A 62,852-nucleotide genomic window follows, 5' to 3' on the forward strand; every position below is an offset into this window, starting at 1 on the left:
ATTGCCATGTTGATTAATTGCTGCACCCATCAACTGTCATTTGCATCAGGTATAACTCCCCAGTGCAATCCCTCCCCCCTCACCTCCCATGTAGTGGTGATTGTGTGATGTTCTACTTCCTGGGTGTGGTCCTGGGCTGTTCAGTTCCCACCTATGGGTGAGAACATCGTTGGTTTTCTGTTCTTGTGATAGTTGCTAGAATGATGGTTTCCAGCTGCATCCATGTCCCTAGGGACACAAACTCATCCCTTTTATGGCTGCATAGTATTCCATGGTGTATATGTGCCATTTTTCTTGATAAGTCTGTCACTGATGGACATTTGGGTTGATTCAGTCTTTGCTATTGTGAATAGTGCCGCCAATAAACTATCACGTGTGCATGTGTCTTTATAGCAGCATGATTTATAATCCCTTTGGGTATATAGTAATGGGATGGCTGGGTCTTATGAATTTTTGCATCTAGTTCTAGATCCTTGAGGAATCGCCATGTACTGTTTTCCATAATGGTTGAACTAGTTTACAATCCCACCAACAGGTGTAAAAGTGTTCCTATTTCTCCATCCCTCTCCAGCACCTGTTCCTGACTTTTAATTAAGCCATTCTAACTGGTGTGAGATGGTATCTCATTGTGGTTTTAGTTCTCTGATGGCCAGTGATGATGAGCATTTTTCATGTGTCTGTTGGCTGTATGAATGTCTTCTTTTGAAACCAGAACCACATGATGATTATCTCAATAGATGCAGAAAGGCTTTTGACAAAATTCAACAGCCCTTCTGCTAAAAAGCATCAATAAATTAGAATTGATGGAGCGTGCCTCAAAATCATAAAGAGCTATTTATGACAAACCCACAGCCAATATCTCATACTGAATGGGCAAAAACTGGAAAAATTCCCTTTGAAAACTGGCACAAGACGGGATGCCCTCTCACCATTCCTGTCCAGCATAGTGTTGCAGGAGGTTCTGGCTAGGGCAATCAGGCAAGAGAAAGAAATCCAAGAGGGTATTCAGTTTGGGAAAGAGAAATCAGAAGTGTCCCTCTTTTTAGATGGGCATGACTGTATGTTAGAAAACTTATTGTCTCAGCCACAAAATCCTTAAGCTGATAAGCAACTTCAGCAAGTCTCAGGATACAAAATTAATATTACCAAAAATCACAAGCATTCTTATACACCAATGTACAAACAGAAAGCCAAATCATGAATGAACTTCCATTCACAATTTAGCTGAAGGAATAAATACCTAGGAATCCAACTTGCAAAGGGATATAAAGGACTAAGGAGAACACAAACCACTGCTCAATTGAAATAAAAGGACAAACAAATGGAAGAGCATATCATGCTCCTGGATAGGAAGAATCAATATCATTGAAATGTATACTGCTTAAGGTTGCTGCCGTTCAATGCCATCCCCATCAAGCTGTGAGTTTCTTCTAGAATTGGAAAAAACTGCTTTAAAGTTCATAACTGGAACCAAAAAAAGAGCCCACATCTCAAGACAATCCTAAGTCAAAGAACAAAGCTGGCTAAGGAGCATCACGCTACCTGACTTCAAACTATACTACAAGGCTACAGTAACAAAACAGCATGGTACTGAGTACAAAACAGAGATAGACCAATGGAACAGAACAGAGTCCTCAGAAATAAAATACCCACACATCTACAATACATCTGATGCTTGCTTTTGTGTGACAAACACAAACAAGAAATGGGAAAAGGATTCCCTATTTAATAAATGGTGCTGGGAAAATTGGTTAATACATAAGTAGAAGCTGAAACTGGATCCTTTCCTTACTCCGTATCTGAAAAGTCATTCAAGATGGATTAAGAGACTTAAATGTTAGACCTAATACCATAAAACCTAGAGGAAAACCTAGGTAGTACCATTCAGGACATAAGGCATGGGGCAAAGAGACTTCATGTCTAAAAACACCAAAAGCATGACGTAAAAGCCAAAGGATTGACAAATGGGATCTCATTGAACTAAAGAGCTTCTGCACAGCAAAACACCATCCAGATTAGAATAGGCAACTACAGAATGGGAAAATTTTGCAATCTACTCACATCACGACAAAGGGCTAATATCAGAACCTGAAGAACTCAAACAAATTTTCAGAAAAAAAAAAAACAAACAACTTAACAAAAAGTGGAGGCAAGAGATATGAACAGGCAGGCTCTCAAAAGAGACATTCATACAGCCAACAGACACATGAAGAAAAAAATGCTCATCATCACTGGCCATCAGAGAAATGCAAATCAAAACCACAATGAGATACCATCTCACACCAGTTAGAATGGCGATCATTAAAAGTCAGGAAGCAACGATTGCTGGAGAGGATGTGGAGAAATAGGAACACTTTAAGCTGTTGGTGGGATTGTAAACTGGTTCAGCCATTATGGAAAACAGTATGGCGATTCTCAAGGATCTAGAACTAGAAGTACCATATGACCCAACCATCCCATTACTGGGTAAAGGATTATAAATCATGCTGCCTCAAGAACTGCACCGCGACCATATTTAACCATGACACTATTCTAAATAACAAAGACTTGGAATCAGCAAATGTCCATCAGTGACAGACTATGGATTAAGAAAATGTGTTTATATACACCATGGAATACTATGCAGCCATAAAAAGGATGAGTTTGTGTCCTTTGTAGGGTTTGGATGCAGCTGGACCATCATTCTTAGCAAACTATCACAGAACAGAAACCAAACTTTTAGCATGTTCTCTCACTCTTAAGGTGAGAACTGAACAATATGAAGATCACTTGGACTCAGGAAGGGAACATCTCACACGGGGGCTATCATGGGGAGGAGGGAGAAGTGCATTAAGGAGTTATACCTGATGTAATGGCGAGTTGATAGGTGCTGTGAGTTGATGGGTGCAACACAGCAACATGGCACAAGAAACAACATATGTAACAAACCTATGCGTTATGCACATGCCCTAGAACTTAAAAGTTTAATAATAATAATAAAAAAGAAAATTAAAAAAGACATAGAAGAAAATTACAGGCCAATATCCCTGATTAACATAGATCTTGAAAATTTTCAATAAAATACCAGCAATTCAAATTCAACAGCTCTGAACGATTTATACACCATGATCAAGTGGGATTTTCCCTGGGATGCAAAGATGATTTAACACATGCAACTCAGTAAATATGATACATCACATTAACAGAATGAAAGATAAAAATTATATAATAATTTCAACAGATACAAAAAAATGACAAAACTTAACATCTTTTCATGATCAAACCTCTTAATAAAATAGGTATAGAAGGAACGTCTCTCAACACAATAAAAGCCATATATGACAAGCCCACAACTAAGATAATACACAATGGTGAAAAAAGATCAGAAACAAGACAAGGATGCCTTTCTTGCCACTTCTATTCAACATAGTGTTGGAAGTCCTAGCCAGAGCATTTAGGCAAGAAAGAGAAATAAAAGGCATCCAAATTGGAAAGAAAGAAGATAAATTGTCTCTCTTTGCAGATGACATGATCTTATATATACAAAAAAAAACAGCAGAAGCCAAGATAGTGGACTAGAAGCAGCTCATGTACACCACCCTCACAGAGAGGAAACAAAAGGGCTAGTGAACACTGACCTTGCAGGCCAATAACCTCAGAAACCAAGTCAAGATCCATCAAAGAAGCAGTGGGAAACACAGAGGAGAGAGGAGTAAAGCCTGTTTGAGCACAGTGCAGAGCCAGGAGCCAGGAGACCCTCCCCAACATGGGAAAGGTTGAGTGAGTGAGACCCCCCAACCCAAGGCATTCACACTCACCACAAGAACCTGTGCAAGACTGGGAATGACAGAATCTCCATGGCCCCCTTCATACACCCCACACTTTCCATTGTACTTCTGGACGGAGAAAAAAAGCCACCTGGATTTTCTGTGTAGTCAACCCTTGAGTCCAAGGGGACTTCTACAAGCCCTGGGTTTGGAGCAGACCAGCACCAGTGCCATAGCGCCAGTAGAGGCCACAGTCATGGTACGTGGGAGCAGTAGGAGCTCTAGCCCCCTCACCAGACAAGACTCGGTGCTTGCTTTCAGCCCAACAGTACCACTTCTGCATGTACTCAGCCAGCAGTCACAGCTTCCTGTTGTTCTGGGAAGGACCTGGACAGCAGAGTGGGAAATACCACCTATATCCACCACTGGTAGCCAGTCAGGCAATGCCTGCTGGAACTTCTAGTCCAGGAATCCCACTTCTGTTTGAATTCAGCAAGTGGGCACAGCCTTCTGTTGTCCTGAAAAGCATGCAGATGACAGGGTGGGTGACTCCACCTACCCCTGCCACTTATAGCCAGGCAGGCAATACCTGCTAGAGCTTCTAACCCAGCAGTCCCACTTCTGTGTGGACTCAGCCAGTGGGCACAGCCTCCTCCTTTTGTCCCAGGAAGCACCCAGAAAACAGGGCAGGTAATTCCACCCTCCACCCCCTGTCTCTAATAGGCAGTTGAACCATGCCTGCTACAGCTTCCACCCCAGTGGTTCTACCTCTGCCTGAAGTTGCCAGTGGGCACAGCCTCCTGTTGCCCTGGAAACACCAAGACAGCTGGGAAGGCAACTCCACCCTCCTCTCATAGCCAGAAGGATCACACCCACTAGAGCCTTCAGCACAATGGTCCTGCTTCTGCCTGAACTTTGCAGGCAGGCACAACCTCATGATCCCTCAGGAAGCACTCAGACAGCAGACTAGAACTGACCCAGCAAGGACATAATCTGTCTACCAATTGTATCCCCTACCAGATAAAGCCCCATAGACTAGAACACCCAGCAAAAGAAATGCGAGCACAGAGACAATAATCAGAGCGTATCCTCTAAGACCCCGGTGTGGACTAAAATTAAAGCCAGGTGACTGAACCCACCTTATCAACCAACAATCAAACCCCCAATGAAATCAAAAATGATAAAAGAAAAAAATCTCAAAAGGCAGAAACTTTGAAAACAAGGAATATAAGCCCACACAGATGAGGAAAACAAAATATGCAAGAATTTTGGCAACTCAAGAAGCTACAGTGTCTTCTAACCTCCAAGCAACTGCACTAGTTTCCCAGCGATGGTTCTTATCCAGGCTGACATGGCTGAAATGTCAGAAATATAATTCATAATATGGATAGGAACAAATATAATTGACATTCAGGAGAAAGTTGAAACCCAATCCAAAGAACTTAAGAAATAAAAACAAACACTAGAGATAAAAGTTGAGATGATCATTTTAAGAAAAAAAAAAAAAAACAGATGATAGAGATGAAACATTCACTTCAGTAATTTTATGATATAATAGCAAGTATTAACAGGTGACTCAATTAAGCCAAGGAGACTCAATCAAGCCAAGGAAACAATCTCAGAACTTGGAGAACAATTTTTCAAATAAACTCAATCAGACAGAAATAAAGAAAAACCAAAAAGAATAATAAAGAGAACATATAAGAAACATGGGATTATGTAGAGAGAAAAAATCTATGACTCACTGGCATCTCTGAAAGAGAGGGAGAGAAACCAAGCAACTTGGGAAATATACCCAAGGATACCATCCACAAAAATTTCCCCAACCTCACTAGGGAGGCCAACATTTAAATCTAGGAAATGCAGAGAACCCCATCAAGATACTATACAAGATAACCATTCCCAAGACACAAAGTCATCAGGTTCTCCAAGGTCAATATGAAAGAAAAAATATTAAAAGCAGCTAGAGAGAAGGAGCAGGTTACCTACAAAGGGAAACTTATCAGGTTAACAGTGGACTTCTCATCAGAAACGCTATAAGCCAGAAGAGATTTGGGGCCTATATTCAGCATTCTTAAAGAAAAGAAATTCCAATCAAGAATTTTCTATCAAACCAAAATAAGAATCAAAAGTGAAGGAGAAGTAAGATCCTTTTCAGACAAGCAAATGCTAAATGCATTCATTATCATCAGACCTGCCTTATAAGAAGTCCTTCAAGGAGTGCTAAATATGGAAAGGAAACACTGCTACTTGCCACCACAAAAATATGCTTAAGTATGAAGACAATGGACACTATAAAGCAACCACACAATCAAGTCTGTTTAATAATCAACTAACAATACAATAACAGGATCAAACCTACACATATAAATATTAACCTTGAATTTAAATGGGCTAAATATCCCAATTAAAAGGCACAGAGTGGCAAGCTGAATAAAGAGGCAAGATCCAACTGTATGTTATCTACAAGAGACCTATCTCACGTGCAGTGACATCCATAGCCTCAAAGTAAAGGGATGGAGAAAATTCTACCAAGCTAATTGAAAACAGAAAACAGCTGGAGTTCCTATTCTAACTTCAAACAAGTCATACTTAAGACCAACAATGATCTAAAAAAACAAGGGCATTACATAATGATAAAGGTTTCAATTGAATAAGAACACCCAACTTTCTTAAATATATATGCACCCAATACGAGAGCACCCAGATTCATTAAGCAAGTTCTTAGTGACCAACAAAGACACTTAGCTAGCCATACAATAACTGTGGGAGATGTGAACACCCCACTGATGGTATTAGATCATTGAGGCAGAAAACTAACAAAGATATTAAAGATCTGAACTCAACATTTGACCAAATGAACATCTACAGAACAGACCAAGTAGACTTCTACAGAACTCTCTACCTCAAAACAACAGAATATACATTCTCTTCGTCTGCACAGGGCATTGACTCTAAAACTGACCACACAATTGGCCATAAAACAATCCTCAGCAAATTCAAAAAACAAGACAAAACAAAACAAAATCATACCAAACACATTCTTGTACCACAGTGCAATAAAAATAGAAATCAATAATAAGAAAATTATTCAAAACCATACAATTACATAAAAATTAAATGACCTACTCCAGAATGATTTTGGGGTAAACAATGAAATTAAGACAGAAATCAAGACATTCTTTGAAATTAATGAGAACAAATACATAATACATCAGAATCTCTGTGACACAGACAAAACAGTAAGAGGGAACTTTATAGCACTAAATGCTCACATCAAAAAGTTAGAAATATCTCAAATTAACAACCTAACATCACACATAGAAGAACCAAGAAAGCAAGAGCAAACCAACCCCAAAGCTAGAAGAAGACAAGAAATAACCAAAATCAGAGTTGAACTGAAGGAAATTAAAATGAAAACAAAAAACAAATTTAAAAGATCAATGAATCCAGGGGTTGCTTCCTTGAAACAATTAAGATTTTTAGATTACAGAACACTAGTTAGATTAATAAAGTATAAAGAGAGAAGATCTAAATAAACATAATCAGAAATGACAAAAGGGACATTATCACCAACCCTACAATAATATGGAAAACCCTCAGAAACTACTGCAAACACTTCTATACACACAAATAGAAAACCTAGAAGAAATGGATAAATTCTTCAAAAGATACAAGATCTCAAGATTGAACCAGGAGGAAATTATATACCTGAACAGACCAAAAATGAGTTCTAAAACTGAGTCAGTAATAAAAAACCTGCCAACCAGAAAATGCCCAGGACCATGTGGATTTACAGCTGAATTCTGCCAGATATATAAAGAAGAGTTGGTACCATTCCTACTGGAATTATTCCAAAAAGTTGAGAAGGAGGGATTCCTGTCTTAATTCATCCTGTGAGGCCAGCATCATCCTGATACCAAAACCTGGCACAGACAAAACAACAAAAGAAAACTTCAGGCCAATATTCTTGGTGAACATATATGTAAAAATACTAAAATTAAAAAAAATAAAAAAAAAATTCTAGGAAACTAAATCCACCAGCACATCAAAAAGCTAGTCCAACATGACCAAATAGGTTTTCTCCCTGGATGCAAGATTGGTTCACCATACACAAATCAAAAATAGTGATTCACCACATAAACAGAATGAAAAACAAAAACCACATTATCATATCAATAGATGCAGAAAAAGCTTTTGATAAAATTCAACATCCCTTCATGTTAAAAACCCTCTACAAAGGAGGCATTGAAGAAACATATCTCAAAATAATAAGAACCAACTATGACAAACCCATAGCCAACATCATACCAAATGGGCAAAACCTAGAAGCATTCCCTTTGAGAACCAGCACAAGACAAGGATACCCACTGTTACCTCTCCTATTCAACATAATACTGGAAGTCCTGGACAGAGCAATCAGGCAAGAGAAAGGAATAAAAGGTAACCAAATAGGAAAGGAAGAAGTCAAGCTACCTCTCTTTACAGATTATATAATTTTATACCAAGAAAACCCTATAGTCTCTCCCCCACAGCTCCTAGCTCTGATAAACAAACTTCAGGAAAGTCTCAGGATACAAAATCAATGTACAAAAATCAGTACCATTTCTATACATCAGCAACATCCAAGCTGAGAGTCAAATCAGAATGCAATCCCATTTACAATAGCCACAAAAAGAATAAAATACCTAGGAAAAAAGCTAACAAGGAAGATGAAAGATCTCTACAATGAGAATTACAAAACACTGATGAAAGAAATCAGAGATGACACAAATGGAAAAACATTTCATGCTCATGGATAAAAAGAATCAATACTGTTAAAATGACAATACTGCCCAAAGCAATTTACAGTTTCAATGCTATCCATATCAAATTCCCAGTGGCAGTCTTCACAAAATTAAGAAAAAAACATTTTAAAATTCATATTGAAACAAAACAGAGCCCAAAACCCAAGGTAATCCTAGGCAAGAAGCACAAAGCTGGAGGCATCAGATTACCAACTTCAAACTATACTACAAGTAACCAAAAGAGGATGGTACTGGTACAAAAATAGACACATAGAACAATGGAACAGAAAAAGAGAGCCCAGAAATAAAGCCACAGACCTACAACTATCTGATCTTCAACAAAGTCAAGAAAAACAAGCAATGGGAGAAGGAGTCCCTATCCAACAAATTGTGCTGGGATAACTTGCTACCCATATGCAGAAGAATGAATCTGGATTCCTTCCTTAATCCATATACAAAAAGCAACTCAATATGGATTAAAGACTTAAACATAAGACCTAAAACTATAAAAGCCCTGAAAGATACCTAGGAAATACCATTCTGGACATAGGCCTGGCAAAAATTTCATGATGAAGATGCCGAAAGTAATTGCAACAACAACAACAAACAGACAAACGGGACCTAATTAAACTAAAGAGCTCCTATACGACAAAAGGAAAAGGAACTATCAACAGAGTAAACAGCCAGTCTACAGAAAGGGAGAAAATATGCATTCAACAAAGGTCTAACATCCAGAATGTATGAGAAACTCAAACGAATTTACAAGCAAAAAACAAGCAACTTCATTAAAAAGTGGTCAAATTAAATGTGTAGACATTTCAAAAGAAGACTTATATATGACCAACGAGCATATGAAAAAATGCTCAATATCACTAATCATCAGAGAAATGCAAATCAAAACTACAATGGAATACCATTTCACACCAATCAGAACGGCTGTCTTTAAAAAGTCAAAAAATAACAGATGTTGGTGAGGTTGTGGGGAAAGGGGAATGTTTATATGCTGTTGGTGGGAATAAAAATTAGTTTAGCCATTGTGGAAAGCAATGTAGAGATTTCCCAAAGAACTTAAAACAGAACTACCATGTGACCCAGCAATCCCATTACTGGGTACATACCCAAAGGAATGTAAACCATTCTTCCATAAAGAATATAAACCATTCTTCCATACACATAGGCATGCCTGTGTTCATCACAGTACTAGTCACAATAGCAGAGTCATGGAATCAATGTAAATGCCCATCAACAGTAAACTGGATAACAAAAACATGGTGCATATATGCCATGGCAGCTGTAAAGAAGAATGAGATCATGTCCTTTGCAGCAATAAGGCTGGACCTGGAGGTCATAATCCTAAGTGAACTAAGGCAAAAACAGAATACGAAATACTGCATATTCTCACTTATAAGTGGGAGTTAAAAATTGAATACACATAGACACAAAGAAGAGAACAACAGACACTGGGGCCTCCATGACTGTGGAGGGTGGGAGGAGGCAGAAGATCATAAAACAACCTATCTGGTACCATGCATATTACCTGAGTGATGAAATAATGTGTACATCAAATCCCCATGACACATAATTTACCTATATAACAAACCCGCAAATGTACCCCTGAACCAAAATTAAAGTTAAAAATAAAAGAAAATTTTTGAAAAGGAAACCATAAAGAGTCCATGAAAAAACTGTTAAAATAAACAAATTCAGTAAAGTTGTAGAATATAAAATCAACATACAAAAATCAGTTGTATTTCTACATACTAACAATGAACCCTCTGAAAAAGAAATTAAGAAAACTATCCTGTTCATGACAGCATCGAAAAAATAAAATACTAAGGAATAGATTTAACAAAGGAGGTGAAAGATCTGTATAGTGAAAATCTATACAACATTGATGAAAGAAATCAAAAAGACAATTAAATAGAAAGATAGCCTATTTTCATGGATTGAAAGAATTAATATTGTGAAAATATCCATAATACCCAAGTGATCTACAGATTCAGTGCAATCCCTATCAAAATCTCAATGGTATATCCACAAAAAAAAAATTTTTAATTCTAAAATTTCTATGGAACCACAAAAGAGCCCTAATAGCCACATCCTGAGAAAGAAGAAAAGGGCTGGAAAGATTCCACTTCCTAATTTCAGACTATATTACAAAGCTATAATAATCCAAACAATATAATATGGGCACCAAAACAGACACATAGACCAATGGAACAAAATAGAGTGCCCAGAAATAAATCCAAGCATATAAAGTCAACTAATTTTTGACAATGTTGCTATGACTACACAAAAGGGAAAATAAATTCTCTTCAATACGTAGTGCTTGAAAAACTGGACACCCACATGCAAAATAATTAAATTGGACCCTTGTCTTACATCATATACCAAAATTAATTCAAAATGAACCACAGACGTAAATGTAAGACCCTGAAACTGTAAAAATCCTAGAAGAAAACATTGGTCTTATGAATTATTTTTTAAATATGACACAAAAAGCACAGGTAACAAAAGCAAAAATAAATGAGTGAAACTACAACAAATGAAAACATTTCTGCACTGGAAAGGAAACAATCAACAAAAGGAAAAGGCAGCCTAGAAAATGGGAGAAAATACGTGCAAACCATATATCCAAAAAGGGATTAATGTCCAAATTATAAAATGAAGTCATACAACTCAATAGCAAAAAAACAAATAACTTGACTAAAATATGGGCAGAGAGCCTGAATAAACATTTTTCCTAAGACATAAAATGGCCTCCAGGTATATGACAAGGTACTCAACATCACTAATCATTAGAGAAGTACAAATCAAAACCATAATGAAATATCATGTCACAGTTATTAGGATGGCGATTATTGAAAAGACAAGAGATAATAAGTGTTGGTGAGGATGCAGAGATAAGCAAACCCTTGTACACTGTCGCTGGGAATGTAAATTGGTACAGCCATTATGTAAAACATTATGGGTGTTCCTCAAAACATTAAAGATAGAACTATTATATAATCCAGCAATTCTACTTCTAGGGATATATCCAAAGGAAATAAAATCAGTATCTCAAAGAGATACCTACCTGCCCCCATTTTCATTGCAGCACTATTCACAGTAGCCAAAATATGGAAACAACCTAAATGTTATCCACACTGGATAAAGAAAATGCAATATATGTATATATGATATATTTATCCATATATATATAGTGTGAGTATATATACCATAATATACATAGTATATATGCTATATACTAAACTATATACTACGTAGTATATGCTATATACTATACTATATACTATGTAGTATATGCTATATACTATACTATATATGCTATATAGTATACAGTGTACACACACACACACACACACACACACAATGGGATACTATTCAGCCATAAAAAGAAGGATATCTTGTCATTTGCAACAACATGGATGAACCTGGAGGACATCATGCTACTGAAATAATCCAGACAAAGAAAGGTACATAATGTATGATCTCACTTGTGTTTGCCATCTAAAACAGTAGAACGTATACAGAGTAGAAGGGTGGTTGCCAGGGACTGGGAGGGTGAGGGAAATAGGGAAATGTTAATCAAATGATACAAACTTTCAGTTATAAGAAGAACAAGTTCTGGGGACCTAATGTACTGCATGAATGATGATGGCCGTGTTAATTAATTTGATTACAATAATCATTATATAATACATATGCATTGTGTAATGCATATACACAATTTAAGTTAAATCATCGTGTTGTATACATTGGATATATACAATCTTTATTTGTCAATTAAATACTTTAAAATAAAAAAAGAAAAAAGAAAATGAGCAAAGGAGATGAACAGATATTGCACTAAAGAAGACATACAGATGACAAATAAGCACATAAGATGTTCAACTTTATTAGCCTTTAGGAAAATGCAAATTTAAACAATAAAATGTCACTAAACACCTGTCAGAATAGCTAATATAAAAATAGTGACAACACCAAATGCCGGTGAGGATGCACAGAAATATTGCTGGTGGTAATGTAAAATGATATAACCACTCTGGAAAGCACTTTGGCAATTTCTTACAAATCTAAACATGCAACTGGTATACAACCAAACAACTAGACTCTTGGGCATTTATCTCAGAGAAATGAAAGCTTATGTCCACACAAAAATCTGTACACAAGTGTTCATACAGACTTGTTTATAATAACCCCAAACTAGTGACAACCAAAACGTTCTTCAATGGCTGAATAATTAAACAAACTGGCATATCAGTATCATGGAGTAGTACTCATAAATAAAAAGAATCAAACTGTTGATCCACATGACTTGAAGTTCCAGGGAATTATGCTGAGTGGGAAAAAAAAAAGACAATCCCAAAAGGTTGTATACCATATTATTCCATTTATATGACATTCTTGAAATGATAAAATTATCAAAGCAGAGAAGAGATTAATGGTTGCCCAGAATTAAGGAGGGATAGGGTGAGACACAAGTGGATGTGGCTTTACAAGGGCAACATGGATCCGTGTAGTGTTGAAAATCTTCTGTATCTGATTACATCAATGTCAATAACCTGGTTGTCTTATTGTGCTGTAGTGTTACAAGATGTTATCATTAAGGGAAACTTGGTAAAGGGCACACAGCATCTCTCTGTATTATTGCTTAAAACTGCATAAGAATCTTCGATTATCTCAACATAACATTTTAATTTTTAAAATTTTAGAAGAAACTGAGACAGAGAGAATTTATTTAATGTTATAGAAATCAATTTATAATGTATTGTTAAATAAAAATAGGTTGCAGGCCGGCCCCGGTGGCTCATGCCTGTAATTCCAGCACTTTGGAAGGCCAAGGCAGGTGTATCACCTGTGCTCAGGAGTTTAAGACCAGCCTGATCAACATGGAGAAACCCCGTCTCTACTAAAAATACAAAATTAGCCAAGTGTGGTGGTGTATGCCTGTAATCCCAGCTACTCGTGAGGTTGAGGCAGGAGAACTTCTTGAACCCGTGAGTCGGAGATTTTGGTGAGCTGAGATCATTGCACTCCAGCCTGGGCAACAAGAGTGAATCTCCGTCTCAAAAAAAAAAAAAAAAAAAAAAGAGGGTGGAAAAAAAAATATATAAAAATCTCATTTTGATGAATATTTTACGTATATATTTGAAGAAATAAAGAATAAAAGGCTATACACATAAACTTTAAGAATGGATGGTATCATGGATAATTTTTATTGATTTTATTTTCACTTAGTGATATTTTGTAATTTCTTGTAACTAAAATAAAATAAAGTCATTTTAGAAAAAAATTTATTTACACCGAATCATTAGTGACTTCTCAAATCCACTTCCTTCAGTTGAATCTCAGTCAGCATAAGAATAGAAGCACTGGTTATAAAAATAGGACAAGTTTGTTGAAAGGTATGAAGTTCATCTTTTGAAAATTAAACATATGGCTGTTATGAAGCATATCATGCACAGAACAAAATAAAAGCAATGTTGGTCCAGGTTTTGAAGAATTATAGTGGCCTGTTATTTTAGAAACATAGTATGGATAGAAATAGCACAATAACTTAAATCAAGAAAGTAAAGTGGACTTAGAATTTTTTCTTAGTTTCATTTTATTGTATTTCATAAAAATGTTTACAATGATGATATTTTAAATGGATAAATCAAAGCATATTTTATTTATGTAGGGTATATTTTTAGTTATAATTTAAAGAGTATGACATGACATCTAAAATAACGACTATAAGGCAGAATTATTCTCAGGTGCATGTATAGTAAACATAATTAAGTAAACAACTGTACTTTTCAGTTTGTAGACTAGACATTTTCTTTTAACTAAAATAATCTTTACCTGATTGCCTCATATTCTTTTTGATTTGCATTTGGAGGATGTAAAGCCACCAGGTGATCAGTAATTCTAGATGATATTTTCAGTACTTCATATGCAGCTGTACAAAAGATTATATTTTAAAGAAATGGATATAGTATAGATTCTAGAAACATTAACTGTAATGAACATTTAAATAATCATCACAGAGATCAGATATAGTATTAATTTTCTAAAGAAAATAAATTTCCCAGATTGAAGTTAACGAATGTATTTTTGTTGGTATACCAAAATAAGTTTCCAATTAAAAAGTAGAAAATATGCATGAATGAAGTATAATGTGATTAATCAATTAAAAGTATTGGAGAAATCATTTTTTTACCTCAGTATGTGTAAAGCAAGCACTAAAAGTGATGTTGTGATAAGTATCTCATACCGAAAGAGTGTGATGGTTAATATTGAGTGTCGATTTGATTGAAAGATACAAAGTAGTGTTCTTAGGTGTGTCTGTGAGGGTGTTGCCAAAGGAAATTAACATTTAAGTCAGTGGACTGGGAGAGGCAAACCCATCTTCAATTTGGGTGGGCACCATCTAGTCAGTTGCCAGCGTGGCTAGAATAAAGCAGAAGGAAGAACGTGGAAGGACTTCACTTGCTGGGTTTTGCGACCTTAATCTTTCTCCCATGCAGGATGCTCCCTGCCCTCTAACATCAGACCCCTAGTTCTGCAGCTTTTGGACTCTTGGACTTACACCAATGGTTTGCCAGGGGCTCTTAGGCCTTTGGCCACAGACTGAAGACTGCACTGTCTGCTTCTCTACTTTTGAGGTTTGGGGACTCACACTGGCTTCCCTGCTCCTCAGCTTACAGATGCCTGTTGTGGGACTTCACCACATCAGTGATCCTGTGAGTCGATATTCCTTAATAAACTCCCTTTCATATACACATCTAGCCTATTAGTTCTGTCCCTTTAGAGAACCCTGACTAATACAAAAAGACAAATAGAAAATGAGCAGAAGCACTGGATGCCTGGGCAGCAGAAGATATAAAAGGGAGAAAAATAGCTATTAATAAAAGAGAAGTCAGGAAGAACTCATTTCAATTATTTTCTAATTTTCTTCAGGGTGGGCCCTGTTGGACTGACAAGTTTACAGTTAGTGTCACACATTTAGCAGACAAACCATACTTTCAAGAAGACATACACAGGGTGGAGGAGATATTTCGAGCCCTTTTTCTGCATTTACAAAACACTTCTGACTGACTCTTGTGAAAACCTATTACGTGCAACAAGACTATCTGAGGCACTCTTCAAAGTCTGAAAGGAGATAACCGTTATGCAACATGGAGTACTTATTTATGTAGAATGCTACCAGCACTTCCTGCTTAAAACAGGAAGGAAGAGAAGAACTGGCAGTTATAAACCCAAAATGAGTAAAATGAGGCCTTTTAATCTCAGGAACAAAAAGACAGACTCTTACAGCTACCATTTTGACTACTCATGACTGCAGCTTGTTTGTTAGTTTGTTTAACTTATATTGGACTCAAGACATCCTGGAGATTGAATAATTGTCAGATTCCAGAACGTGCTTCATTTAGAAATCAATGTTAGAACCATTTCAGAGGAGAAAAGATGCCAATAATATCTTGCTGCAAAAAAAAAAAAAAAGTTCAATGTTATCTAACAAGAGCATTCCATAACCGACACTAAGCTGATAAATAATAATCTTAGAATTTTATACTGCATTCCCATTTTCAAAGTGCTTTCACAGACCTCATTTCATCAATAGTGAGAAACATAAAAGCAATAGTTGAGGTTCTATGTTAAGAGATGTGACAAAAGTTATCAGTTTGAGTGCCTGAACACCATAATCCTTCACTCCTCATCCTGTTAAGTGTGTTTTCCTATTCTCCTGGTTCTATTATTTCTGTAAAGGAAAATGTTCAACCAACCAGTAACCACATATTTGCCCCCCGACCAGTACACAACACACAACTTGGCTCACAGTTTTTCTGTATGGGTGAGAAATAAATTGTTAGGCACAACTTCACGGAACAAAAGGCAATTTATAAACTGACAAAATGAATTTGAGGCTGATTCACAGATGCATGACCCAAATCAGAAATGATGAAAATAAACAAGCTGAGCCCTTGTTCCATAACCATAGCTATTATACTTCCAGGGATTCATCTCAGCCCTATGAGACACATATTTTTTGTGTGTTCTCTGAAGTCCAGGAAAAAATATCTTCATTTTTGTTTGTTTTAGTCAAGGTCAAAGCCTTGATCAGGCAATACAGGCTCCAACTGGCCAGTTGTGAGGAGCTCCTGAACAGAACAGGGATGCACATATTTATTAGGAAATAATCAACATCAGGAAAAGCACTTCTGATCATCTGTAAGCAAAACCAAAAGAAAAATCACCAAAAAAATATAAAGCGAAAGGCCTGTGGAAATATTATCCCCCCCAAAACATCAAGATTATATTTTGTATTCAAATTTGTAACCAATATTCCCTGAAGACTCACCTGTACAAACTACCAAGTCAGCAGAGTTAAGATGTAGGAAAGTTCTTAATGCTACAAACTGGAAATCATTCTTTCAGACAGTGTCTAATTCCAGCCTGGCAACTTTAAAATATAAATAACTCTGAGAGAACAAAACCATAGTGTAAATAAAAATAAAGCTACATTTACTGGAAACATAATTTGTGCCAGGCACTGCTACATTTAAGGCTTTTAACCACCCCATAAGGTAGTCAAATTATTGGCCCCATTTTACAGACAAGGAATCTGGGGAATCAAGAGCTGAAAGTTGCATAACTTGTCCAAAATCACAACCAGTAAATGGTGAAACAAAGATTCAGCCCAAATCTATTTACCTCCCAAGCATAAGCTATTAACAACTAGGACATACAACCTCTCAGAATTCTGTTTCTTCTGCAGCACTCTACCTCCTCTAGGGGAGGGGATGCTGAAATGAAAAAACAAAAAGAGGGAGTAGGTGAAAATATATTTGATTTGCTTCAAAAATTTTGCCCCAAGCTAGTACTGTTGGTATTTTTTGAAAACCAGGATGTTTCAGCAAGAGAGGTGAAGCTAGGTTAAGGGCTGGGCCCTAAAATCAAATATTTAAATCGATTTCCCTTGGCTGGAGGGTTAGCTGGTCCCTGCTGAAGTAAAGGAAATATGCCAAAGACAACTTCAGAGCATGTCTCTGGGGAATTTCCCCTGTTACAAGGAAACAACCAAGAGGTTGTTTTTACAGCTATTTACAGTTCATAAGCACTTTCATGTGCATTAGCTCACTGTTCCCAGTGCAGTACAGGGTGGAGAGCATTATCCCTTTAGTCTTATTAATTACAAATGAGAAAACTGAGACTCACAAGGTTTAAGTGACTTGCTCTGCCCCAGGTCATACTAAAAGTGATGGAGCCAAAATAAACCTAGGTCTTGGGATTCCAATTTCAAGCCAAATGAATGTTTTCCGTTTACTTTCAGAGAACTCCAATAGCTAAGGCAGTTTTACAAATAGTACTTCAGTTGTCCCTAAGCCTTATTCTTACACCACTCCCTAACACACAAAAACAAGCAGGAAATACATACAAATAACACCTGGCAGATGCTGCCGTTGTGGTAAACATGGCTCCATATGTTAAAGTGGTCCTTTGCAACTAGATACTCAATGGCAATAATTTCCTGCCCTGGTAGTATAACACCCTCCAAGACCCCAAGTTATCTCAAAGTTACCCAAATATGTCTCTCCAAGAAAATATTTATAAGAAGGCATGCAGTATTTTGGGTGAGAGAAGGCATTGGGTAGGAGAGGAGGATGAACACATAGGCAATAAAATAATTTTATCTGAATAATACCTTATAGTTTATAAAGCCCTTTCATGTCTTTCATATTATTTGATTTTTAAATTCTGTGAAATAAACAGAGCTGAGATTATTGTGATCATTTTTTCTAATAAGAACACTAAGACTCAGAATGATGGAATAATCTATCCAAGGATGGAAAAAAAATCATCTTGAGATAGCCTTAAGGCTTTTGAGGGATCCTCTCTGGATTCAGTTTCCTCATCTATAATATGAAAGGGTGGGACTAGATTTATTTATTCAACAAATCAAACAAAGCATCACTACAACTAATTTGCATCATGTTTCCTCATGTGTAGAATAAGAGGAAGACATGGATGCTCTCCCTGGTTCTCTTCAGCTCTAACATTCTATGGAAATAGAATCTGCAGGACTCTAGAACTCACCCAGATTTGCAGGGCAAGCTGAAATTTGGCCCAGGCTCTCTGTCTCCCAAGCCTGCCTTGTGAGTAAGAGTTGGGGGTTGACTCTATAATGTGTTGACTCTAAACATCTTCTCTGTATCCTTCCCATGCCCACCAACCCAGGGCATTAAAGTCACCATTACCTCCATCTTCTCATTGTATAATCCATGGTATGTTTTTCACATCCAATTCTCCCCATCGATAGTGGATGACCTCTCCTATGACAGTCAGTCTTTGGGCCACTTCTCTTTAATGAATCTGAATTTTTTCAGAATTTTTTTTATTTTTACTTTTATATTTAGGTTCAGGGGTACATGTACAAGTTTGTTACATGGGTAAATCATGTGTTGCTGAGGCTTGGTGTACAAATGATTTTGTCACCCGGGTAGTAAGCATAGCACCTGGTAAGTAGTTTTTTGACCCTTGTCCCCTCCCAAACTCCCCGCTCAAGTAGTATCCAGTGTCTATTGTTCCTATCTTTATGTCCATGTGTATTCAATGTTTAACTCTCACTTATAAGTGAGAACATGCATTATTTCTAAACTTGACACATTTCTAAGTCATTGTAGACAATCTCCCTAATTAAGGAAAGGCCTAGCTCTCACTGAAGGTCTTTGCCTACTTTCTCCATTACTGGTCCTCTCTTGTAGCAAAAGTTGAGGTAAGAGTAACTGGCTCCAGTCTAACTGGCTCCAATTCCTAGGCTTGGAGACCATGAAGCAGGTTTCCTGACCACACACACCCAGAAGACTCTCTGTCACCTCATCTGCCAAAATTTCCTCCAACCCAGCCCACCTCCCCATCCATAGCCATCTCCAGCTGAACTCAGGGGCAAACACTAAGCAGCAGGAAGTAAAGCTGGAGCTCATCATAATCATGACACCTCTCATTTGTATAACTTTTTTGTTTTTTTGTTTTTTTTCATTGAACCTTTATGTATATTTTCTCTTTTGGTCCTGTCAGGAAAGAAAGGCAAGAACTGCAAAAATTTATGTAAAGGAGCTCCCTCATCCATGCTAACCAGGTCTGACCCCCCCCCAAAAAAAACACTTTAAAGCCCACAAATAGAGTCACACACACTCAATGTGCTTGAACCATGCTCAGAGATCCACACTGAATATAAATAAATATATAGAGGTAGAAATAAATCTGCTTCCTCTTCATTAGACACCAAAAAACCTGGGTTCTTCTCCCGACTTTGACACTTAGTTATATGAACTTGTACTGATATTCTTTACCCCAAGCTAGGTATTAATTTTAACATCTGTCCTAACTTTGTGCTGTTCAATGCAGAGCCACATTCACATGTGGCTCTACTACTGAGTGTCTGAAATGTGGCTAGTGTAATTAAAATACAGAATTATTTATTTATTGTAATAATTTACATTTAAATCTAAATAACCGGGTGTGGCTAGTGGTTACCACACGGCTAGTGGTGACAGCACAGAATAATGTACGGGGTAATGTAACATTACTTAGATGATCTGTACCATCTCTCCTAGGTAGTCTATGCTATTTTGTTCACAGGGTTCATTCAACCTCATCCAGCACTCTCAGTTAGAGGGCCCTTGCCTCACTAAAAATGACAATCCAGGGTTGTTTTATACCCATGGAATAGGCCCTGGGGCAGGAAAAAGGAAAGTTGTAATAGCCATATTTCCACAGCCAGCCTGATTTTTTTTTTTTCATTGTCTCCATGTTTCTATAAGCTGGAACTGAAAGGTGAATCATGGCTATCCTAGTCTCTGTGAATGAGTGTGATAAAAGAAAAGCCTTAGACAAATTAAAGTTAACAGAGTTTAATTGAGCAAAGAACAATTTGTGAATCAGGCCATCTCCGAACCAGAAAAGGTTCAGAGAGGCTCCAGCACTGAGGTATGGTTGAACATTTATAGATAGGAAAAGGAAAGTGACGTACAGCAAGTCAAAGTGAAATACACAAACAGTTGGATTGGTTACAGCTTGACGTTTTCCTTATTTGAACATGGTTGGAACAGTTGATTACCTTCGTTTGGTCAACCTTAATGATTGACACAAGAGTAGGTTACAGTCTGTTTATACTTCAAGTTAGGTTGTAGTTCACTATGTACGGAGAAACCTTTAGGCTGAACTTAAAGTATTTCCAGAAGACACCTTCAGACTAAAATTAATTTAACAAGCATATATGTCTGTATAGAGCTGGGCTTTGAGTATAGTCATGCTCTTTACCCTTCCAAAGTGCAATTCGTATTGGCTGTGAAAAAATTTCAATCCTGGAGAAAGAAAAATTACTCTTTTTGATTTTGTGGTAAAATAATGGCATCTTGAGAGAGCCTCTTTCTAGCCTGTTTTTTCATCTATAATATGAAAGAGTTGGACTAGATTTATTTACTCAACAAACCAAACAAGGCAATGAGCTAACAGCTGAGGACACGATAATGAATCAGACATGTCATACCCTCAGGAATTCAATTTAATATAAAGTCTGAACCAGATGATGATTTTTCATTACCTCTTTCAGCTCTGACTCCACATAAGCTATGGATCCTGTCACTTATGTGTGAATACTGTTGCGACTGAAAATTATTTATCCTTCTACCCAAGTCTTAGTTCATTGAGACAGATTTCCCATCCAAATACGTGTTATCCCCACTCTCCCTCACCACTCCCTATTTGGTCTTCCCTATCTCAATAAGAAAGTAAGAACTGAAGGAGTCTGGGAAAATGAGCAAGAGTAGAGAGAGAGCAGCAGATAGGTATCATTCTGGGCACTTCAACCTTTCCTAAAGTGAAAGAGAATGTGAGAGTAGATATGTAATGAAGATGGATGGATGGGAAGAGAAAAGATAAAAAGATGAAGAAAGGATACAAGGAGTCTGATGTCATTTATAGCAAATGTGGTGTAAATTGATCCAGCTGTACAAGGCAAAGACCCATTTGGGAATGGGTGCATCACTGCATTTCCCATTGCTCAGGAACACAGAATTAGCTAATGAAAGAAACAAGTAGGGGAGCACAAAGAAGAACCACAAGAAACACCCTCTCTGCCACAGCTATTTTGGTGCCAACTTGAAGCTCAAGGATTGAAGGGGGCCCGCCCCTCCACACCTGTGGGTATTTCTCGTCAGGTGGGATGAGAGACTGAGAAAAGAAATAAGACACAGAGAAAAAGTATAGAGAAAGAACAGTGGGCCCAGGGGACAGGCACACTCAGCATGCGAGGACCTGCACCGGCGCTGGTCTCTGAGTTCCCTCAGTATTTATTGATCATTATTTTTACTATCTTGGTGAGGGGAGTGTAGCAGGGCAACAGGTGGGGAGAAGGTCAGCAGGAAAACATGTGAGCAAAGGAATCTGTATCATGAATAAGTTTAAGGAAAGGTACTGTGCCTGGATGTGCACGTAGGCCAGATTTATGTTGCACTTTACACAAACACCTCAGTGTAGCAAAGAGTAACCGAGTAGTATTGCTGCCAGCATATCTCGCCTCCAGCCACAGGGTGGTTTTCTCCTATCTCAGAATAGAACCAACGGGAATGGTTGACTTTACACCGAGACATTCCATTCCCAGGGAGGAGCAGGAGACAGAAGCCTTCCTCTTATCTCAACTGCAAACAGGCCTCCTTCTTTCACTACCACTCTTCAGCAGAGACCCTTTATGGGTCGGGCTGGGGGATGGTAAGGTCTTTCCTTTCTCACGAGGCCATAACTCAGGCTGCCTCAGTGTGGGGAAATCTTGGACAATACTCAGGCTTCCTTGGGCAGAGGTCCCTGCGGCTTTCTGCAATGTATTGTGTCCCTGGTTAATCGAGAATGGAGAATGGTGATGACTTTTACCAAGCATACTGCCTGCAAACATATTGTTAACAAGGCACATCCTGCACAGCCCTAAATCCATTAAACTTTGATTCAATACAGCACATGTTTCTGTGAACACAGGGTTGGAGCTAAAATTACAGGTTAACAGCATCTCAAAGCAGAAACAATTTTTCTTGGTACAGATCAAAATGGAATTTCTTATGTCTTCTTTTTTGACATAGACACAGTAGCAATCTGATCTCTCTTTCTTATCCCCACAAAGGATCTAGTCCCTTTCTCTTTTCTTCATTTCTTAAGTATGAATTGCCCTTCCACTGTAGCTCAAAATGGCTATAACATTTCAGACTGGAGGAAAAGTGATAATTCACTCTTTGTCTCACTTATAAACTTTCCTATAGATCTTTGGGGATCCAAACTCAGTTGAAGAAATACTAGTTTGAATGTCAGTTTAGTTACTAAAACTCCCTAGGGGAGGATTAGAAAGTCTAGTCTTGAATCCAAATGTTATCATCCCTTCTAATGTGGTTGGATAGCCTTTTCCTCCAACTATCACCATCACCACCACAATCCAGAACTCTGTGAAAAGAGATAAAGATTCAAGGGGCCTTAGAGTGATTGCCCCAGGTTGGTTGTGAGGTAATTCTTGTACCTAAAGATACAAAGTTTGAGCAAATGACTTTGTCCCTACAGCAGGTAGCAAGCCAGAAGGCTACTGCTGGGCTCATATTTTACAAGTACATAAAACTAGTTGTTAGTTATGGGGCATGTTTACAAAGTGTTAAAATCAACATATTTATGCCCATCTCCATATAGAATCTTCTTAATATAACTCAAGATAATTGATGTAACAAATTCACATCAGGGTCTTCTCAATTTGGTTTTTAACAATGAAGTGCTTACCCAGGCTTCAATCAGCACATACCAGACTGCTATGTCCCTATTGTCCAGAAGCCATACTGAGCACCCCAGAGCTCTAACACCTCAGAGCCTAGCCAAAGGCCAAGAACACTTGCCTGATCCCCCAAATTTCCAACACAGGACCACTGACAGCAAGCCCAGTCATTCCAGATCATCTTCAGTGAGACAAAAAAAGAAAAAAAAACAGTTTTAATCCAATGGAGCCAATTTATTATGAAGACTTCAGGAAACAAAGCTCAAAAAGTAACCAGAAAGGAAAAGGCATTTTAGAATGTGGATAGAGCCACATGTGTCATTAAGGAGAGAGAGTGAGAAACAGAGAGATGAAATTTACGTTGCTTAAGATCAAGTTTCACATAATGCCAGTTATATTAGCATATACTGGCATGATTATCTTTCCCCACTTACAAATAGTCTAATGACCTCCCAGTCATAGAAATCAGAGAGAACTAAGCTGAAGAGAGAACACTCCCCTCTGCTTCCCATCTTAAAGCAGCAGAATAATTTCCTGAGAATTCTATTCCTGAAGCTAGGAAGAAAAGCTTATTTATACATACACGCAACCTGCAAGTCTCCAGTTTCTATTCTTCCTTCCTCTCTGACCCTTCCCCTCCCCCACTTTGCACCAGAGAAGTCAGACTCCGGGAGTGCTTTAACAGTTTGAAGGCTAATCTGAAAGAGGAAGAAGAATCTGTATATCTGTATATATTGGCTAGCAAATGTGCCCTGCCCTCTCTCCTCTTAAAAATAGCAGCAACCCATCTTTGCAAAGAAGCTTGCCTATAGAGCAGGCACTCTGTGAATGGACTGTGCTTTTATGACCCTACAGGGTATCCAGATACTGTGCAGCTCACCAACAAGGATTAGTTGCAAGGACTGGTAGATCGAATTTACTGAAGACTTGGAGCTTGCTTCTGAGAAAAAACGCAAAGGACAGTAAACTGTGGACCTTGAAGTTAGCAGGTAAGGAAACTCAGTATTCAGTACTGAGACCAGAACAGTATGTAGTAAAACGTTACTGATGGTAAATTTTAGCAAATTCCCAGGAGTTTGGGGATAAGTTATCTGCCTTGCTTGCTTTAAGTTTGGGTGCTAGTATGAATTCTTTCTGCTTTATTTCTTAGCCAGAGATCTGATTATATGATCAGTCTGTCAACAAATATTGCTCAGTGCTTCTTCTAGGGCTCGATGTGGCAATATACAGAGGAGACACACTCTGCAAGCCTCTAGCACCTTTGCAATTAAGCCAGAAATGTGAGATATGTTTTCAAATCCCATTTTGAGGGTTCAGTGGAGTTTCTCTAATGTAGTGATATTTTCCTTCAATATGGAAAATAAATATGTAGTGATTACTGAAGGTAAACCAGTGGAGAGTAAAATTTTCATAAGGTAGTTTCACATTTATTATCCCCCCCGAACCTTTCAACACCCTATAATTTAGACAAGGTAGGTGTTACTGTCCGTGTTTATGAAAGAGAAAATAGACTGAGAGAGGCTAAAAAAAATTCTTGAAACACACCGTACAACTAGAAAGTAGCCAGTTCTGGCCAGAGACTGTAAAAATAAAGCTCTCTCAACTATAACTGAATAGAAGAAAATTGCACGATCTATTTAGCAACTTAGACTCATCTGGCGTAGACTAAGTTTACACAGAGCCAAAAATTCATACATTTTAATAAAATCTTTAGCCAGTAACATTTTTCTACTTAGCGGCAAAAAAGCTGTTTTCAAGAGGAAACAAATGGGTTGGTGAGCTCCACCTACTGAATTCAGTGGTTCTGCTTTCCAGTATTCTGATTATTTTGAAACCTAGAGAGAAGCTATGATACCATACATCTAACAAATGATTATTTTAAAAGAAACTGTAACTAAATCTGAACTAGACTGTACACTATTTTAAATACAAAAAAAATGTATTTTTACAATGCATTACAAAATACAAAGGACTGCATTACATTTGAAATACATTAGGAAAATTTGTTCCTAGACAATTTTAACTTTATTGCAAGAAGTCTTAATCATTCAAAAATGGTTTCTGTTGTTGTTTTACTATTAATGGCTTAATTAGAACTAAAAGCTATCTGTTTTTACATCATAAACAACCTCAAGTGCTATATTTACATTCATCCATAAATAAATAAAAATTATTTATTTTTAATAAAAAATTGTTCCCCTGTTCCCCTAAGTATTGACTACACCAGCCAATCAGGGTTCCTCCTAATAAAATAAGTCAGTTTGGGAGCCAGTAAGCACACAGATAATGGTAGGTTAAGAAAAGTTTGCAATTTGCTTTTAGACTTAATTTAGCATGTTAGTGTATTCCTAACCCAGAATCATCAACTCTCATTTTCCACTACCTTCCCTTAATGAAATTTTGATGCATTTAGAAACTATTTATCTATCATAAAAGCAAGATTCTTCCACAGTATAGAAAATTATAAGTTTGTATTTTCAGTATAATTGGCCAATAATAAAGGGAAGGTGCTGATTCTTAAGGTACATACCCAACCTGGTGAATTCGATACTGTGAATGGTAACTATCATAATCTCCCAAATAACATTGCCCAGTATGGACCTCTACTTTGGTCCATTTTGTTGTTCTCATGTTCTTAACACCTAACAGTGGCTGCTCTAAACTATCTTGCTGCATGGATTTCAATGGGAGATAAACTGGGTAACTGGGATCACTGGGAGTTCACCCTAGCTTTGACATGTAAACAGCTGGGTGTTCTCTGGCAAGTTAATGGCCATTAGTATTTCTTGGTTCTTTTGTGTATCTAATGCAGTAATGAGCTAATAGGAATATTTTCTAAATCTCTTAAAATGATAAATATAAAATCTGAAAGCAATTTGAAAACACAAACCACCATCAGAAGGATTTTGTTTAAATTCCATTCATTCCAGTAGGATAAAACACATAACAAAACTGATTGCATGGGGAGAGAGTAGAGCTAGATACTTTCTACTCCCTACACTGTATTTCTAGGTCAGGGACATCACTCTAAGTCTCAGCAACTTCATCCTACTCTTAGGACCTGTCAGTAGCATCAAACACTCTGGATTATAGTTGTCACTAGCCCTACAATACTTATGCACACCCTCAATGTGAACTCTAAAAGGAGTAAAACTATTTAAGAGTAGTATTTAAGAAGTATTTCTGTGAAAGCACTATCCACTTTTTGTTGTTACTACTTTAACCAAGCCCATTGATTCTTAGGATTATATGCTAAGGATTAAAATAGTTTTTTGCACCAAGTTTTGAATGCAACACAATATCCCACTACTCTTTCATAAAACCACTAGTTCAATCACAGATTTGGTTATAATACAAATCATGTTTTTAAAATATGTATGTGTAGTTGTGTGTGTGTGTGTGTGTGTGTGTCTAAAATAAAAAGACCTAAAGTCACTTTTATCTCTCACTCCAGTGTTATTTGCATTTCAGGCCACATGAACACCTATGTGGTATGATTTCAGGGTCAGTGAGAAAAGTTTTCCCAGTTCAATCAGATATGAACAAACTGTTGAAAGATATATTTATATCAGTCAACCCTACAAAAGATAGATTAGTCAGTATGTCAATTTGTTGCTTTGCAGTGCAGAAATAAAACTGTTGACTGGGTGTGGTGGCTCACACCTGTAATTCCAGCACTTTGGGAGGCTGAGGTGGGTGGATCACAAAGCCAAGAGATTGAGACCATCCTGGCCAATATGGTGAAACCCCATCTCTACTAAAAATACAAAAATTACCTGGGCGTGGTGGTACCTGCCTGTAGTACCAGCTACTTAGGAGGCTGAGGCAGGAGCATCACCTGAACCCGGGTGGCAGAGGTTGCAGTGAGCCAAGATAGAGCCACTGTACTGGAGCCTAGCGACACAGTGAGACTCCGTCTAAAAAAAAAAAAAACTAGAAGGAAGCCTGATAGACTCATAGCAAGAAGTACATATCCTCATCCTTACAGAAAAGGCAATAAAGTCATTCCTTTTACCTAATTTGATTAGATAAATCCAGACATCTTAGGTCCATTAATTCATGTTACAATCAAGGTGCTAAAACACCATCAGATGACAATTACTTTTGCCTTTAATTAAGAATTCTTTATGGATTAGTAGAAAAGGCCACTGTATAAATTCTTCTATACTGCTGCTTCATTCTGTCTCATCCCACTCCATCTCATCATGACATGACCTCTCCTTTCTTTGTGCCCCACAGTCCTTCTTCTAGACTAGGGGTGGGGGGTACATAGGGAAGAAAAGAGAAAGAAAAAATATTTTAAATTTGGGGGATAAGTTAGGAAGAGGTCCTTATAGAAATAGAGGAAAAGAGACAGAAGAGTAAACATAAGCCCTTGGACATTTAACACATAGTTGATTTTCCTTTTGATGAATAAAATGTCATTATCTTGTTTAGAGTGCTTTCAGAATCAATATAACCCAGACATTTGAGCTCTACTTAAATGTAACTGATAGAAAAGAAACAGGAGTTCAGATCTAGACTTAGGGTCCTTGAGCTAAAGAAAAAATAGGAGATATTTGGATATTGTTTTATTTTTCATCAATCCCTTTTCCCTAAAAGGGAAAGAAAAATCCAATTTTGAATAGCATTTCAAGATGTCTAAAGTATAAGACTTGTTAAGATTTCTCATAAATTTCACATTAACAGTGTTTGTTTCTAGAAATGGTTGTCTTTGTGTTGTCATGGATTCAACAAGCTCAGTGGAATTGAGCTAATAATAACAACACTCAAACATCTCAGATGTGTCTTACATACTTATTCCAAAGTTCCTAGAAAATGTTCAGGCCTCAGAAGGTAATAAAGCTTCTTTTCATTCCAAATTGGTTACCATTTGTGGTTGATCTGAATTTGAATTCTTACTTAAGACAAAGGGCCTTAAATAAAAAGCAATCTCATAGAGAACAATTATTTGGCAAGAACCAGACATCTAAATGCCAAGATGATAGAAGCAGGCCTCAGAGTTAGCTGAGAGCAATGACCTCAGAACATCAGAGGATTCCAAGCTGCTAGGAATTAGGTAGAGAGTTATAGAGGTATTCCTGGAAAAAGGCCCTCTAGTTAGTGCTTTACAAGAAGTTCAAAAGTATGTATGTAAGTTGCAACACATTTTTATCATCCAAACTAGGGGTGAAAGTATCCTGCACTATACACTGTCGCACGCACTCATGCACTCCTCAAGATCTCTATTGCCTTTTGGTAACTTTCATTTCCCTTAAGGTCTGGTCTTATGCATCCTTTTAATCTGGTTACACAGGATAAAGCATTTTTGGCACAGTACAATGGAAGGAGACACACTGTCACTAGTTCTGAATGCCACAGTCCAAGGTCCTTTTTGGTTTGACAGTGTCATATAAAGTTTAGATTCCAACTGTCTGACAACAGAATGGCCTGAATTGATGGGTTTGACGTTCTCCTCTTAAGGAGAATAAGAGACTACAGAAGAAACACCTGAGAACTGTCAGCAACGAAGTATCAGTCCCCCCATAGTTTTAAATACCAATGAGAATACATATCCTTGGAAATGTATTCCCAAAAAGCATATCCCTGTGAGCAACACATCCCTGGAAATATAAAGTAAGAAAGCTACTTATTGTAATGATAGGGCTAAAGTGATCACAGACAGAAGGGTCATTCTGCCCTCTTCCCCCAAATCCTTCACTACGATGGAAGAAAGTCACTGGGATCATTAGTATAGCCTGATGGTTTGTAGATTAAGTCTCCATAGAGAATGAGTAGCTTTACTCTAGTCAATCAATAAACAATCACTCAATAAACATCAATTCCACATTTTCCTATGTGCAAAGAGAGATATGACTGTGGGGTGGTGTGGTCAAAGTAGGTGAGCCTTATATGAATAAGAAAGAGAGTAATAAAAATTTAAATTTTAAAGAGCTTTGTAATTTACAAAACACTCATATTTGTTGACTCTCCTATTCATTCAGATATTGATTCAACAAACATTAATGAGTGCCTACTGTATCAAAAGATTAATACAGCATTGTCCCTAACCTCCCTGAGCTCAGACTTACAGGATGGCACAACCAACTTTTTTTCATTTGACAGTAATAGGCTACATGGAGAGGAGGAAAGAGGGCACTGGGGAGTTGGTCAAATAAAAACAGTGCTCCACTGAGCTGCACCCTCTTAAAATATGTTTTCTGCATCCTGCCACTGCTCAGCACCAGAAGAGGAAGTATCAGTTTTAGGAACCCTGAGTCCCAGCCTCCCCACTTCCTCTTCTGCTTTGGCCCTGCCTTCATCACCCCACTCCTGTTGGCAGTCCTCCAACACATACAGACTATCTGGTGCATGCTAGTATTTACTAGAAAGGTAAAGGAAATCTTGGCAGGCATATAACTTAATAGAATCATAAAAGTACATCCAGATACTGATTTAATCATATTGTCTCTGCTGTTGGTTCAATCCAAAAATACCCATCAGTCTCATTCAAACCCTATAATCAAACATATCCTTGAGTCTTTGGATTTCCATTAGTCTCTGACCTATGGCACTTTTGAACTCTCCTCCAGCCCCACCAGACCATTTATGGTTTTTTTTGTTTTGTTTTTTGTTTTTTTTTTTTGAAACAAGAGTGCACTCTTGTTGCCCAAGCTGGAGTGCAATGGCAAAATCTCGGCTCACCGCAGCCTCTACCTCCTTGATTCAAGAGATTCTCCTGCCTCAGCCTCCTGAGAAGCTGGGATTATAGGCATGTGCCACCATGCCCGGCTAATTTTGTATTTTTAGTAGAGACAGGGTTTCTCCATGTTGGTCAGGCTGGTCTCAAACTCCCGGCCTCAGGTGATCCACCCACCTTGGTCACCCAAAGTGCTGGGATTACAGGCATGAGCCACTGCTATGCCTTCTTTGTTTTAAGATCTTTGCCTCCCTTTCTGCCGAAATGTGTAGATTCAATCTGCTCCACCCTCTTTCCTTTCTTCTCTGGTGATTTGTAAAGTGTCCATCCATGAGCCATGGTCCCCTGCACTCTGCGAATTTTCAGGTTTCTTTTAAATAGATTCTACCCTGCTCGATGTATCCACATTTTACTATCACTTTACATCATTATTTAGATTCTTGCATAACAGCACCTGTGCTTACACACACACAGACACACACACACACACACACACAGAGAGAGAGAGAGAGAAACATGCTCCTTCCTCTGATCCTAGACATCCACCCTGGAAAATTACATACTCTATTACTCAACAGCTCTTAAAACCACACAGTTACTCTTCAAAGTTGCCCAATTCGGAGAGGAAAAGAGCAAAAAATGAATAAAGCAATTCACTGCCACTAATGAGCTATGAGCTTACTGTCTAAATGGGTGTGACAGGCATGTAAGCAAAAACAGTAATTACAGCACTGTAATAAACGAAAACTATGCACATGGGAGTATTCATAGAGAGTGATAACTTCAACATAAATCTTGAAGTGTAAGTAGAAATTTGCCAGGTTCACCTCTTGATTATTTAAGTGTGAAAGAGGATGCATAGATCACCGTGAAGTAGCTAAGGCATAACGAGATAAGGATGCTGAACTAAGTCGTAGAAAGAAAGAAAGAAAGAAAGAAAGAAAGAAAGAAAGAAAGAAAGAAAGAAAGAAAGAAAGAAAGAAAGAAAGAAAGAAAGAAAGAAAGAAAGAAAGAAAGAAAGAAAGAAAGAAAGAAAGAAAAGAAAGAAAGAAAGAAAGAAAGAAAGAAAGAAAGAAAGAAAGAAAGAAAGAAAGAAAGAGAAAGAAAGAGAAAGAAAGAAGGAAAGGGTCAGGAGGCATTGCAAAATAAGAATCAACAGGACTTGATGAGGGATAAAATAAGGATAGGGTGGAGTCAAAGATGACTGCCAGGTCCTATGCCTGACTGACTGGAAGACTATTACTGTCATTGAAGAAACAGAAATATAAGATGGGGAAGTTAATGTTGAAGAGAAGGTTGTATTTGTCTGAAAATATGTTTGAAATTTTTTAAAAGACAAGATATCGAAGTAGAGCAATCTAATAAGCAGCTGAAAATGAGAGACTAAAGTTTAGGTAAGTCATTTGTGGCTGTAGTGGACAGAGATTTGAGTCATCTGCATGAAAGTTTTCTTTTTATTTTTAACTTCTTAAGTTCAGGGGTACATGTGCAGGATGTGCAGCTTTGTTACATAGGTAAATGTGTGTCATGGGGTTCATTGTACAGATTTTGTCACCAAGGTATTAAGCCTAATATCCCTTAGTTATTTTTCCTGATCCTCTCCCTCTTTCCACCCTCCTACCTCCAACAGGCCCCAGTGTGTGTTGTTCCCTTATATATGTCCATGAGTTCTCATCATTTAGCTCCCACTTATAAGTGAGAACATGCGGTATTTGATTTTCTGTTCCTGCATTAGTTTGCTAAGGATTGTGGGCTCCAGTTCCATCCATGTCCCTACAAAGGACATAACCTCATTCCTTTTTGTGGCTTCATAGTATTCTATGGTGTATATGTCATACATTTTCTTTATTCAATCTATCATTGATGGGCATTTAGGTTGATTCCACATCTTTGCTATAGTGAATAGTGCTGCAGTGAACATATGTATGCATGTGTCTTTATAATAGAAAAATTTACATTCCTTCAGGTATATACCCAGTAATGGGGTTACTGGGTTGAATGGTATTTCTGTCTCTAGGTCTTTTAAATTTAATTTTAATAGTATTGGGGGAACAGGTGGTTTCTGGTTACATTGGTAAGTTATTTGGTGATGATTTCTGACATTTCAGTGCTCCCCTCACCCAAACAGTGTACACTGTACCCAGTGTGTAGTCTTTTATCCCTCACTCCCTTCCCACCCTTGCCTGAGTCCCCAAAGTCCATTATGTCATTCTTACGTCTTTGCATCCTCATAGCTTAGCTCCCACATATAAGTGAGAACATATAAATGTTTGGTTTTCCATTCCTGAGCTAGTTCACTTAGAATAATGGTCTTCAACTCTATCCAGATTGATGCAAATGCCATAATTTCGTTTATTTGTATGGCTGAGTAGTATTCCATGGTGTAGATATACATTTTTATACAGTCATTGATTGATGGGCATTTAGGCTGATTCCATATTTTTGCACTTGTGAGTTGTGCTGCGATAAACATGCATGTGCATGTGTCTTTTTCATATAATGACTTCTTTTCCTTTGGGTAGAAACCCAATAGTAGTATTGCTGGATCAAATGACAGTTCTACTTTTAGTTCTTTAAGTAATCTCCATACTGTTTGCCATAGTAGTTGTACTAGTTTACATTTCCTCCAGCAGCATAAAAGTGTTCCCTTTTCACCACACCCATGCCAACATCTATTTTTTTTTATTTTTTAATTAATTCTTGTAGGAGTAAGGTACTATCTCATTGTGGTTTCAATTTGCATTTCCCAGATAATTAGTGATGTTGAGTATTTTGTCATATGTTCTTTGGTCATTTTTATATCTTCTTTTGAGAATTGTCTATACATGTCCCTTTTCCACTTTGTGATGGGATTATTTGGTTTTTTCTTGCTGATTTATTTGAGTTGTTGTAGACTCTGTATATTAGTTGTTTGTCAGATGCATAGTTCACAAATATTTTCTCCCATTCTGTGGGTTGTCTGTTTACTCTGCTAATTATTTCTTTTGCTCTGCAGAATTATTTTAGTTTAATTAGGTCTTATCTATTTATTTTTGTTTTTGTTGCATTTGTTTTTGGGTTCTTGGTCATGAAGTCTGCCTTAGCCACCATCTAGAAGAATTTTTCCAATGTTATTTTCTAGAGTTTTTATGGTTTCAGGTCTTAGATTTAAGTCTTTGATCCATCTTCAGTTGATTTTTTGTGTAAAGTGAAAGACAAGGATCCAGTTTCATTCTTCTACATGTGGCTTGCCAATTATTTCAGCACCATTTGCTGAATAGGATGTCTTTTCCCAGCTTATGTTTTTGTTTGCTTTATTGAAGATCAGTTGAATGCAAATATTTGGCTTTATTTTGGGGTCCTGTATTCTGTTCCGTTGGTTTATGTGTTTATTTTTATACCAGTACCATGCTGTTTTGGTAACTATAGTCTTGCAGTATTGTTTGAATTTGGGCAATGTAATGCCTTCAGATTTCTCCTTTCTGATTAGTCTTGCTTTGGCTATGCAGGTTCTTTTTTGGTTACATATAAATTTTTGGATTCTTTTTCTAGTTCTGTGAATAATGATTATGGTACTTTGACAGGAATTGTGTTATATCTGTAGATTACTTTTGGCACTGTGGTCATTTTCACAATATTGATTCTACCCATCCATAAGCATGGGATGTGTTTCCATTTGTCTGTTATCTATGATTTCTCTCAGCAGTGTTTTGTAGTTTTCCTTATAGAGATCCTTCACCTCCTTGGTTAGGTAGATTTCTAAGTATTTAATTTTTGCTGCTGTTGCAAAAGAGATTGAGCTCTTGATTTGATTCTCAGCTTGGTCATTGTTGGTGAATAGCAGCACTACTGATTTGTGTACATTGATTTTGTATCCTGAAACTTCACTGAATTCGTTTATCAGATCTAGGAACTTTTTGGATGAGTCTTTAGGGTTTTCTAGGTATACAATAATATCATCAGTTAACGGCGACACTTTGACTTCCTCTTTACCAATTTGGATGTCTTTTATTTCTTTCTCTTGTCTGATTGCTCTGTCTAGGACTTCTAGTACTCTGTTGAATAGAAGTGGTGAAAGTAGGCATCCTTTTCTTGTTCCAGTTCTCAGGGGGGATGCTTTCAAATTTTGCCATTCAGTATAATGTTGGCTGTGGGTTTGTCATAGGTAGCTTTTATTATCTTAAAGTATGTTCCTTCTATGCCAATTTTGCTAAGGGTTTTCATTCCTAAATGAATGCTGGATTTTGTCAAATGTTTTTTCTGCATCTATTGAGATAATTATATGATTTTTGTTTTTAATTCTGTTTATATGATATATCACATTTATTGATTTGTGTATGTGAAACCATCCCTGCACCCCTGATATGAAACTCACTTGATCATGCTGTATTTTCTTTTTGTTATGCTGTTGGATTCAGTTAGCTAGTATTTTGTTGAGGATTTTTGCATGTATGTTCATTAGGGATATTGGTCTGTAGTTTTCTTTTCTTATTATGTCCTTTCCTGGTTTTGATAGCAGAATGATACTGGCTTCGTAGAATGATTTAGGGAGGACTTTCTCTTTCTCTATCTTTTAGAATCGTTTCAGCAGGATTGATAACAATTCTCCTTGAAATTTCTGGTAGAATTCATCTGTGAATCCATCTGGTTCTGGACAATTTTTGTTAGCAATATTTTTATTACTGTTTCAATCTCCCTACTTGTTATTGGTCTGTTCAGAGTTTCTATTTCTTTCTGATGTAATCTAGGAGGGTTGCATATTTCCAGAAATGTATCTATATCCTCTAGATTTTCTAGTTTGTATGTATAAATGTGTTCACAGTAGGCTTGTATTTTTTTTTTTTTTTTTTTTTTTGCATTTCTGTGGTATTGGTTGTAATATCTCCCATTTCATTTTTAGTTGAGTTTATTTGGATCTTCTCTCTACTTTTCATGGTTAATCTTGCTAATGCTCTGTTAATTTTGTTTATCTTTGTGAAGAACCAGCTTTTTATTTAATTGATCTTTTGGGGTTTTTTGTTTCAATTTTATTTAGTTCTGCTCTAATCTTTGTTATTTCTTTTCTTCTGCTGGGTTTGGGTTTGGTTTGTTCTTGTTTCACTAGTTCCTTGACATGTGATCTTAGATTGTCTCTTTGTGCTCTTTCAGATATTTTTATGTAAGCATTTAATGCCATAAGCTTTCCTCTTAGCACTGCTTTTTCTGTATCTGCAAAGCTCTGATAAGTTATGGCACTATTATTCTGTTCAAATAATTTTTTAATTTCCATCTTGATTTCATTGTTTACCCAAAGATTCTTCAACAGCAGATTATTTAATTTCCATATGTTTGTATAGTTTGGAAGGTTCCTCTTGGAGTTAATTTTCAGTTTTATTCTACTGTGGTCTGAGAGGATACTTGATATGTTTTGATTTTCTTAAATTTTTTGAGACTTGTTTTGTAGCCTATAATATGGTCTCTCTTGGAAAATGTTTCATGTACTGTTGATAAGAATGTATATTCTGCAGTTGTTGAGTAGAATGTTCTGTAAATATTTCTTAAGTCTATTTGTTCTGGTGTATAATTCAAGTCCATTGTTTCTGTGTTGACTTTCTGTCTTAATGACATGTCTAGTGCTGTCAGTGGAGTATTGAAGTCCCCCACTATTATTATGTTGCCATCCATCTCATCTCTTAGGTCTACTAGTAACTGTTTTATGAGGTTGGGAGCTCCAATGTTAGGAGCATATATATTTATGATTGTGATATTTTTCTGTTGCACTATTTTATCATTATATAGGGTCCCTCTTTGCCTTTTTTTTTTTTTTTTACTGTTATTGATTTAAAATCTGATTTGTCTAACATAAGCCTAGCTACTCCTGCTGGCTTTTGGTTTCCATTTGCATGGAATATTTTTCCACTCCTTTACCTTAAGTTTATGTGAGTATTAATATTTAGGCGTTAGATGAGTATCTTGAAGACAGCATACACTTGGTTGGTGGACTTTTATCCATTCTGCCATTCTGTATCTTTTAACTGGGGCATTTATGCCTTTTACATTCAATATTAATATGGAGATGTGAGGTACTGTTCCATTCATCATGCTAACCTGTTGCCTAAATACCTTGTTTTGTTTTGTTTTGTTTTCATTTTGTTAGTGTTTTATAGGCCCTTTGAAATTTATGCTTTAAGGAGGTTCTGTTTTGATGTATTTTGAGGTTTTGTTTTAACATTTAGAACTTCTTTCAGCGTTTCTTGTAGTGCTTGGTAGTGGAGAGTTCTCTCAGCATTTCTTTTTCTGAAAACCACTGTATATCTCCTTCATTTGTGAAGTTTAGGTTTGCTGGATACAAAATTTATGGCTGAAAATACTTTTTCTCAAGGAGGCTAAAGATAGGACCCCAATCCTTTGTGGTTATAAGGTTTATGCTGAGAAATCTGCTGTTAATCTGATAGGTTTTCCTTCATAGGTTACCTAATGTGATGATCTTTTTGCAATTAACTTCCCAGGAGTTCTTTGAGCTCCTTGTATTTGGATGTCTAGATCTCTAGCAAGACCAGGGAAATTTTCCTCAGTTATATCCTCAAATAAGATTTCCAAACATTTAGATTTCTCTTCTTCCTCAGGAACATAACCTCAAATTTCGTGGAGGCTTTGTTCATTTTTTTATTCTTTTTTCTTTGTCTTAGTCTGATTCATTAATTCAAAAGCTGTGTCTTCGAGTTCTGAAGTTCTTTCTTCTACTTGTTCTAGCATATTGTTGAAACTTTCCACTGCATTTTGTATTTCTCTAAATGTGTCTTTCATTTCCAAAAGTTGTGATTGTATTTTCTTTAAGATATCTATTTCTCTGGAGAATGTTTTATTCATATCCTGGTTTTTTTTTAATTTAAGTTGATTTTCACTTTTCTCTCGTATCTCTTTGCATAGCTTAATAATGAATCTTCTGAATTCTTTATCTGGCAATTCAGAGATTTCTTCTTGCTTTGGATCTATTGCTGCAGAACTAGTGTGAACTTTTGGGGGTGTTATAGAACTCTGTTTTGTCATATTACCAGAATCACTTTTCTGATTTCTTCTCATCTGGATAGACTGTTTCTTAAAATTGTTATTGAATTTATTTTTTATTGAACTGTGGTTTTTTGGATTTTTGGGGTTTTGTCCCTCTTAAGGATCTGACTTCAATGTTTATTTTACCCTAATTTGCTTTTGATGCTCACTCTGTATGAGATCCTTAGTTATAGTGTGTTTGTGCATTGGCTTTTCCCAATGCTGGTTGTAGTAGTTAGATTCTTGGTGTGTGGTCATATTTACTGTCTCCTATGGAGTTAAAATGGCAGGGATCTCTCAAAGCTTATCACATTCTCTCATGATATACACTTTATTTATTCATTTAATTTTTTCTACGTGTTTTATTTACTGAGTTGATGATTCAGGTTTCAGGCCAGTCAGGGAGGTAACCCTGGGTAGGCACCAGTTGTGGCTAAGGCAAGCAGGTAGATGTAACATCCAACAGTGGGCCAAGGTCTCAGCCTTGATGAAGGTGTCTGGGGGAGCTCTCAATTAGATGTGCTAAGGTTTTATCATGATGAAGAGTGGGAGCTACCTTACCTCTTCTGCTAGGTCTTCAGGAAAGCTATTCACCTCACAACCTCACTCCTGTTCTAGTGTTTCAGTTATTCAGATCAGACAGGCATTTCCTTTCATCTATAGAAATGTTGATATTTCAAGTAGGAAGGAATTGTGACTGCCTCTTGTGCAGGCCTGAATCTGGAGTGTGCTCCTTCTGTGGGGCTGTGCCCACCCTGGATTTTTCCAGAAAGGTTGTCTATAGGTGACTCCACACTGCATTCCTGTGGGAGAAGCCCCAGCTGTGTCTGCAGTGGAGTACCAGAGGGGAACAAGAACCCCTTCTCCAAGTCCCTTCATGATCACAGAGATTACCAGCTTGTTGGGGTATAAGTGCAGACTTCCCCTACTGCACCCAGCACTGCAATTGTGCCTCTGCTGTGAGAAACTACCCACCAGTGGAAAGATCTGAACTCAAGTCCTACTGTTCAGATTCTTTTGCACTACAAGGTGATCCATTGATGTGGTGTTCTCTCCCTTCCCCTAGGAATGGGGCTTTATGAGAGCCAAACTGCAGAGATTGTTACTGCTCTTCTGGGTCTATCCACCCAGTAGAGATACCAAGCTCTAGGGTGGTGCTGGGAAATATCTGCAAAGAATCCTGTGAGGTTATCTCCCAACCATGGATACCAGCACCTGCTGTGGTTGAGGTGGCAGGGGAGTGAATTAGACTCTGTGAGAGTCCTTGGTGTAGATATGATTAGTGTGCTGGCTTTCTCAAATGCTGGTTATGCTAGCAGTGAAGTTGTACAGTGAACAGACCCAAGACCTCTGGTTAGCCGGGACATTGCAGGTGGTGATATTTTCTGTTGTTTTCTTCTTCCCAGGAGCAGGGTTATTCTGCCACGTGTTCCCGTAATGGCCTGAATTGGTTGGCCTCCAGCCAGGAGGTGGTGCTTGCAAGAGAGCACCAGCTGTGGCATTAGCAGTGGGATATAAGCTTGCCCTATGTTGGCTGTGGGAAGTATTCTCGTTACTCAGGTGATGGGCGAGTCCATAAAGCTCCCAAGAGTGTATGTCTTTTGTGTTCATCTACCAGGGCAGGTAGAGAAATATCATCAGCTGGGGGTAGGCTTAGGTGGGTGTGAGCTCAGACTCTCCTTGGGCAGGGCTTGCCAAAGCCTCCGTGAGGAATGGGAATGTGGTTCTCAGGCCAACAGGATTATGTTCCAGAGGGGATTATAGCTGCTTTGATTGTGCCATATAGTTCACCAAAGAAGTGGGGGATAGTTGGTAGTGAAAGGCCTCACCCACCTCCCACACAGTTGGCAAGGCCAGCCTCACTCCCATAGTGCTCCACTAATGGTGCCAAGCTTAGATCCAGGCAGCTTGCTTGTGCAGAACTCAGAACTTGTCCAAGACCATAAACTTCCCCGCTGAGCAAGCAAACTTGGCATTCAGGTCTCACCCCTCCCTATCTGCCCACAATGTTAGCTGTGGCTCCTGCATTCATATCTTCAGCAGTTCCCATTTGCTCCCTGGCTTCTGTTCAAGAAAGTTAGTGCCCAGTTGTAATTGCAAAATTCAGTTGGAAACTTCTTACACCCTGTGACTCCTCCCTAATTCCACTGGGTGCCTTTCCCAAAGGCCCCTGTGAGATATAGTCAGGGATGGCTTCACTGGGCTCAAGCTGGATAATGGGAGTGCCTATAAGGCTCTTCCCACTACTGCTTTTACTTTTATATTTCACATGGCACCCTAAATCCATTCCAGTTCTAGGTAAGGTTAAATCCTCTTGTGATCTGGACTTTCAGATTCCCCAGTGGGGATGTCTGTTCAGAGGCAGGTTTTCACCCAATCACACTTTGAGAACTCACAGTTTTTCACCTAACTCACGGAATTTGTAGTGGCATGCCAGTTCCTTCAAAGGATGTGTGAATTATTCTGGTTTTCCCAGTATGTTCCTGCAGTGGTTCTTGGAGCAAAAGTTTGTGGTATGAGTCTCCGTACACTGTTCTGTCCATCCAAGTGAGATATGTACATTAGCCCTGTTTTCTATCTACGATCTTCTTCAAAAGTTATCTTTTTAAACCAGGAAAGTTGATAACTATTCCAAGGGAAAGATAGAAGCAAATAACTGAGGACCAACTCTTGACCTTTTACAGATTTTGTCTGCAGTGATTACCTCAATTGACTCTCTGAAAAATGTGTCATTAATGAAGGGAAATCAAAAGGAAGAGTGAGAATGAGGGTGGCAGTATGGTAGTAGAACTGGTCTGATGGCCATAATGCCTGGGTTCTACTCCCAGCCCTAGCTATGTGCTCTTAAAGAAGTCATTACCACTACAATCTCATCACCAGGTTTTGAATCTTGCTTTTTCACATGTTAAAAGTCTATTGGTACAAGATCTCAAAGGTCTCTTCTGGCTCAAACTGGCAACTATCCTTAGAATAACAAATGGCATGTTCTACTGACATGAGTTAAAAATATAATGTTCTCTATAAAGAAAGACATAGAATCTCACTAGTCATTTATTGTTTTCCTGCTGTGCATGCAAATTACTATGCAAAGCGCTATAGAGAGAAAATGAGAAAGTGTAAGGGGAAGTAAAATACTTGAATGAGAAGATGTGAAGACAAAATTCCTCCTTACAAGGTATTTGCAATCTAGTTGAACCTACTGGCCTTACTTTCAGCTGATTCCCAGTAAATCATAATTCAGCTTTTAGACATAGCTATAACTTTCGTTGGATGAGGAACAAACAGCTGAAATTTCGATCTTGTATGAAGTTGTGCTCATTAATTTTTGCTTTGGTAGAATGTTCTGAAAAAACAATTCTCTTACTTTTTCAAGAATTACACCAAAAGAAAGAAAAGAAAATAATATAATAAATGACATATATGTCTAATGTGCCTCAATAAAGCAATCCTGATATGAGTTAGTCTGATTAAACACATTTCTTTGGCACCAAGTATAATGTTCCTTCCTAAGTTCTGCAGAAATTGTACATATTAATTAGATCTGACATTGATTCTCTCAAAATAATAAGAGCTATTTATGACAAACCCACAGCCAATACCATACTGAATGGGCAAAAACTGGAAGCATTCCCTTTGAAAACTGGCACAAGACAGGGATGCCCTCTCTCACCACTCCTATTCAACATAGTGTTGGAAGTTCTGGCTAGGGCAATCAGGCAAGAGAAAGAAATCAAGGGTATTCAATTAGGAAAAGAAGAAGTCAAATTGTCCCTCTTTGCAGATGACATGATTGTATATTTAGAAAACCCCATTGTCTCAGCCCAAAATCTCCTTAAGCTGATAAGCAACTTCAGCAAAGTCTCAGGATACAAAATTAATGTGCAAAAATCACAAGCATTCTTATACACCAGTAACACACAAACAGAGAGCCAAATCATGAATCAACTTCCATTCACAATTGCTTCAAAGAGAATAAAATACCTAGGAATCCAACTTACAAGGGATCTAAAGGACCTCTTCAAGGAGAACTACAAACCACTGCTCAGTGAAATAAAAGAGGACACAAACAAATGGAAGAACATTCCATGCTCATGGATAGGAAGAATCAATATCGTGAAAATGGCCATACCATCTCACACCAGTTAGAATGGCGATCATTAAAAAGTCAGGAAACAACAGGTGCTGGAGAGGATGTGGAGAAATAGGAACACTTTTACACTGTTGGTGGGATTGTAAACTAGTTCAACCATTATGGAAAACAGTATGGCAATTCCTCAAGGATCTAGAACTAGATGTACCATATGACCCAGCCATCCCATTACTGGGTATATACCCAAAGGATTATAAATCATGCTGCTATAAAGACACATGCACACGTATGTTTATTGCAGCACTATTCACAATAGCAAAGACTTGGAATCAACCCAAATGTCCTTCAGTGACAGATTGGATTAAGAAAATGTGGCACATATACACCATGGAATACTATGCAGCCATCAAAAAGGATGAGTTTGTGTCCTTTGTAGGGACATGGATGCAGCTGGAAACCATCATTCTTAGCAAACTATCACAAGAACAGAAAACCAAACACCGCATGTTCTCACTCATAGGTGGGAACTGAACAATGAGATCACTTGGACTCGGGAAGGGGAACATCACACACCGGGGCCTATCATGGGGAGGGGGGAGGGGGGAGGGATTGCATTGGGAGTTATACCTGATGTAAATGACGAGTTGATGGGTGCAGCACACCAACATGGCACAAGTATACATATGTAACAAACCTGCACATTATGCACATGTACCCTAGAACTTAAATTATAATAATAATAAAAAATTAATAAAATAAAATAAAATTTAAAAAAAAAATAAAAGAAATAAAAGAGGACACAAACAAATGGAAGGACATACCATGCTCATGGATACGAAGAATCAATATCATGAAAATGGCCATGCTACCCAAGGTAATTTATAGATTCAATGCCATCCCCATCAAGCTACCAAAGACTTTCTTCACAGAATTGGAAAAAATGACTTTAAAGTTCATATGGAACCAAAAAAGAGCCTGCATTGCCAAGACAATCCTAAGCCAAAAGAACAAAGTTGGAGGCATCACGCTACCTGACTTCAAACTATACTACAAGTCTACAGTAACCACAACAGCATGGTACTGGTACCAAAACAGAGATATAGACCAATGGAACAGAACAGAGTCCTCAGAAATAAAATCACACATCTACAACCATCTAATCTAAGACAAACATGACAAACAAGAAATGGGGAAAGTGATTCTATTTAATAAAATGGTGCTGGGAAAATCATAACCATGTAGAAAAGCTGAATTGGATCCTTTTCCTATGCCTTATACAAAAAATTAATCTAACATGGATTAGAGACTTAAATCTTAGAGACAGAAACCATAAACCCCTAGGAAGAAAACCTAGAAAATAAATATCTGTAATTATAGCATGGGCAAGGACTTCATGTCTAAAACACCAAAAGCAATGGCAATAAAAGCCAAAATTGACGAATGGGATCTAATTAAAACTAAAGATTTCCAAAGACAGCAAAAGAAACTACCATCAGAGCGTAATAGGCAACCCGCAGAATGGGAGAAAATTTTGCAATCTACCCATCCAAGAAAGGCTATTATCCAGAACCTACAAAGAACTCCAAACAAACTTACAAGAAAACAACCCCCATCAAAAGCAGGCAAAGGATATGGAAACAGACATTTCAAAAGAAGACATGTAAATGTTTCACCGGCATGAAAAATGCTTTGTCATCACTGGGTCAGAGAAATGCAACCTAAAACTGGCTGCACGACATACCATCTCACACCAGTTAGAATGGTGATCATTAAAAACAGGAAAACAACAGGTGCTGGAGAGGATGTGGAGAAATAGGAACAGTTTTACACTGTTGGTGGGACTGTAAACTAGTTAAACCACTGTGGAAGACAGTGTGACCATTCCTCAAGGATCTAGAACTAGAAATACCATTTGACCCAGTCATCTCATTGCTGGGTATATACCCAAAGGATTATAAATCATGCTGCTATAAACACACATGAACACGTATGTTTATTGCAACACTATGCACAACAGCAAAGACTTGGAACCAACCCAAAGGTACATCAATGACAGACTGGATTAAGAAAATGTGGCACATATACACCATGGAATATTATGTAGTCATAAAAAAGGATAAGTTCATGTCCTTTGTAGGGACATGGATGCAGCTGGAAACCATCATTCTCAGAGAACTATCGCAAGGAGAGAAAACCAAACAACACATGTTCTCACTCATAGGTGGGAATTGAAAAATGAGAACACTTGGACACAGGAAGGGGAATATCACACACCAGGGTCTGTCATGGGTGGGGGTAGGTGGGAGGGATAGCATTCGGAGATATACTTAATATAAATGATGAGTTAATGGGTGCAGCACACCAACATGGCACATGTATACATATGTGACAAACCTGCACATTGTGCACATGTACCCTAGAACTTAAAGTATAATAAAAAAGAAAAGACCAAAGGTAGATACAACCACAAAGATGGGGAGAAACCAGAGCAGAAAAGCTGAAAATTCTAAAAACCAGAGGGGCTGTTCTCCTCCAAAGGAAGGCAGCTCCTTGCCAGCAATTGAACAAAGCTGGATGGGAATGAGTTTGACGAGTTAACAGAAGTAGGCTTCAGAAGGTCAGTAATAACAAAATTCTCCGAGCTAAAGGAACACGATCTAACCCATCACAAGGAAGCTAAAAACCTTGAAAAAAGTTTAGATGAATGGATAACTAGAATAAATAGTGTAGAAAAGAACTTAAATGACCTGATGGAGCTGAAAACCCTGGCACGAGAACTTCGTGATGCACGCACAAGCTTCAGTAGCCAATTCAATCAAGTGAGAGAAACGATATAAGTGATTGAAGATCAAATTAATGAAATAAAGTGAGAAGACAAGTTAAGAGAAAAAAGAGTAAAAAGAAATGTACAAAGCCTCCAAGAAATATGGGACTATGTGAGAAAACCTAATCTACGTTTGATTCGTGTACCTGAAAGTGACAGGAAGAATGGAACCAAGTTGGAATACACTCTTAAGGATATTGTCCAGGAGAACTTCCCCAACCTAGCAAGGCAGGCCAACATTCAAATTCAGGAAATGCAGAGAACACCACAAAGATACTCCTCAAGAAGAGCAACCCCAAGACACATAATTGTCAGATTCACCAAGGTTGAAATGAAAGAAAAAATGTTAAGGGCAGACAGAGAGAAAGGTCGGGTTAACCACAAAGGGAAGCCTCAGACTAACAGCGGATCTCAGCAGAAACCCTACAAGCCAGAAGAGAGTGGGGACCAATATTCAACATTCTCAAAGAATTTTCAATCAAGAATTTCATATTCAGCCACATGCACACATATGTTTATTGTGGCACTATTCACAATAGCAAAGACTTGGAATCAACCCAAATGTCCATCAGTGACAGACTGGATTACGAAAATGTGGCACATATACACCATGGAATACTATGCAGCCATAAAAAAGGATGAGTTCGTGTCCTTTGCAGGGACATGAATGAAGCCAGAAACCATCATTCTCAGCAAACTATCACAAGGACAGAAAACCAAACACCACATGTTCTCCCTTGTAGGTGGGAATTGAACACTTGGACACAGGGTGGGGAACATCACACACCAGGGCCTGTCAGGAGGTGGGGAGCTGGGGGAGGGGAGGAATAGCATTAGGAGAAATACCTAATGTAAATGACGAGTTGATGGGTGCAGTGAACCAACATGGCACATGTATACCTATGTAACAAACCTGCACGTTGTGCACATGTACCCTAGAACTTAAAGAATAATTTAAAAAAAGATAAACATTGCATATTCTCACTTATTTGTGGGATATAAAAACCAAAACAATTTAATTCATGGATATAGACAGTTGAAGGGTGGTTACCAGAGGTTTGGAAGGGTAGTGGGGAGGAGGTGGGGATGGTTAATGGATACAAAAACATTAATTAGAGAGAATGAATAAGACACAGTATTTGACAGAACAACAGAGTGACTATAGTGAATAACAACTTATTTGTACATTTTAAATAACCAAAAAGAGTAAAATTGGATTGTTTGTAACACAAAGGACAAATGCGTGAGGGGAAAGATACCCTATTCTTCATGATATGATTTTTATGCATTGCATGCTTGTATCAAAACATTTCATGTACCCTATAAATATATACAGCTACTATGTCCCCACAGAAATGAAAAATTAAAAAAAATTTAAAACATAAATTGAATGACCACAGAGAAGCAATGAATGGAATTATCAAGAAAGGTACAGACAAAATACTGTAGCATTTCAAAGGAGAGAAATGTAAAATTGGGTTAAAAGGATCAATAATGGCTTACTATTTCACTAGGAACAAAAAAGAAGTATTATTACAATTTCATTTAGTAGAAGATACCAGTCTGGGGACTACCTGGGGACACTTTTGGATCACTAGCTGTTCCTGGACCTCACTTAACACAATAGTATATAATTGATTCTTGTTCATACAATTCTATTGCAGCAACAATATAGTTGTATGGTATATGTGTTGGCACCTTTTTTTTTTTTTTTTTTTTTTAAGAGACAGGCTCTTGGTCTGTCACCAGGCTGGAGTGCACTGGTACAATTATGACTCACTGCAGCCTTGACCTCATGGGCTCAAGCAATTCTCCCCCCTGAGCCTTCTGAGTAGCTAGGACTACAGGCACTATGCCACCATACTTGGCTAATTATTTTATCATATTTTTTTTGTTCTTTGTTTTTTCTGAGAGAACTAATTTTTTAAAATTATCTTACCATTCATGTCCCTTAAAAACAGCTGTACTGAGGTAGAACTGACATGAAGTAATCTGCACACATTTAAAGTGCACAATTTGATGAGTTTTCACACATGTATATACTTATGAAACCATCATCATAATCAACATAGTGAATATATCCATCACCCCAAAGTGTCCCCTTTGTAATTTCTCCCTCCTGTCTCTAGTTATGGGCTCTCCCCTTCCTACCCTGTTCCTATTCCCAGGGATCTGCTGATTTACTCTTCATCACTATGCACTAGTTTATCTAGAATTTTATATAAATGGAATCACACAGTATGGATTCTTTTTTGTCTGGCTTCTTTCACTCAGTATAATTGTTTTGAGATTCATCCACATTGTTGACTGTTTCAATAATTTCTTCATTTTTAGCGAAAACTCAAGGTATAATTTATACATCATAAAATTCACCTATTGTAAGTGTACAATTCAATTATTTATAGTAAATTTCCAGAAGTGTGCAGTCATCACCACAATGCAATTTTAGAACACTTTCACCACCCCCTAGAAGATCCTTTGTGTCCAGTTGCAATCACTCCCTGCTCCCACGTGTGGATTCAGGCAGCTATCACCTATCTCTATAGGTTTGTCTTTTTGGGATATTTCAGATAAATGGAATAAGCAAAATGTGGTCTTTTGCATATAGCTTTTCCATTTAGCAAATATTCTTGAGTTGATCCATGTTGTAGCATGTATCAGCACTTCCTCATGACTTTGAGTAAAGAAAAAATTTCTTAGCTATGGCACCAAAATCACAATCTATAAAAGAAAAGTTGATGAATTGGATGTCATCACAATGAAAACTTCTGTTGTTTGGAAGGCACTGTTAAGAGAGTAAAAACGCAACCCATAAAATAGTAGCAAATATTTGCAAAGCATTTATTTGATATAGGTATTGTGTCCAGAACATATAAAGAACTCTCATACACAATAATAAGAAAATAAACATCCTAATGAAAAATGTGTGAAATATTTGAATAAACATTTCACCAAGGGAAATATATGTATGGCAAATAAGCACATGAAAAGGTGCTCAATATCATTCATCATTAGAAAAATGCAAATCAAAATCAAAATGAGATATCACAACACACGTATTAGATGGATATAATTTAAAAGACTGACCATACCAAGTGGTAGCATATGGTGATATGGAGGGGATACCAAGTAGTATACCCACATTACCCACCTTAAAAAGCAGTTTTCAGTTTTTTAAAAAGTTTAACATACACCTACCTTATAATCCAGCTACCCAAAAAAAGTGAAAACATGCCCATATAGAGACTTGTACATAAATGTTTGTGGCAGTTTTATTTGTAATAGTCAAAACCTGAAAGCAACTCATATGTCCATCAATGAGTAAGCGTATAAACAATTTGTATATCTATATAATGAAATCCTATTCAGCAACAATTTTTTATTTTTTGTAGAGGAGTGGTCTTGCTGTTTTGCCCATGCTTGTCTCGAACTTCTGACCTCAAGCAATCCTCCCATCTCACCCTCCCGAAGCACTAGGATTACACAACTAACCTGGGGTCTGATATTCTTAGAAAACCTCTGGGCTCTCTTATTTACCTTGTACACTAGAGCTTGACCAGGTTATAGGTTCAATAGATGCTAAGGGCTGATGCAGAAAACGTATCCTCTTCCTTATAAAAATAGGGGCTCCTTAAATATTTGTTAACCTGAACTGAATTGGTCTTAACATGAGCTGAATAAAAGATCTGAGTAGCTCTTGAATTAAACAATTAAAATCAAAATCATACAACCACTTTTGACTTCATTAACTCACCTTTACCCTCCCTATCACCCAGATAACAATGGTAGAGCCCAATATTGGCAGAGCTCCTGTCAGAGACAAGAGTCCTCAAGGAACTGAAAAGGAAAGAGAAGGAAGGAGTGAAAGTATTGAGTGCCTACTACGTGCAAGGCTAATTCATAAAGGAACCATAGAAGACCCTTCAGAATCCTGAACTTGAAAAATACTACATTGTTGCCCAGACAATGTGACATTTACTCACTTGTGTATGTGAAGATTGGACTAAATTGTAATTGCACAGTCACTATGGAAATGGATAACCAGATAGTGCATTAAGCTGGTAATATTAAACTTCTCATAGGTGGGTCTTAGAAATTCATAAACTTTCTTTCTTGTCCCACACTAGGGGAAAAAAAAGCTTTGTCTAAACACAAAACCAGGACAGAGCCAAGTTAATTTTCTTCACAGATGAGTAGAGTCATATAATTTCAGGATCAGAAAGGATTTTTATACATTCAACATTCAGTCACTAGATTTTTATTGATGTACGGAGACCCAGTACAAGCTAAACAAACTTAAAAAATATGTTTATTGCCTGATTGACAAAATATAAAAGACAACTCTGAGTAATTTTGCACCAGCAACACACACTTTACCCAGAGTGTAGTAGGTTACATATGTCAACTTCTTACCTAGAGAAGAAGGAACAATTTGGAGAGGGAGAAGAAAGTGGAGAAGATCTAAGAAATTATTATCTGAGTACAATGGGGGTTCAAATGGCAATATTGCAGCAGTAGGTTCAGGTTTCTACTTTTAAAACTAGACTATATTTTTCATTTTTGCATTTCTTTTATTTTCCTTTTGATTTTCTTTTTTTTTAGTAGAGTTCCTTTAGAAAGTTCCAGTCTATTTCTACTGATTAAGAATAAACTGAAGGGGCCGGATGTGGTTGCTCATGCCTGTAGTCTCAGCACTTTGGGAGGCTGAGGCGAGCAGATTACCTGAGGTCGGGAGTTTGAGACCAGCCTGGCCAACATGGTGAAACCCCATCTCTACTAAAAATACAAAAATTAGCTGGGTGTGTTGGTGCATGCCTGCAATCCCAGCTACTCAGGAGGCTGAGGCAGGAGAATTGCTTGAATCTGGGAGGCGGACGTTAGAGTGAGCAGAGATCATGCCACTGCACTCCAGTCACTCCAGCCTGGGCAGAGTGAGACTGTCTCAAATAAATAAATAAACAAACAAACAAACTGAAGGAAAGTGTTTATTTTGTTAGCGCTTGGACCACGGATAAAGGAATAGTAGCTAGGCTCTGGCGGCCTTGCAGGCAGGAATTAAAGTTGCCATAGGACAAGAAAAACTTAGAAGAAAAGCATTCAGGTTGCTCCTCCTTCAAGAAAGCCCATCTCTGCTCATTTCTTGGAGATTTGTTATACTTTCTTAGATTATTGAGTATAATTTAATTGAAGAGAAGTGATATATGCTTATGAAAAGTTAACTATATAAAAAGTTGATCTCCAAAAGTATATAATATATGCCAAATTAGTGATGTAAGCACTACATGCTATTATAGTTTATAAGGAGAAGAGTGCAAGGTTCTTTAAGCCATTCGTCCTTTAAGGAAAACTATTTCTAAGCCATCCCAGACAGATACACTTGATATTTTTAATGTTCTAACACCTATTCGTAGCAATCCAGATCCCTGGATGTAAAGTTCCAAATTACTTCCCCTCTTAACTTTATAACCAAGTGTTTAGAAGAGAAGATAGAGGAAATACCCTGGTTTCATAGAGAGAGGAATATTTTATAATAGTGTGTTCATTTTAGATAGAGAAGCTACAAGCACACAGCAGCAAATATCTGTGACCAACCCTTGTCTGTATTCCAAGTTTCCCCCTGGGAATGTAAAAACAGATGGAGAAAAAAGAAGGAGACACAGAATTCAGTGACTAGCCCTAAATCTGTCAGTAAAGCTTTGATGCCCCATTACACACTCTGGATCTATAAATAAGGTTGCTAAGTTCTCATGACCCTTCCGGACTGCTTCTACAGTTGTTAACTTCCTTTTCAATCTTATGATTTCAGCGTGGGCTTCCTCTGATATTACACCATAAAAAGCATTGATCACCATAAGAAGGAACATTTGTGAAGGTACTCCAGTGCCAGAAAGAGGTATACCTGAATTTTCCAAATGAACTTTGCTTTTTCAACTTGCAATTATCTTAACAAAGTAACTTACTTCATTATTCTCACGGAAATAAAATCAGTTCTATTTATGTTTGTTGCTAGCTTTTATTAACCCATTTGTTTTCTGCTAAGACGGCTTTTACAATGCTGTATTGTAACCTCTTCACACTTCTAAGTTATCATTCCTATCCCCCACTAGAATATGAGCTGCTTGAAGGCAGGGATGAGGTCTAAAGTATCTTAGATTTCCAAAGAAACTCTCTGTATTCATCTAGTGGAGGGTAACATTATTGGGGGATCACAGTAAATTCTAAAAAGCAAATTAAATGCTGTTTCAGCCAAGTAAAGCCATAATCTGTGAAAAGAGTGGCTTGTACTAAATGATCTCTACCACTCTAGGATTCACCACTTGCTTGAAAGTTTTACAATCTTCTTTTTATGGCTTAATACAAATTGTTGACTTCATTATAAATAGACAACTGAATCTAAATATTTAGATTTTTAGAAAAGTTTATTTTGGTCTGCAAGGACTGGGACGTTATTAATGAGACTAGAGACCATCTGCTTCTTTGTATATTTTTATAGTTATTTATCAGTTTTATTTAGCATCTTTCAAAGATGTGAGAATTTCAAACTTAATTATAACATGTAATGGACAAATGATTAGTCTATATCAATGATATGGGTGGGATTTTTTTGCTTTTTAGATACAAGGTCTCACTGTTTTGCCCAGGCTTATCTCGAACTCCTGAGCTCAAGCAATCCTCCTGCCTCAGCCTCTTGAGTAGCCGGGATTACAGGCATGTGCCACCACAACTGACATTATCTGTGCTTTTTAACATTATGGTTAGCCTTGTGACTTAGTACTTTCCTTGATATATTGGGAAGCAACTTTACTTACACAGCAACTTCAGACTCTGACATTGGAAAGATTTTAATTTATATTGGAATGAGAAGATAACTCCAAATGGTTTTAAATGACAAATAATACTTTCAAATGTTAAACTTGCCCTATCATTAATTTAGTATTCACTCAACACTTACTGAGCGCTTATGGGCAAGGTACATATGTGCTAGGCCCTGTGTGGGCTGCTTTTTTATATATCAACCAGATAGTCTGGGAGATAAGATATTTATACAAATCATTGATTTGCAAGATTGATTTAAGTTCCTCTAGAAGTTCATCAAAGATAGAAATTACTTCAGAAAGAGGCTGAGGGAAGACTTAGTCAAGAAAGTGTAATTTGAGCTGAATGATGAGTAGTTTTTGTATATGCAAAGAAGGAGGAAAGGGCATTTCAGGAAGGAGGAAAGGCCATTCAAGAAGAAAAAAGACAGTGAAAAAAGACAGCCAGGTGGGTAAGCTTATGGCACATGTCACTGGTATACTGAAATAGTTGTTTCTTCTAACTATACAGTGTACAAAAGAGAGCAGTGAGAGAGAAACTTGGAAAGGTAAATTGCACCCAGACTATAGAGAGCCTTAAATATCAGGCCAGGAAGTCTAGATGTTATTCTGAAGGCATTCTAAATCACTGAAGATTTTAAGGAAGACATGTCATAATTGAAAGCTACAATGCGTAAAGAATTATTCCAGAAAGGGTTTGTAGCAAGGTAGATTGAAAGTTTGCCATCACGCCCGGCTAATTTTTGTATTTTTTTGGTAGAGACCAGATTTCACCATGTTGGCCAGGCTGGTATTGAACTCCTGACCTCTGGTGATTTGCCTGCCTTGGTTTCCCAAAGTGCTGGGATTACAGGTGTCAGCCACCATGCCTGGCCTGAGGTAGTGAGTATAGTGCCCAATAGGTAGTTTTTCAGTCCACAATCCTCTCCCTTCCACCCTACCTCCTATGATAGTCTCCAATATATACGTTCCCATCTTTATGTCCATATATACCCAATGTTTAGCTCCCATTTACAAGTGAGAACATGCAGTATTTGATTTTCTGGTCCTGCATTAATTTTCTTAGGATAATGGCCTCCAACTGCATAAATGTGCAGCCAAGGACATTATTTAATGCTTTTTTATGGCTGCCTAGTATCAAATAGTGTATACATACCATATTTTCTTTATCAGTCCACCATGGATGAGCATCTGAGTTGATTCCATGTTTTTACTATTGTGAATTGTGCTGCAATGAACACATGAGTATATGCGTCTTTATAGAAAAACAATTTATATACCTGTGGGTATTTACCCAATAATGGGATTGTTTGGGTAAAATGGTAGTTCTGTTTTAAGTCTTTTCAGAAATCTCCAAACTGTTTTCCATAGTAGCTGAACTAACTCACATTCCCACCAGCAATGTGTAAGTGTTCCCTTTTCGCAACCTCACCGACATCTATTACTTTTGTTACTTTTGAATAACAGCCATTTTCACTGGTGTGAGATTACCATCTCACTGTGGTTTTGACTTGCATTTCTCTGAATAGTTACGTTGAGCATTTTTTCATATGTTTGTTGGCTGCATCTATGTCTTGTTTTGAGAAGTGTCTGTTCATGTCCATTGCCCATTTTTTAACAGGGTTGTTTTCAGAATGTTGATTTAATTTTCTTATAGATTCTGGATATTAGACCTTTGTTGGATGTATAGTTTGCAAATATTTTCTCCCATTCTATAGGTTGTCTGTTTGCTCTGTTGATAGCTCCTTTTGCTGTGTGGAAGCTCTTTAGTAAAATTAGATCCCAATTGTTAATTTTTGCTTTTGCTGCAATTGCTTTTGATATTTTCTTCGTGAAATCTTTGCTAGGTACTGTGTCAAGAATGGTATTTCGTAAGTTTTCTTGTAGGGTTTTTATACTTTTAGGTCTTATGCTTAAGTCTTTCATTCATCTTGAGTTTATTTTTGTAGATGGTGAAAGGATGTGGTCCAGATTCAATCTTCTGCATATGGCACTAGCCAGTTATCACAGCACCATTTTTTGAATAGGAAGTCCCTTCTCCATGGCTTGTTATTATTGACTTTGTTGAATATCAGATGGTTGTAGGTGTGCAGATTTATTTCTGGAATCCCTATTCTGTGTCATTGGTCTATGTGTCTATTTTTATACCCGCATTATGCTGTTTTGTTACTCTAGCTTTGTACTGTAGTTTAAAGTAGTGTGATGCCTCCAGCTTTGTTCTTTTTGCTTAGTTTGCTTTGGGTGTTCAGGCTCTTTTCTAGTGCCATATGAATTTTAGAAGTGATTTTCTTAATTCTGTGAAAAGTGATGTTGGTAGTTTCATAGGAATATCATTAAATCTGTAAATGGGCAGTATGGCCATTTTAACAATATTGATTCTTCCCCTCCAGGAGCACAAAATGTATTTCTATTTGTTTATGTCATATCTGGTTTCTTTGAGCAGTGTTTTGTAATTCTCATTGTAGAGATCTTCCACCTCCCTTGCTAGCTGTATTCCCACGAATTTTACTCTTTTTGTGGCTATTGTGAATGGACTTGTGTTCCTGATGTTTTCCATGTTGCTTGCTCTCTCTCCCTGTCTTTCTGGGATGCCAATGAGTCATGGGTTCAGTCTATTTACATAATCCCATATTTCTCAGAGGTTTTGTTCTTTCTTTATTTTTTTCTTTATTTTTGTCTGACTGAGTTATTTCTGAGAACTGATCTTTGAGCTCTGAGATTCTTTCCTCACCTTGGTCTGTTCTGCTGTTAATATTTCCATTTGCATTATGACATTCCTAAAGAGAGTTTTTCAGCTCTAGAAGATCAGTTTGTTTCTTTCTTAAAATGGCTATTTTATCTTTTAGCTCTTGTATAATTTTATTGGATTCATTAGCTTGAATTCTGTTGCAGCTTGCTCCTGAATTTCAATGAGTTTTGTTGCCACACAGATTTTTAAATTCTATGTCTGTCATTTCAACTATTTCAATCTGGTTAAGAGTCATTCCTCAGGAGCCAGTGTGGTCATTTGGAGATAAGAAGATACTCTGGATTTTAGAATTGTCAGAGCTCTCCCACTGGTTCTTTCTTATTTGTGTGGGCTGATGTCCCTTTAAGGTTTGAAGTTGCTCTTCTTTGCATACGGCTTTTTGCTTTTATATTCTTTGATGCCCTTGAGGGTTTGACTGTGGTATAACTTAAGTTTAGTCAATTGACTTTGTTTCTGGATAATTTCAGGGGTCCAAGTTTCAGCCCCGTCCTCCTGAGCTGTGTGTTTTAACCTTGGTGGACTGGCACCAGGTCCACAGTTTTTCGCTGGTCCTTCAAGATTAAGGACCTGCTGTGCTGGAGGAACCAAGGTGTTCCCAGTCTACTGACAACAACACGTCAATAGGGACTGCCAGCAAAACCACTTCAGGGTGGTGGAGGGTGGCAGTGGGGTCTTTGCACATGTACTGGTGAAGTGGTGGGGAGAGGATGCAGGCAATTGCATGCTAGTGGCAGTCTATCTACAAAAGCTCTCTGACTGTTATGCAGGGTCATCTGGTGAAAGAGCTAAGGTGGTGGCTGCTAGCAAGTTATTTGGCTGGGCAGCTGAGGCTGTGCTGCAAGCAGGTGTGGCCAGGCAGGGACCCTGGGAGAGTCCAGCAGACAAGGGTATCCTCAGATCAGACTACCGCTATCCTCTGAGCAAGATAGCCCTGCTCTGTCCAGGTCTGGCAGTCAACAAAGGATGAAGCTACTTATAGGAGTATGGCGATCCTTGGGGTATGTGTAACCATGGCCATGCTCCACTATAGTCATTCTGGTGCCAAATACTCTGGGCTCTGTGAAGGCTGGATTTCTGTCTCTGCCAACTCTCTGAGCAGTTCTCCCTGCTAGCTCAAATGTCCATGGAGAACATGGGGTCTCCTGCAGTTAAGATTCCAAATGTCCATGGCCCGCATGTCCTTGCGGCACTCCATGCCTGTTTCACTCATCTCTTCCCCAGGAGCTGCTCTGGGCCAGGAATGAGTCCTAGTACTTGGTACCCCTGTGCAGTGTTCTCAGCTTCCTCCCCTTTCAGCCCAGGGTCTCCATCCTCCATCTGTCCACTTTCAATGCCTTTTTTACAAGGATCAATTTGGAGTGTGCCAATCTTCTTCACAGTCTGGTCTTTTGGTGGAAGAAGCTCTTTCTGACTGCATATAATTGGCCATCTTGGCTCAGATAATCCATCCAATGTTTATCTTATACCAAAGGTTCTTGGTAACAATAATACAAATGGCATTTTTTAATGAAAGGGGAAAAATGGAACAACTTGCTGGGATGGCTAGACGGATGGACACTGCATCCTCAACAGCAAATATAATTGTTAGCAGTAGTAAACCTGGGAAGTTATGTCCTACCTGCAACAACTACCATAGCTATCTGTTTCTGTATCCCTAGTAAAGATCAGTCCCCTTCATGGCTGGCAGTTTTTGCATACTCAAGCAGGCTTCCCACCTTACAAACCCCAACACCTCTCTTACAAGGGAGCAGGAGTTGTGTAAAAGGACAACATCAGACTTCAATCAAAGATTATCTGACATGTTACATATTGAGTCCCTTCAACCTTTGTAAAGAATAAAAGAGGATAATCTAGAGAAACATGAGAGACATCACTACTTCTACACTACAATATCTCACCTCAAGCCTTCTCTGATCAGAACTTATTGACTGCCCTCAGTGACATAGCTGAAATAGACTAGAGCAAGTATCAACTACAAGAGAAATTCTTCCTATAAGAGAAATAACTATATATTGCTAAACAGTAAAGTCTATAAAGTTTAGAAAGAGAACAAGAATGAATGGCTACATTTTTCTCACCCGACAAGTATATTCCAACTACTTATACTACATCTTTCTTCAGAGATTTAAATACTGGTGCAGATTTTAGAAATGTATTTTATCACTCTGGAACATTTTTCTCATCATTAAAACAACTATATGGCTTCTAAGGTTTCTTTTGCCATGGAGTTCTGCAGTTATAGGTGGAGTCAACCATGTTCTAGATTAATACTCTCCCCCAGGGGAGGGAGTTTCATTAACAGCAAATTAGATTATTTTCCACAGGTGTGGGCGGCACTCAACAGATATTACCAAGGAAGTCCTCTTCCTGAGGGAACCAAGCATTTTCATCCAGATTTTATTCTCTAAAATATTTCAGAGATTTTCCAATAAATAGATAGATATAGATATAGATACATTCATACATGTGAAACTGCTATCTTAAAGCTTTTCTCTAATAGAAAAACAAGTTCATTTGAAAGGATAACCTACCAAATTAAACTAGAGTAATATGATTTAAAATACAGGAGGGCTGGCCGGGCGCGGTGGCTCAAGCCTGTAATCCCAGCACTTTGGGAGGCCGAGACGGGCGGATCACGAGGTCAGGAGATCGAGACCATCCTGGCTAACACGGTGAAACCCCGTCTCTACTAAAAATTCAAAAAACTAGCCGGGCGAGGTGGCGGGCGCCTGTAGTCCCAGCTACTCCGGAGGCTGAGGCAGGAGAATGGCGTAAACCTGGGAGGCGGAGCTTGCAGTGAGCTGAGATCCGGCCACTGCACTCCAGCCTGGGTGACAGACCTAGACTCCGTCTCAAAAAAAAAAAAAAAAAAAAATACAGGAGGGCTGTTTTACCTAGGTCTTGAAGATTTAGAGGAAGTCCATCAGAAAAACATGGGAAGGAAAGGACAAAAAATGTTTTTGGATGCCTGTAGGATGCAAACTCTTCTCCAGAGGGTAAGATACAGCTGAATCCCTCTTCAATGCCTCACTACTCTTGCTTGCTGCTGTGGCCAAAAAGTATACATAGTGACACTATGAAATGAAACATTAGTACTTCCTGTAATTTATGGTCTAGTTAAAATTGACAAATTTTTTTTTATTTATTGTAGGCACAAAGCAGACATTCCTAGAGAAACATGGATGAAACCGCAAATGTGACAGTATCTTCTGCCACATGCCACGACACTATTGATGACTTCCGCAATCAAGTGTATTCCACCTTGTACTCTATGATCTCTGTTGTAGGCTTCTTTGGCAATGGCTTTGTGCTCTATGTCCTCATAAAAACCTATCATGAGAAGTCAGCCTTCCAAGTATACATGATTAATTTAGCAGTAGCAGATCTACTTTGTGTGTGCACACTGCCTCTCCGTGTGGTCTACTATGTTCACAAAGGCATTTGGTTCTTTGGTGATTTCCTATGCCGCCTCAGCACCTATGCTTTGTATGTCAACCTCTATTGTAGCATCTTCTTTATGACAGCCATGAGCTTTTTCCGGTGCATTGCAATTGTTTTTCCAGTCCAGAACATTAATTTGGTTACTCAGAAAAAAGCCAGGTTTGTGTGTGTAGGTATTTGGATTTTTGTGATTTTGACCAGTTCTCCATTTCTAATGGCTAAACCACAAAAAGATGAGAAAAATAATACCAAGTGTTTTGAGCCCCCACAAGACAATCAAACTAAAAATCATGTTTTGGTCTTGCATTATGTGTCATTGTTTGTTGGCTTTATCATCCCTTTTGTTATTATAATTGTCTGTTACACAATGATCATTTTGACCTTACTAAAAAAATCAATGAAAAAAAATCTGCCAAGTCGTAAAAAGGCTGTAGGAATGATCGTGGTCGTGACCACTGCCTTTTTAGTCAGTTTCATGCCATATCATATTCAACGTACCATTCACCTTCATTTTTTACACAATGAAACTAAACCCTGTGATTCTGTCCTTAGAATGCAGAAGTCCGTGGTCATAACCTTGTCTCTGGCTGCATCAAATTGTTGCTTTGACCCTCTCCTATATTTCTTTTCTGGAGGTAACTTTAGGAAAAGGCTGTCTACATTTAGAAAGCATTCTTTGTCCAGCGTGACTTATGTACCCAGAAAGAAGGTCTCTTTGCCAGAAAAAGGAGAAGAAATATGTAAAGTATAGTTTAAACCCATTTCCAGTCCAATCCAATGAAAATAGTTTCCCAAATAAATATTTTCCCAAATCATTTACAAAAAAATACAATTTTTCATTAATATTTTACAAATACTTAACTATTTGGGTTTACAAATCTATCTCATTTTTGCATTCACATGATTAGATATTTATAGATATTTTAAGTGCTAAAAATTCAGTCCACAACTATGAACTAAATTATAAATAATTTTGACCACTTACCAGAATTTGGAGAATATTTGTATGTTTGCACTATAAAATATGTCTTATATTAAAGTTTTCCTTTTCAAATAAAAGCATTACAAAGGATAAAATACATAAAATTAGTCAATATAAAATATATGTAAGCTAAAAGTTACAAAATATAAAAATACATATAAAATTGGCAAAGAGTTTTCAATCATTCTAACATATTCCTTTGCATGCATGCCATCGGATGAGAACTGGAGATGACTCAGAAGCTAAATAAAATGTACTGTCAGCTTTCTTTGTAGTACTGATTAGCTGGGCAAATTAGGGCCATTTCTTCCAAAAGAGAATGTAAAAATGCTAGAACAGACTAGTATTCAGCTAAATGGTCCTAAAGACACCATACAATGTTCAATATGGAAACAGGAGAAATCTGGTCAAAAGCCAGTTTGTCTCCAGTTTTCTTCTGCCTTTGCCTCAGGCTCCCAAAATTGAATAGTGGAGTTTTAGCTGCTCCGTGAGGTTCCTGTAGAGAATTCTCTCCATCCATGACATAAAATTCTTCCTTAAGAAGCCAGACAACTGGCAGTCCCTTATATAAACAGAAGTAATTAAAAATTTATCTGAAGAAGAGGAAAGGAAAAGGAATCTACTTTTCTATATGCCAATTGCTGGGATCAAAATAAACTACAAGGGATTGATGAAGAAAATTGTGAATGTTCATGTTACAAATTATTTTAAGAAGTGCATACATTTATGTATATGTATTCAACAACTTTATGTAAGAGATTTTCCTCTATGATATGCATTATGGCTGAAAGTTCACTATAAGTTTTATTATTGTTTTATTACTTTTTATTGGTATGTTGACAGGAATATCATGGATATATTTACAGTGACTTTTATATTACAGTGGACGCTTTGATCTTTAAACAGTCACAACAACTCATCTAGGGCTGAAATATAATATTCGTGGACAAGTTTTTGCTGAAGTGTAGTGTGTCCTTTAGCTTTGCCTTTCAAGAGGTACATTACCTCAGAGGAAATAAATGATAACTATAAAGAAAAAAGAAAGCTTTGGGAAAATTTTCTACCTGAATCTGCCATGGGTACATTATTTCTATTTCATTTCTAATGTTGTAGTCCCTTGGGGAAAAAATTACAAAACATAAACAGAAAGGACTTCTAAGGCATAGTAATAGCTTGTGCCCACTTACTTTTAATATACCTGTGACCTGGCCATCCCTATACTCTTACCCTATACTATTTTTCCCTTGCTGGAGACAAAGATCAAACATAATATTTATCACAAAATTCAATCCTCATTTCTCATTTACTGGGCCTTCTGCTATTCAGCAAGTAGCATAGTATGGTAGAAGAGCACTAGATTGGAATCCAGAAGACCTGGATGCTAACCTGGTCTCTATTGCTTACTAGTTATGTAATTCTAAGCAAATGACATAAACTCTAATCCTCAGCTTCCTCATTTGTAAAATGGTAATAATAATAGTTATCTTGCATTTTTATAGGGCATTTGTGAAACTCAAATGAGATCAGGAATGTTAAAGTTTTTAAAAATATGTAACAAGATATAATTTTTAAGTATTTAGTGGTACTTCTGTTACTTAAAATTACTGAGTCATATTTACTACATAAATTCTCAGATTTGAAAGAATTTGAACAAAAAAATAGCCATAGTTAAATCCTACTCCACATCAAAGAATCTTGTGGGTTATTTATTTCTTCCAGGCTTTTGTCTATGTTGTCATTTCCAATCATAGTCCCACTTCCTCCCATACAGCAACATACCATAAAATCTTCAATTACTTGCAAGCCCACCATAAATTTGCTTTTTTTTTCATGTCTTATGTATTTATAGCCTCTACCATACTGCATAGTACTTAATGTTTTCACCAATTTTTCCACGTGTTAATATTGTCTCCCAAAGTGGAGTTATCACTTTGTGGAATTATAAATTCCTTGAGGTTGAAAATTATGTATTTAAGTGGTAGTGTCTAACATTTAATAAACTCTAACTATATACTATATTCTATTTTAAGTGCTTTGCCCATATCAATTCATTTTATGCTTACAACTGCCCTGCAAGGTATGTACCATTATTATGCCTGCTTCGCTGAATTAAAAACTGAGGTGAGGTTATGTAACTTGCTCAGTCAGTCAGCTAGTAAGCACTGGAACCAAGGTTAAAACCCAGGCAGTGTGATTTCACAACCCATGTTCTTAATTTGCTATAATATCCTGCTGGACCATTTTCAGGCAAAAAGCTTCAGCTGTGAGAGAGAAATAGGTTCTACAGATGTGTTTTTCAACGTTGAGCCTATAGTTAACAGTACAATATTATATATTTAAAAGTTGGTTAAGAGAATATATTTCACCTTAGGTGCTTTTACCACAGTAAAAGATATACAAATACAGAGAGAAAGAGAAATATAGAAAATTAAAGTTTATTTTTTAATGATGTTTAAATTATTTATTCATTTATTTTAAAAACTAGGTTTAATTAAACTACAGGCTTATGTTTTTTAATTATATAAACACATGAACCATGACCTAAAGCCTATTATTTTAGTTGGAAGAACATCTTAAGAATATTATATCCTGGCCCAGCATGGTGGCTTACGCCTGTAATCCCACCACTTTGGGAGACAAAGGCAGGTGGATCACAAGGTCAGGAGTTTGAGACCAGCCTGGTCAACATGGCGAAAACCCGTCTCCACTAAAAATACAAAAATTAGCTAGGTGTGGTGGCATGCACCTGCAATTCCAGCTACTAGGGAGGCTGAGGCAGGAGAATTGCTTGAACCCAGAAAGTAGAGGTTGCAGTGAGCCAAGATCGCACCACTGCATTCTAGCCTGGGTGACAGAGCAGTCCTCTGTCTCAAAAAAAATAGAATATTATATCCTAGAACATTGACATTAAAAGGAGCTTCGCATTTGTGATTCCTAATGGCCTTCACACACATTCTTTTGGTTGTAAACGGTCCTTTCAAATATTATCAGCTATCTAAACTCTCATTATATACTTAGTTTTTTATTTTGTTCAGCCAATATGGTTTCTGTATATCAAAAAAAATTTCAAATCTTGAAAGAATACTCTGCATTTTCTCCTACAAAATAAACATAAATGGTTCTGTGTACTCAGACTGTAAACTTTGGTTTTCTTGGTTGTCAAAACCTCCTAGCCTTTCACCTTAGTGACATAATTTTGCATTTTAATTGTCCTTTTAAGAAAATTAAATATATATTTCAATATCTACTTCTTACTAACACTTTAGTGACTCCAAAGTTAGAAAATTCGGCGGGGGGGGGGAGCAAGATGGCCGAATAGGAACAGCTCCAGTCTCCAACTCCCAGCATGAGCAACACAGAAGACAGTTGATTTCTGCATTATCAACTGAGGTACTGGGTTCATCTCACTGGGGAGTGCCGCACAATCGGTCCTGGTCAGCTGTTGCAGCCCGACCAGCGAGAGCTGAAGCAGCGCGAGGCATCGCCTCACCTGGGAAGCGCAAGGGGGAACGGAATCCCTTTTACTAGCCAGGGGAACTGAGACACACAACACCTGGAAAATCGGGTAACTCCCACCCGAATACTGTGCTCTACCAACGATCTTAGCAAACGGGCACACCAGGAGACTATATCCCACACCAGGCTGGGAGGGTCCCACGCCTACAGAGCCTCCCTCATTGCTAGCACAGCAGTCTGCGATCTCGCCTCAAGGCAGCAGCGAGGCTGGGGGAGGGGCGCCCGCCATTGCTGAGGCTTAAGTAGACAAACAAAGCCACTGGGAAGCTCGAACTGGGTGGAGCTCACAGCAGCCCAAGGAGTCCTGCCTGTCTCTGTAGACTCCACCTCTGGGGACACGGCACAGCTAAACAACAACAACAACAACAACAAAAAGCAGCTGAAGCCTCTGCAGACACAAACGACTCTGTCTGACTGCTTCAAAGTGAGCAGTGGATCTCTCAACACGGAGGTTGAGATCTGAGAACGGAAAGACCACCTGCTCAAGTGGGTCCCTGACCCCTGAGTAGCCTAACTGGGAGACATCCCCCACTCGGGGCAGACCAACACCCCACACTTCACATGGTGGAGTACACCCCTGAGAGGAAGTTTCCATAGCAAGAATCAGACAGGTGCACTCGCTGTTCAGCAATATTCTATCTTCTGCAGCCTCTGCTGCTGACACCCAGGCAAACAGGGTCTGGAGTGGACCTCAAGCAATCTCCAACAGACCTACAGCTGACAGTCATGACGGTTAGAAGGAAAACTAACAAACAGGAAGGACACTCACACCAAAACCCCAGCAATACGTCACCATCATCAAAGACCAGAGGGAGATAAAACCACAAAGATGGGGAAAAAGCAGGGCAGAAAAGTTGGAAATTCAAAAAATAAGAGCGCATCTCTCCCTCCAAAGGAACGCAGCTCATTGCCAGCAACGGATCAAAGCTGGATGGAGAATGGCTTTGATGAGATGAGAGAAGAAGGCTTCAGTCCATCAAACTTCTCAGAGTTAAAGGAGGAATTCCATACCCAGCACAAAGAAACTAAAAATCTTGGGGAAAAAAGTGGAAGAATTGATAACTAGAAAAATTATTGCAGAGAAGGCCATAAACGAAGGACAGAGATGAAAACCATGACACGAGAAACACGGGACAAATACACAAGCTTCAGTAACCGACTCGATCAACTGGAAGAAAGAGTATCAGCGATTGAGGATCAAATGAACGAAATGAAGTGAGAAGAGAAACCTAAAGAAAAAGGAAGAAAAAGAAATGAACAAAGCCTGCAAGAAGTATGGGATTATGTAAAAAGACCAAATCTACGTCTGATTGGGGTGCCTGAAAGTGAGGGGGAAAATGGAACCAAGTTGGAAAACACTCTTCAGGATATCATCCAGGAGAACTTCCCCAACCTAGTAGGGCAGGCCAACATTCAAATCCAGG

General features: G+C 37.9%; 1 protein-coding gene across 4 annotated transcripts; it reads left to right on the forward strand.

Moving 5' to 3' along the window:
* The first annotated feature begins 23,799 nt into the window (after positions 1–23,799).
* LOC116272003 (cysteinyl leukotriene receptor 1) lies at positions 23,800–60,249 on the forward strand. 4 transcript variants are annotated; one of them, XM_031660804.1, is made up of 4 exons: positions 23,800–24,313; positions 47,702–48,007; positions 49,732–49,818; positions 56,641–60,249. In XM_031660804.1, the coding sequence occupies exon 4, from the start codon at positions 56,668–56,670 to the stop codon at positions 57,679–57,681; it is 1,014 nt and encodes a 337-aa protein (XP_031516664.1). In that variant the 5' UTR covers positions 23,800–24,313; positions 47,702–48,007; positions 49,732–49,818; positions 56,641–56,667; the 3' UTR covers positions 57,682–60,249. The 4 variants fall into 4 exon arrangements, with proteins under 4 accessions (XP_031516664.1, XP_031516663.1, XP_031516665.1 ...); XM_031660803.1 differs by lacking the exon at positions 47,702–48,007; XM_031660805.1 differs by lacking the exons at positions 47,702–48,007; positions 49,732–49,818.
* The last annotated feature ends 2,603 nt before the right edge of the window (positions 60,250–62,852 follow it).

The sequence above is a fragment of the Papio anubis genome, chromosome X (assembly GCF_008728515.1).
Source record: "Papio anubis isolate 15944 chromosome X, Panubis1.0, whole genome shotgun sequence".
Classification (NCBI taxonomy): Eukaryota; Metazoa; Chordata; class Mammalia; order Primates; family Cercopithecidae; genus Papio; species Papio anubis.

Coding starts and splice junctions, on each gene's coding strand:
- LOC116272003 (XM_031660804.1), top strand. CDS start 56,668: ATGGATGAAACCGCAAATGTGACAGTATCTTCTGCCACATGCCACGAC.